Genomic DNA, 72,089 nt, shown 5'->3' with positions numbered 1-72,089 from the left:
GCCCTTGCTAAGGCATTGTGCGCCACCTTTTCCTTGGGGATTTGACTGGCCGATCTTGATTTCAGATAATTAAATTGGGGGGATAACAAATTGGTTTTGCCAACTCAATCTTTTTTACAGTAAGCCGTCTTTGCAAAAATGTTTTTTCTAACTCTGTGGTGACAAACCTCTGACTCCATGACGATGAACCTCCAACTCCGTGCTGAAAAACCTTTGGCTCCGTGCCGATAACCTTCTAGCTCCGTGCTGACAAACCTCCGACTCCATGCCGATAAATTTTCAGCTCCATATTGACAAACCTCCGGCTCCATGCTTATGAACCTCCAGCTCCGTGCTGACAAACCTCTGACTCCGTGCCGACAAATCTACAGCTCTGTGCTGACAAACCTTGGCTCATCGCCGATGACCCTCCAGTTCGTGCTGACAAGCCTCCAGCTCCATGCTGACAAACTTTTGGCTCCGTGCTGATGACCCTTTAGCTCCGTGTTGACAAACCTCCAACTCTGTGCTGACGAACCTCCGACTCCGTGTCGACGAACCCCAGGCTCCGTGCTGACAAATCTTTGGCTCCGTGTCGACAAAACTCCAGCTCCGTGCTAACAAATCTTTGGCTCCGTGCCGACAAACCTCCAACTCCTTGCTGACAAACCCCAACCCCGTGTAAAAAAATAAATAAATAAATAAAATTTCTAATGCAACTTTACCAACTAATCCAATTTGACACAATGAATCATAATGCATCTTCATTATGTAAATGATATATTAACACTTAGACTCTTGTCTATTGGTGGCCAAATGACCCAAAAAGAAGTACTTGCCACCTAACAATCCTCCATATTATGAGTACCTCAGAACAACCTTAATAGTCAGTAACAGAAGTCTTAACAGATCTTACTTCGAAGCTAGACATAGTGGTGAAAGCGTTGGAAAAACATAACAAATTCTTGACTTACTAATGGCAAATTCGAGTATCATTCAGGCTGTTCAACATCAAACCTCAGGCTCAACTCAGGCCACACCCGAACAACATCAACAACTACCACCACCAGTACAAAATATTCTACCACCCATGGTTCCAACTAATCAAGGGCCACCAATTCACATTCATTGCAACCCACAGCAACAAGATGCCGTTCAAGAATAAGAAAGCGAATTTAGAGCAATTGAGGTAAGAAGTACCACGAAGGAAAAATTAGCAAACAAGTTGGAATCAGTTGAGGAGGAGATCTGAATAATGAAAGGAAAGGATTCTGCAAGTGGAATGAGGTTCAAAGACCTTTGCCTCTACCCAAATGCACCATTACCGTCGAAATTCAAGTGTCCTGACTTCGAAAAGTATAACAGCATTGGATGCCCTCTGTCCCACTTGAAACTCTACGTTGGATCTATGTGCCAGTTTGGTGACGACGACAGGTTGTTGGTCCAACTTTTTCAAAGAAGTCTAACGGGGGCGGCCCTCTCATGGTTCTCTCAGTTGGATCATTCTCGGATTAAAAGCTGGCAAGATCTGGCTATGATTTTCTCGGAGAAATACAGATTTAACACAAATATGGGATTGGACAGGAATGACATGGCAAAGATGACTCGGAAGCAAAAGGAAAGCGTGAAAGAGTATGCCCAAAGGTGGCGGGAATCAGCATCTAAGGTAAAATCACCTATGACTAAACAGGAGATGAATACCATATTCATCTCTACTCTAGGCCACTCATTCTACATGCATCTAGTGGGTCATACAACTACAAGCTTCTCGTCACTGGTCCAAATGGCAGATCGGGTGGACAACGGTATCCGATTAGGCCTGATCTACGACTTGTCCAATCTAGGGGTACCAGTAGGGGAGTCCACCCAGCGGAAACCAGTGATTTTAAACAAGAAGAAAGATGAAGCCCAAGTTAAGAATGTACAATCCATTCGTCCTTTCTTCATTTCAACGCAAAATCAGCGGCCACCAGCACCTCAAGTCCCTTCAAAGTTAACCCACCTCAAGCTGCACCAGTCCCGCAGGCATTCCAGTTCGGGCAAAATCCAGTATTTAGTCAGAACTCACAGTTCGTCCAGAATCATCAAACTGAGCAACGCAAATCCAACTTCTACCACGAGTCTTCACTCGTTTGCCTATGACTCTATCAACCCTACTCAGTGGAGAATATCTCACCAAGAGGCAACCAAATCCAGAAGCAATAAAGGGACCAGGGTACAACCCCAATCAATTCTACGAATTCCATTTGGGTGCACCGGGGCATGCCACCGACCAATGTTGGCAACTCAAGCACCAAGTTCAAAATCTGATCGATAAGAAAACGATCCAAGCACCTCAGCAAAACAACAATCAGAACCCATTACCAACTCATAACAGGGAAGGCGATAGGCCTACAATCAATGCTATAGAGAGAGAGACGAACCAAGTTTCGACCCTTCAGTCTTGATAGCAACTGTTGGATGAAGGTTAGAGTCAGCATGAGAAAGGAACCCACATCCTCGAGCATCAATGATGTACCTCAAGACATAACTAATCAATCACCATATCAACTCCCCATTAGAATGACCAATCTCACTATTCACTCCAACTTCAAAACTTTGAATCCTTCATGACCACCGCTCATCATACCTTACACCTCACCAACTGCAAGTCCTTCATCTCAACCACCTCTTATCATACCCTACTCTGCACCTACCTCTCAAATTTCAAACTTCTCCTCCCAACGACCTCTCATCCTATCTTATACCAACCCACAAATCCCAAACATCATTACATCAATCTTGATACCCAACCCGCCACCTCTTATCCTCCATTTAAAGCCAGATCCTCAACCCATGACCATCATATCCCCTAAACCCTTCCCATACCGCTCAAATTAAACCGTCCCATGTAGTTATGAGACGATGATTATGACATCCGCAGGGGTTGAGAAATAGAAAGAGACCATGGTAACGGACATTGGTCATATGACCAGATCAAGAAGATGCTACAAAGCACTGAAAAAAGAACAAAAGAAGCAGAACGAGAAAGAAGAAAGAATGAAATAAAAGGGAAAAGGAAAGCTTGTGGAAGAGGAACAAATACCACCGAAAGAGCAAGAGAAGAAAAAGAGCTGAGTAACCGACAAAGAAGCAGGACCTTCACAAACTCATTCGGAAAAGCGAGTATAACATAGTGGAACAGTTGAACAAAATGCCAGCTCAAATCAGTATCTTTGACCTGCTATTAAACTCGGAGCATCATCGGGAAGCATTGCTTAAAGTCCTTAGTAGTGCGCATGTACCTGAGACCACCTCACCAGAAGAATTGGAAAAGACAGAGGGTCAAATCATGATCCCCAGTCCGATCACCTTCACAGAGGATGAATTTATCAACGGGGGTCGTGGACACATTGAGCCATTACACATTATGATAATGTGTAAAGGTATGATGGTAGCAAGGGTACTGATCGACAATGGTTCGACTCTTAATGTCTATCTTCTACAAACTCTACACAAGCTAAATGCAAATCTATCTCACATCAAGCAAATCAGAAAGATAGTTAGAGCTTTTGATTGCAGGAAAACTATGTCATTAGGGGAATTGGACCTCCCTATTACCATCGGATCATGCACCTTTGAAGTAACATTTGAGATCTTAGATATACCTTCGGCATTCAATCTCCTTTCAGGAAGACCTTGGATCCACATTGCAGGGGTAGTCCCTTCTTCCTTGCACCAACGGGTAAAATTTATCATGGATAGAGGGTGATTTTCATCCTCACAGAGCATCTCATACCAGTCGATCTATCGTCGAATGTGTCTTATATCGATGTAGAGATGACCGGGTATAAAGAGGGGTTTCACGCCTTCCAGTTCACATCTATCAATCATATCCTAAGAAGGAAGGAGAAAACAAGGGCATAACTGTCAAAGGAGAAATCGTCCAAAACAAAGGCTAGATCTTAAGGGAAAAGGTAGGGCTACTTTGATCAGCACACAAAAACACATTCCCTACTTTGGTCTTGGATTCAAGCCTACGAGGAAGAACATCTCTGATATGAATGATAAAAAGAAGGAGTTTCGACTTACACAAAGCCAGAATTGTGAGCTTAACATATGGAACTTGGGCAAGGTACCACATATTAGCGTCAGTTTCCCACAGTCGCAGAAAAGACCAGAGGAGCTATTAGAACCGCTACCAGTTAACTGCATGAGAGACCCCAAGAGTTATAAGTATCGAGCTCGTCCAATCGCAAGAAGACTCATTTGTTGATTCCCCGCAGTCCTTCATAGACGGTATGGACGTCTTGTTCAAAGGGGATTCCGAATGGAGTCAAAAGGAAGAAGAAAGAGAGCCCGCCAAGGCGAAAGTTGCAATACGCAAAGAAGAAAGATCACTGTTCCCCTTTCAAATCGATTGGGAATCTGTCATAATTCCACATACCCTACAAATGCCTGTACCCGGACTTAACGACAGTCACCCGGAAGTAATGGTCATATCGAAGCCATCAAGGGAGTCACTTTCCCAACTTATCTGGCCTACAGAAGAAGGGCAGGTCTTCAAGAATTTGGAGGAATACCCAATCACTTATGAAGCCGCCATGCTGTCCAGAATCCCTACGGCCTCCAAGAAAAAAATGCCACTAGTAGAATCTCATGTGTCCGGGGACCATAATGAGCCCTCGTCCTCGGAGTAAGAATGTTTTAGGGGCTCACCTCAGTTGCTAATGAATTTGCATGATTTTTCTTTATCTTGTTTCAGAAACACAGACAATCCACAAAATAAAAAAAATCAAAAATCTTTCAAAATTCAAAAAAATCAAAAATCTTTCAGAATTCAAAAAAATTAAAAATTTTGCAAAATTTATTTTCAAAATTTCAAAAAAGACAAGTATTTTCAAAAATTCAAAAAAATCAAAAAATCTTCAAAATACCAAAGGTTTTCAAAGAATTTTCTCAGTTGAATAAGCCTTGTGACAGAATAAAGTATGAAAGAGATGAATACGACTTTGACTTAGAGCTTGACTTTGATCTCATGGGGATCAAAGAAGTGTCGGAGGAAGAGGTTGGATATCCTTCAAAAGAAATCAAAGAACTCAGAGCGCCACGAGAAGGGTGTTCAGCTAAATATAAAGGATACAAACTCAGTGAACCTATGCACCGAAGATGACCCACGGATCGTCAAAATTGAAGTCCTATTAACGATTGAGCAGAAAGAAGAGATGACAAAGTTCTTACAACAATACCAGGATGTCTTCGTTTGGTCCTATCAAGACATGCCGGGTTTAGACACAGATCTAGTCATCCACAAGTTACCTATCAAATTGAAAGCGCCCTCGATCCGCCGTATGCGCGGATCCGCTTTTGGCCTTTAAGGTTTAGGAGTCGCCACCTAGTTATTACAGTCTAGGAATGATTAATGACTCTAAATAGATAAAGAACTAATCTAGAACAGAAAAAATTGAATTCGGAGATCATGTTACGGGTTGGAAGGTGTTAGGCACCAACCCTGCCCGGCCGAAGCCGGTCTCTACTAACTTCCCAAATAAATTACATTGCTAAAAAACCTTAATAATAATAAATAAATAAATAATAAGAGATTATACCTTTCCGATAGCAAAGACTTTGTTCCCTCAGATCCGACAAAAATTACTCCTTGTACCGTACTCCCTTGCTTCGTTCTGTCTCCGAATTTGATTTCTGATCTCCGAGGCAAGGTATCTCCTTTTTTTAATCTAGATTCTTCAAGTTTGTTATGGGTTTTAGGGTGTTTTTAGAGGATTTTTAGATGTTCTTTAGGCTAAAATCGAAGGAGGGATGTTAGATAAGGAGTTGGGACTCCAAAACTAGGTTTATGGGAGGCTAGGGGGCTTTTAGACCTACTTCTCTCAGGGTTTATGACTTGATACGAAAATAGGGTGTGAGCACCCTTATTTATAGATTTTTTTAAGGGTTGATTTAGATAGAGTTAGTGTTTAATTAGAGTTCATTTAGTTAGAGTCGTATTTTAGTTAGAATTGTTTTAGGTAGAGTTGTGTTTTAATTAGAATTCTATTAAATAGAGTTATTATTTTAGTTAGAACTCTATTAAATAGAGTTATTATTTAAGTAGAACTCTATTACGATTTTTGACTTTTGGACTTATTTGATTGACTTTTAATATTTTGACTTTAGTCTTAATTGATTGACTTTTAATATCTTGACTTTAGTCTTGCTTAATTGACTTTAATTTTGACTTTAGTCTTACTTCAGTGACTTTAATACCTTGACCTTAGTCTTACTTGATTGACTTTAATTTTTTGGAGAACCCTCCTCTATTATATCTTTAATTCTTTGGACCCCCAAATGGAGGGTTCTTAAAAAAATATCTCACGAACCCTCAACAATTTTACTTGAAAGACTGATTGATCGATTTTTTTAATTCAAATTTTAAATTAATTTCATTAATGTTTCACTTTAATTATTTAATATTTTATTTATTAATTTTAAAATTTTTAATTATGAAAATTGTGAAATTACCGTTTTGCCCCCGGAGACGACTTTTCACGTTTTAAATCGGTTTTTTATGTTCTAGAATGTTTTAGAATCGATTTTTCGTAAGGAATTCAATGGAAATATTGGTTTGTGTCATTTACAAAATTTTTTGTGTGAAATGGTTATGAACTTTATGAGGGGCATTTTCGTAATTTTGTCGAATTCTGTTAAAATTGGTGAAATGATTTATTTGGTTTCGATTTATTGTTTTACGTGTTCGAAAAGATTTTCCTAATCGTAACGTAGGCTCTAGGATTGTTTTGAGGTTAGGGATATTTTGATAATTTGGTAATTTTTTAGTGATTTTTATCGTGAAACTTCTTTTTGGGTCTGCAAGATGATGATTTCTATGTTTCTGGGGTTGTATTTTCCTAGCGTAGCGTGGTTTCTAAGGTTTTGTCAGTTCGAGATACCTCATCCGGATTTCTGAAACATTTCTGCTAACAAAATAAAGCAATAGAAATAACATCCATCATTGGGAATCATTGCGATCGGGTTGACGAGTTGATTAATCAGGCAGATGCAAAAATGAGGTGTCTACAGATGCCCCTCTTTGGCAGAGGGTTGAAGCAAACTAGATAGCAAATCTATTTTGGTAGATAGTGCGATATCTGAATGCTAAAGCTAGTGACGTTCATTTTGCAGCCTGATTTAACAATTCGTCAGGGTGTTCAGATCATTGAGGGTAAAGCTCTCCCCGAACTAAAAAATTGTCAGGTCCTTCAATTTTAAAGAATTCTCCTTGATTAAAAAGTGCAAATGTGTGCACTATGTGAAACTGAGTAAAATCTGAGTATAATTTGAGCATAACCTGAGCATAATCTAAGCATAAATTGAGTATAAACTGAGCATAATTTCGAGAAAACCCTCGACGGCATCTGAGCAAAATCCAAAATAATCCTTGGTGAAAACTGAGCAAAATCCAAGATAATCCTTGGCGAAAACTGAGCAAAATCCAAGATAACCCTTGGCGGCAACTGAGCAAAATCAAGATAACCCTTGACGGCAACTGAGTAAAATCCAAGATAACCCTTGGCGGCATCTGAGCAAAATCCAAGATAACCCTTGGCGGTATCTGAGCAAAATCCAAGATAACCCTTGACGGAAACTGAGCAAAATCCAAGATAACCTTTGGCGGCGACTGAGCAAAATCCAAGATAACCCTTGGTGGCATCTGAGCAAAATCCAAGATAACCCTTGGTGGCATCTGAGCAAAATCCAAGATAACCCTTGGCGTCGACTGAGCAAAATCCAAGATAACCCTTGGCGGCAACTGAGCAAAATCCAAGATAACCCTTAGCGGCAACTGAGCAAAATCCAAGTTAACCCTTGGCGGTAACTGAGCAAAATCCAAGATAATCCTTGGCGACAACTGAGCAAAATCCAAGTTAACCCTTGGCGGCATCTGAGCAAAATCCAAGATAACGGCAATTGAGCAAAACTGGCAGAGGAATGAAGAAATTTTGGGAAAGAATGAATGAATTTGGAGAAGACTGATTAGAATGAATCGCATAAATCTGAAATATAATGAATCTGGAAAGAAATGATCGATTCCAAGAATGATTGGATCTAGAAAAGAATCTAGAGAACGAAAGAATATCATATCTCCTATGTGAGATCCAAAATGCTTTTGTTTGAATCTCAAGGATTTATCAAAAATTTTATGAATTTAAAACCTGTTTTTTTATTTCTTTTGAACCTCAAGAGTTTTTCGAAAAACTGTTATCAAGAGGGTAACTTTAAGTTTGGGGTTCTCATTATCTTTTAGGATTAACATTGTTCAAAAACAAAATGCCCCTAGTTTGACAATGAACATGGCCTTGAAAATAATTGAACACACTATGCAAAAAATAAAAAATAAAAATCCCCTAGTATAAAGGGGAAAAGTTACATTAAAGAAGAAAGAAAATGCCCCTTGTATGAAAGTTTGAAATATTTGATTACCAAGTGCAATAAAGACTAAACTTTTAATTTTAATTAATTTTATTGAAGGTTTTGAGTCAGGCTCAAGAGAACAAAATTATTTCCTTTCAAGACTCATCAAAGAATTCACCTTTATCTTCCTTGGTTAGTTTGGGGAAGTAAGAATTTTCAGATCGATCATAGACAAGATACTTGTGGCTTTTGAGTCTATGCCTGGTTTAAGCTAAGTATTGAACTTGATTATTCGGACTTCTGATGTTTCAGCTCAGACCGCTCTCAACTTGGGATTTTCTTCTGTTTTTCTTTTTTGCTCTAACTTTCGCCTAGATCGCCTTTTCAGGTTTTCAATCTATCGAGATTGCTCTAGCTTTTGCCTAGATCGCCTTTTCAAGTTTTCGATCTAGCGAGCTTTTTCTTTTTTTTCTTGACTCTGATTATTGCCAAAGTTGTCCTTTCAGATTTTCAACCTTGCGAGCTTGCCTTAATTTTTGCTTAAGTTGTCCTTTTCAGGTTTTCAACTTAGCAGGCTTCATCATTTTTTTATCTTCTTTTTCTTTTCTTCCTGTCTGAACTTCTGGAGTTGCTGTCTGATCATGCTTTGCTATTTTCCTTGACTTTTCCCACGGTACTTAGGAGAACTTTCATGGGTAAGCTTAGGACTGGGTATAAAAAGAAAGAGATTTTGAGGCTCAAAAACCCGAATGCCCCTTGTGTGACATTTCTTTTATTTTTCTTTGTTTTTCCTTAAATTTTCTTCCCCATTTTCGATTTCTTTTTCTTTTGAATTTTTTTTATTTTTTTATTTTTTATTGTGTGGGGAAATAGATTTTTTTTTATTTTGATGTGGTCGGGCCTAAAGTAACTTCTCAGGTTGCCTACGTACCCCAGAATTTTGGGATCAGACCAAAACGTAGTTCCAATCTTCCCTTCCCTAGGTTAGGTGATCGTGCTAAGAAAGAAAAAGGCATAATTTTTATTTTCGAAAAGCTGCAAAGGGGTTGAGAAATGATATGTTGAACTGGGTAACTGGGTAATATGAGGATTGATTCGGCCAAAGATGGCCTCCTTAAATGTAGTACCGTTTGATTTGGTCAAGGTTGGTTAGTTCTGGTAACTCGATTCCATCATGATCTTGAAGCCTGACAGCTTTTCCTGGTAATATTTCCTTGGCGATGAACGGACCTCACCAATTAGGTTTGAACTTCTCTCTAGGGTCAAAGATAGGTGCTCGATTTTCTTTGAAATCTGATGGTTTTCCAAAGTAGTGTTTTCTTGCTGATAGATGAATTTCTCCAATTAAGTTCAGACTTCCTCCTATGGTCGAGGAGGAGTACTTAGTTTTCTTTGAAGTCTGATGGTTAAATCCTTGACTTGTAAGTAGCGAACTTTAACCTTCTTGTCAAACGTGCGAGCGATTCTTCTTTGATAAGTTTGCACCCAAAGTTGTTTTTCTTCAATCAAGTTTAACTCTTCGTACCCAATGACGAGTCTAGTCTGTTTCTAGCGATTGACTTTCAATCAAGACCTTGAAATACAGGATTTCCAATTTAACTAGCAAAATTACTTCCATATCATATACTAGAGAGTAGGGAATAGCTCCAATAGAGGACTGCATTGAAGTATGATGTGCCCCTAGTGTGAATGGTAATTTTTCTAACTAATCCCAGTGTGATTAACACATTTTCTTGATGATTATCTTGAGACTCTTACGAGCTGCTTCAACTGTTCCATTAATCTGAGGACGGTAGGGTGATGATCTGCGATGCCGGATTTTGAATTTTGTATACAGAATAATGACTTATTCTTTGAAGTACGACCCATTATTAGAGATCAGTTCAAAAGGTATCCCATATCGACTGATAATATGTGATTTGTAACTCAAGATGTAGTGAGGATATCACTGATACATTTTATAACATCTTCTTTGTTTCCATCGATATAGACGAGTATTTATTCCATGTTGAACAACACCCAAGCTTGTACCTAGCATACCCTCATATGATCACACGAACAAGTCTTTTGAAATTTCTGAGTAAATTCATTATCCTCTCGTGTTCCTCTAGGGATAAGATGGTTTCTATTTGAATCTCTTTAGGAATTATTTTCTGTTTCGAGGTCAAAGACCTTTCCTTTCTCGATTAAAGGTTGAGTTCGACTCTTATCTTCTTGTTCAGAACAGAAATCTATCAAATTATTAGTTAATTCGTTAATGCGCTCGAGATACTCAAAAATTTCCTTTATCCGATCAATTTCAGATGGGGCGACAGACACCTCTATAGACTCGATGAACTAACTTGACTAAATAGGAAAAAAGTAAACTCAATCTAAGGAAGACATGACCTTGTTAGAAAAAAAGACTCGAGCTAACCAAAATGACTCATGAAAACTCAAGGCAAGTACCCACATGAGTTTGATTAGGACTGAGGACTGAGATATTACTTACAACCGGTAGGATTGAAGCACTATGATCTTTAGGGAACAACTGGGCGATGTTGAGAAATTCTGAGGTCATTTCTGACTATTGACTTGATTTTGACGTTTACTCTAACTGACCGGATTTACAACCCTAGCTATACTAGGGACGATTGAGCTTAGATACAATTATAACCTAGTAACCTCTTTGAAGGTAAATTTAACCAATTTCAGTGTCACCCCCTTGATAACATTTTAAATAAATCCTGAGATTTTATTGAATTTTGTGCACCAATCCATTACACAATTCATCCATTCAATGATTATTCAGATGGAAAATAATTTTATTGCACTCTTGAAAATAATATTTTTATTGAATAACGATTTTCACAATTCTGATTATTTTTTGCAATCATTTTCTTTTTAGAAAAACATATTTTGATAATTTTACAAGTCCATGCAAAAAATAGATTTTTGGTAAGAAAACATTTTTCAAAAATTTTCCATGCAAAAATAGATCTTTTATAAATCATTTTTCCTTCATTTTATTTTCTTTTGGAAAATATTTTCTTCTGAAAAATATTTTTTTCTCTGAAAACTAGTTTTTTATTTGAAAAGTATTTTCTCTTGGAAAATCTTGTTCTTATGGAAAATATTTTCTGGGAAAACACTTTTTCATAGAAAACATTTTTTCTAGAGAACAACACTTTTTCTAGAAAATAATTTTTTTAAAGAACACTTCTTTCGGAAAACACTTTTTCTGGAAAATACTTTCCCTTCGTAAACCATTTTTCCTCTTTGAAAATTTGATTTCTATTTCGATTTAAATGTCCCAGCCCATAATAATCGTTGGATCGAGATGGACTAGGTCAAGTTTAAAATGGATTTTATTATTGGGTTGGTGTACCCAATGATAATGTAATTTTAAATTAGGTTAAACAACAAAAAATTTATCTTTGAGGACAAACCCGCACATTCCTGATCTCATCATTCATATACATTCATCTCATCATTCACATGCATTCTGATCTTATCATTCACATACATTCATCTCATCATTCAAAAAGTTCCATTCAATAAACAACCTGGGAACACCCACGATAAGTTCGAGTCGTGATTTACAGGGAAGGTTTCTAGACTCTAAGCTTACTACATGCAATGCATTTTTATCTGGCCACCCTTGCCCAAGCACACCTATATACTTCTCGATACGTGGTGATTTGGTTTGATATACCGTATAGGTGATAATCTAAAACCTCAACTCACTTCTCTGAAGTCAAAACAGCCAGTTTGATCTCTAGTTAAGAGGTGGCGCACAATGCTGAGCAAAGGGCCCACTTAAATACCTCTCGTCTAGAATAGACGTAGTCTATCCCCCTCGTACAGTAGGGTACAGCGAGGCAAGATCTCACTTAGGCACCGGTTTTGACCAAGAAAAGCAATTGATATACTTAAATTATCTTTTACATACCTATGGGTACGAGTCAAGAGTTGTAGCTTTCATAAATGGTTTGGCATCCCACGAGGGGATCGACCACATACTAGTACTACGTTGGCAATCGGGACATGTGACTGTGTGGCTCACAATAGGTCAAAGGCTCAGGTCGCTCCAGCTTGGGTGCATCAATATACTTCTCAGAATCACCTGATCAGACGATATCGATGCCCCAGTTTGATATACCCTAAGGTACGTGACTGGAGTTGTGGTTTTCATGAATGACGTCGCATCTCCGAAGAGATCGGGCCACGCACTAGTGCCACGTTAGCTATATAGGACGTGTAAGTATACAAAACAGTAAACGTGCATGTGGTGTGTGCAAAGCAGGGTGGGGTGTGCCCGGAGCCTTTTTCAAACAAATGGGCCCATGGGCCTAATCATATCATCAATGGTTACAACCATAGTGAATACAATCATCAAAAAATTATCAAGATCAAAGTCATGGCATGCAAATCAGGAGGAATTAAAATCAACCAATCAATTAATTAAAACCAATCAATCAATATGTTAGAGTTAAGGTTCCATCAATCAAGATATCAAAGGAGTATCATCATATCAATCGGGTATCAAAAGGGAAATCATGCACCCTAATCTAACACAAAACCTATTCAAGCATGGACTCATCGAGTCAACTCATCTCATAGCATTCAATCCTCATATAACATGGAAACAATATCATCATAAAATATCAAGGGAATGTATAAGAACAAGTAACAAATTGCATGAAACCAATAAATTCAAACGAGTTGACTCGACTCATTACGCTCAAAATTGGGTATCATGGGAAAATCACAAAAAGAGAGTAAATAGCACGCAACTAGTTCCTCACGTGATGTAAGATGGGATCAACTGAGTTGACTCACCTAAAAATTCACTTCTATGGTTGATTTTCGAAATCCAATCCTCTTTTTTTTATTTTTATAGTCCAATCAAAGATTGCTTTGGACTACCCCAAACGAATCAGGATTTCAATGAATATTAAATTGAGGGTAGATTGATAGTTGTGGACATGGGAAGTGATGAAGTTTCTCTCTTTTTCTTTTTTAACAAAATGATTTTTTTTTTTTTAATTCCCCTTATCATTATTTTGTTCTAGAGGCAAGTCCAACCCTGCACCTTCAACAGAATCCATATTATTTTTTTCATTTTTTTCGCAAAGATTGCTTAATAATGATGCTTGAATCTCGATGGGCGCAATTTGTTCTGACAGCCCAGGCGTGGGCACTTTGTTCTTTATAGGATCCTCAATACCTGCCTTTGATCCATCCAGAGATAAGTCCAAACCTGCCTCTTTAACAAGATCCACAGAAGATGGAAGAAGCAAAGGATTTACATTGCTGACTACATTGGAAAATGATGTTTGACTCGAATACTTCTTTATAGGAACAATTACCCCCAACTCCTTACGAGGAGATTTCTTTTCTTTTATACGATATTTGGCATTATCTTCATTAGACTTCTCATAGGTTCCAACATCAACATTTTGCTCCAAAGATAATTTAGAACCTGTTTTTTTTTTTTTAAATGGGGTCTACAGTAGTTGGAGGGAAAAAATCTTGCACAACTTCTTCATACATTTTTTTTAACATTAATGCCAACTGGCTTTACCTCCACACACATAGCTTCAAACTTCTGATGCAAATTCCCAACCCAGGTTCTACCTTTAATTCGTTTAAAGCCCAACTCATCTTTAAGGGACCCTTCGAACGCAACGGTTCTTCTTAAAACGTAGATAAAATTTCAGTAAGTTCAGCTCAAGATGAAAAACCCAAGAAAGAGGTGAAAACAAAACCCCACATCAGCCGATCACAGATTTCAAATAAATAAAAAAACTCATGATTCAATCGAACGAACCGTGGTAAATAGAATGAAGACAGCTGCTGGAGGGGCTGCCATGAAAACCAAGGTTCAAGCTTCTCTAAATCTCTGAGTTTTTGAAGAATTCGAAGCTATTTCTAATCAAAATGGACAGAAAAGCGAATCTCTGAATTTTGGACAATCCGAAACGACGAATCTTGAAATTCTCTTCGACAGAAAGGTAAGAAGTTAATTTTCCCTTGATTAAATTGTTTGAAATCAAGTTGGTTTCAAGAAGAACCAACGGTTTTAAGCTCTAAATCATGGGAAATCTGTGATTTTTGTGGAATTCTGAGTCGATCCGGCCTGACCTCCACCAATTGACCAGAGAGATTGAACCGGTCTCTGTCGAAGATCATGGCGTTGCGTGAAATCCAATTGAAGAAGATGAAGTGGTGGAAGAAAAAAAATAGTTTTATTTATGGCACACCAATATGTTGCTGCTGTTTAAGAGGGTTTAAAAAAAACTTATTTTGCTTGCTGTACATGGACAGTACGCTAAAATAACCTTTTCTCTCTTTTTTTTTTTTTTTTTTAAAAAAAATCTTTATATTTGCTTGCTGTCCATGGACAACACGCCTAAAAAATTATTTTCACTCTTTTTTTTTTTTAATTTTTAAAAAAAAATCGAAACCATCGCCACATCAAACACTTACTTAAAAATAAAAATGCTGTCGAAAGATATATCGCACCCACCTAAAAATTTCATTTAAAAATAAATAAAATAAAATAAAAAATCTACACACGTTTCTTAAGAGAAGAAAAGAATAAAATAAAAAATAAAAGATTCATTGTCCAACCGACATCATCCCATCTTCAATAAAATCATCCCTTTGAAATCTCACGTTTTTCTTTTTTTTCGGGTTATTCCGAATGACTTTCAATTGAATCATAACAAAACATGATAATAGAATATCCATGATCCAAATACACAATCAATAATTGAAATAATAAAAATAAAAATAAAAAATAAAAAACAGGCAAACTAATAACTAGAAATAAAAAAAATCTAAGTCGTTTTAGCAATGCTCCCATACTTGGGGTTTTTCAAGTTTGATCCTCAATATCCCCAGTGGAGTCGCCACTGAAAGCGCCCTCGATCCGCGAGGTGCGCGGATCCGCTTTAAACCCTTGAGGTTTGGGAGTCGCCACCTAGTTATTACGGTCTAGAAACCGATCAATGACTCTAAATAGATAAAGAACTAATCTAGAACAGAAAAAACTGAATACGGGGATCATGTTACGGGGTTGGAAGGTGTTAGGCACCAACCCCGCCCGGCCGAAGCCGGTCTCTACGAACTTCCCAAATAAATTACATTGCTAAAAAACTTAGATAATAATAAATACATAAAAAAAATAAGAGATTATACCTTTCCGATAACAAAGACTTTGTTCCCTCAGATCCGACAAAAATTACTCCTTGTACCGTACTCCCTTGCTTCGTTCTGTCTCCGGATTTGATTTCTGATCTCCGAGGCAAGGTATCTCCTGTTCTTGATCTAGATTCTTCAAGTTTGTTATGGGTTTTAGGGTGTTTTTGGAGGGCTTTTAGATGTTCTTTAGGCTAAAATCGAAGGAGGGATGTTAGATAAGGAGTTGGGACTCCAAAACTAGAGTTTATGGGAGGCTAGGAGGGCTTTTAGACCTACTTCTCTTAGGGTTTATGACTTGATACGAAAATAGGGTGTGAGCACCTTTATTTATAGATTTTTTTAAGGGTTGATTTAGATAGAGTTAGTGTTTAATTAGAGTTCTTTTAGTTAGAGTTGTATTTTAGTTAGAATTGTTTTAGGTAGAGTTGTGTTTTAATTAGAATTCTATTAAATAGAATTATTATTTTAGTTAGAACTCTATTAAATAGAGTTATTATTTAATTAGAACTCTATTAGGGTTTTTGACTTTTGGTCTTATTTGATTGACTTTTAATATTTTGACTTTAGTCTTAATTGATTGACTTTTAATATCTTGACTTTAGTCTTGCTTAATTGACTTTAATTTTGACTTTAGTTTTACTTGAGTGACTTTAATACCTTGACCTTAGTCTTGCTTGATTGACTTTAATTTTTTGGAGAACCCTCCTCTATTATATCTTTAATTCTTTGGACCCCCAAATGGAGGGGTTCTTAAAAAAATATCTCACGAACCCTCAACAATTTTACTTGAAAGTCCGATTGATCAATTTTTTTAATTCAAAATTTTAAATTAATTTCATTAATGTTTCACTTTAATTATTTAATGTTTTATTTGTTAATTTTGAAATTTTTAATTATGAAAATTGTGAAATTACCATTTTACCCCCGGAGAGGACTTTTCACGTTTTAAGTCGGTTTTTTATGTTCCAGAATGTTTTAAAATCGATTTTTCGTAAGGAATTCAATGGAAGTATTGGTTTGTGTCATTTACAAAAATTTTTGTGTGAAATGGTCATGAACTTTATGAGGGGCATTTTCATAATTTTGTCGAATTCTGTTAAAATTGGTGAAATGATTTATTTGGTTTCGATTTGTTGTTTTATGTGTTTGAAAGAGTTTTCCTAATCGTAACGTAGGCTCTAGGGTTTTTTTGAGGTTAGGGGTATTTTGATAATTTGATAATTTTTTAGTGATTTTTATCGTGAAACTTCTTTTTGGATCTGCAAGATGATGATTTTTATGTTTCTGGGGTCGTATTTTCCTAACATAGCGTGATTTCTAAGGTTTTGTCAATTCGAGATACCTCATCCGGATTTCTGAAACATTTCTGCTAACAAAATAAAGCAATGGAAATAACATCCATCATTGGGAATCATTACGATCGGGTTGACGAGTTGATTAATCAGGCGGATGCAAAAATGGGGTGTCTACACCCCCAAATGGAGGGGTCCTTAAATAAATATCTTGCCACCTTCCAAATGGAGGGGTCCTTAAATAAATATCTTGGCACCTCAACAATTTTGCCTGAGAGCCTAATAGATCGATTTTTTTAGTTCAAATTTTAAATTAATTTTATTAATGTTTAACTTTAATTATTTAATATTTTATTTATTAATTTCGAAAATTTTAATTATAAAAATTGTAAAATTACCGTTTTACTCTCGGAGAGGACTTTTTGTGTTTCAAGTCGGTTTTTGATGTTCTAAAATGTTTTGGAATTGATTTTTCATAAGGAATTCAATGGAAATATTGGTTTGTGTCATTTATGAGATTTTTTGTATGTAATGGTCGTGAACTTTATGAGGGGCATTTTCGTAATTTTGACAAATTTTGTGAAAATTGGTGAAATAATTTATTTGGTTTCGATTTGTTGTTTTATGTGTTTGAATTAGTTTTCCTAAGCATAACGTAGGCTCTAGGGTTATTTTGATGTTAGGGGTATTTTGGTAATTTGATAATTTTTTAATGATTTTTGTCGTAAAGCTTCTTTTTGGTCTGCAAGATGATGATTTCTATGTTTCTGGGATCGTATTTTCCTAGCGTAGCGTGGTTTCTAAGGTTTTGTCAGTTCGAGATAACTCATCCGGATTTCGGAAACATATTTGGGAACAAAATAAAGCATTGGAATAAACATCCATCATTGGGAACCGTTGCGATCGGGTTGACGAGTTGATTAATCTGGCGAGTGCAAAAATGGGGTGTCTACAGATGCCCCTCTTTTGCAGAGGGCTGAAGCAAACTAGATAGCAAATCTATTTTGGTAGATAGTGCGATATCCGAATGCTAAAGCTAGTGACAGTTCATTTTGTAGTCTGATTTAGCAATTCGTCGGCGTGTTCGGATCCTTGAGGGTAAAACTCTTCCCGAACTAAAAAAATGTCAGATACTTGAGCGCGAGCTCTCACTGGCAGTGTCAGATCCTTGAATTTTAGAAAATTCTCCTTGACTGATGTAACAACTGTGCAAGTGTGTGACTTAAAATCTGAGATAAATTTCAAAGAGTTTAAGTTGGAAATGAGTAAAATCTAAGCATAAAATGAATATAAATTGAGCATAAACTGAGCATAGACTGAGCATAAACTGAGCATAACTGAGCATAATCTGAGCATAAACTGAGCATAAACTGAGCATAACTGAGCATAATCTGAGTATAATTTGAGGATAAACTGAGCATAATTCCAAGAAAACCCTCGACGGTAACTGAGCAAAATCCAAGATAACCCTTGGCGACAACTGAGCAAAATCCAAGTTAACCCTTGGCGGCATCTGAGCAAAATCTAAGATAACTCTTGGCGGCAACTAAGCAAAATCCAAGTTAACCCTTGGCGACATCTGAGCAAAATCCAAGATAATCCTTGGCGGCAACTGAGAAAAATCTAAGATAACCCTTGGCGGCAACTGAGCAAAATCCAAGATAACCCTTAGCGGCATATGAGCAAAATCCAAGATAACGCAACTGAGCAAAATCCAATATAACCCTTGGCGACAACTGAACAAAATCCAAGATAACCCTTGGCGGCAACTGAGCAAAATCCAAGTTAACCCTTGGTGGCAACTGAGCAAAATCCAATATATCCCTTGGCGGTAACTGAGCAAAACTAACAGAGGAATGAATGAATTTTGGGAAAGAATGAATGAATTTGGAGAAGAATTATTAAAATAAATCGGAGAACGAATAAATCTAGAAGATAATGAATCTGGAAGAGAATGATCAAATCCAAGAATGAATGGATCTGGAAAAGAATTTGGGAACGAAAGAATGCCATATCTCCTACTCTAGGTAAATGAATTATTAGTTAATCTCTGGGCACAGTCAAATGTGAGATTCGAAGTGCTTTTATTTGAACCTCAAGGTTTTATCCAAAAGTTTTATGAATTTAAAACATGAGTTTTTATTTCTTTTGAACGTCAAGGGTTTTTCGAAAAACTGTTATAAAGAGGGTAACCTTAAGTTTGGGGTGCCCATTATCTTTTAGGATTAACATTGCTCAAAAACAAAATGCCCCTAGTTTGACAATAAACATGGCATTGAAGATAATTTAACACATCATGCAAAAATTTAAAAAAAAATGCCCCTGGTATAAGGGGGAAATTACATATTTAGAGGAAAAAGAAAATGCCCCTTGTATGAAGGTTTGAAATATTTGATTACCACAAGTGCAATAAAGATGTAACTTATAATTTTGATTAATTTTATAGAAGATTTTGAGTCAGGCTCAAAAAAACAAAATATTTCCTTTTGAGACTCATCATAGAATTCACCCTCCTCTCCCTTGGTTCACTTGAAGAAGTAAAAATTTTCAGATCGATCGTAGACAAGATACTTGTGGCTTCCGAGTCTATGCTTGATTTAAGCTAAGTATTAAACTTGATTATTCGGACTTCTGATGTTTCAGCTCGGACTGCTCTTATTTTTTAACTCCTCGGAGATTTTTTTATTTTTTCTTTATTGCTCTAACTTTTGCCTAGATCCTCTTTTCAAGTTTTCAATCTAGTGAGCTTTCTTTTTTCTTTGCTCTGATTGTTGTCAAAGTTGTCCTTTCAGATTTTCAACCTTGCGAGCTTACCTTAATTTTTGCCTAAGTCGCCATTTTCGAGTTTTCAACCTAGCAGGCTTTTTTTCTTTTTTCCTTTCTGAACTTATGGAATTGTTGTCTGATCATGCTTTGCTATCTTCCTTGACTTTTCGCACGGTACATAAGAAGTCTTTTATAGGTAAGCTTAAGACTGGATATAAAAAAAGAAGGGGATTTTGAAGCTCAAAAATCTGAATGCCCCTTGTGTGACATTTCTTTTATTTTGCCTTGAATTTTCTTCCCTATTTTGAAGATATTTCTTTTTTTCTTTTGAATTTTTTTTAGATTTATTTTGATGTGTGGGGAAATAGATTTTGATGTGGTCGGGCCTGAAGTAACTTCTCAGGTTGCATACGTACCCTAGAATTTTGGGATCAGACCAAAACGTAGTGCAAATCTTCCCTCCCCTAGGTTAGGTGATCGGGTTGAGAAAGAAAAAAGCATAATTTTTCTTTTTGAAAAAACTGCAAAGGGGTTGAGAAATGATATATTGAACTGGGTAATAGAAGAATTGATTCGGACAAAAATGGCCTCCTTAAATGTAGTACCGTTTGATTTGGTCAAGGTTGGTTGGTTCTGGTAATTCGATTCCATCATGATCTTGAAGCTTGATAATTTTTCTTGGTAATATCTCCTTGATGATGAATGGACCTCCCCAATTTGGTTTGAACTTCCCTCTAGGGTCAAAGATACGTGCCCGATTCTCTTTGAGTACCAAATTCCCGACTTGTAAGTGACGGACCTTGATCTTTTTGTCAAACGCACGGGTGACTCTTTTTTGATAAGCTTGCACATGATACAAAGTTCTTAGTCGTTTTTCTTCAATCAAATTTAATTTTTCATACCGTTGACGAACCCAATCTGCTTCTGACAACTGACTTTCCAACAAGACCCTGAGAGACGAAATTTCCATTTCAACTAGCAAAACTGCTTCCATGTCATACACTAAAGAATATGGAGTAGCTCCAGTAGAGGATCAAATTTAAGTTCGATAGGCCCATAGTGCAAATGGCAGTTTTTCTAACCAATCTCGATGTGATTGACACATTTTCCTGATGATAGTCTTAAGATTCTTATTAGCTGCTTCGACTGCTCCATTAGACTGAGGGCGGTAAGGAGATGATTTGTGATGTGAGATTTTGAACTTTAAACATAATGTAATAACCTCAGCTTTAAAGTGTGACCCGTTATCAGAAATCAACTCCTAAGGTACCCCGTATCGACTGATGATGTTTGTTTGGATAAACTTTGCAACTCGAGACACAGTGAGGACAGCATAAGAGGCAGCTTCGACCCACTTAGTAAAATAATCGATAGCAACTAAAATGTATTCATGCCCGTTTGATGCCTTAGGCGATATTTTACCAATAATGTCAATTCCCCAAACTGAGAATGGCCACGGTGAAGTCAGACCAACTAATTGAGATGGTGGCACATGTATAAGGTTCGCATGTATTTGGCATTTATGACAGGTCTTGACCATGTGGTGACAATCTGTTTCCATCGTGGGCCAGTAGTACCCTTGTCTCATAATTTTCTTAGCTAACATTTTCCCACTCATGTGAGGGCCACATTCTCCTGAATGTAGTTCAACCATTATCTGTTCAGCTTGATCTTCATCAACACACGACAAATGAATCCCATCATAAGACCTTTTGTATAAACTTCCTACGCACAGGATGAATTGAGATGCTAATCTTAGTAGGGTTTGTCGTTCCTTCCTCGATGCTTCTTCTAGGAATTATTATTTTTCCAACACTCTTTTTATATCTGTATACCATGGCCTTCCATTAGGTAGTCAGGTAGCAATGTTGATCTGATGGCAATATGCGGGTTTGTCTTTGACTTCGACAGTGATCGACCTCAATTCCATGCCAGGGGGCAAATGGATCATTGAAGATAGAGTGGCTAAGGAGTCAACAAATCTATTATCTTCCCTTGACAAGTGTTGGAACAAGATAGCTTTAAACTTACTTACTAAGTTTAACAGATACTCATGATAAGGTTTCAACTTTTCATTCCTAGTCTTCCATTCTTCCAATAACTGATGTATGACCAAGGCTGAATCCCCGAAAACTTCAATTTCTGTAATGCCCAAATTCAGAGCAGCTTTGAGCCCAGCGATACATGCTTCATATTCCGCTGTGTTATTGGTGTTAGAAAAAACTAACTTAATGGCAATCGGAATATGGCATCCTTCCGGTAAAAATAGAACTGCTCCTATTCCATACCCATTCTAATTGGCAGCTCCATCAAAGTACAGCTGCCATGTTTGGTTCTGCGGTTCTTCTTCAACATGCAAGATGTTCTCATCTGGGAATTGATCAACATGCCTTATTCCTTCCACTACAGGGTGATCTGCCAAGTATTCTGCTACAGCTCTCCTTTTAATAGATTTCTATGTAACATGCGTGATGTCAAACTCTGATAACAACAATAACCATCGTGCGGTTCTCCCTGTCAACGTCGATTTCTCGAAAAGATACTTGAAAGGATCCATCTGAGATAACAAGATAATTGAATGAGATAGCATAAAGTGCCGAAGTCTCTGAGTAGCTCATACTAGTGCCAAACAAGTTTTTCTAGGGCCGAATACTTTCGTTCATACTCTAACATCTTTTTGTTGATGTAGTATATAGTCCTTTCTTTGCGAGTATCTTTGTCATTTTGTGCAAGCATGCATCCCATAGCTTCTTCTGTGACTGACATATAAAGAAGAAGTGGTTCACCCGGTGTAGGTGGAACCAAAATAGGTGGGTTTAACAGATACTCCTTGACTTGGTCGAAAGCCTTTTGACATTGCTCATTCCAAACTGTTAATTCATTCTTCTTGAGAAGCTTAAAAATAGGTTCGTAGACGTTGGTGAGTTGAGCGATGAATCTGCTAACATATTGGATTCTGCCCAGAAAATCTTGAATCTGCTTTTCAGTCTCAGGCGGTGGCATCTCTTAGATAGTTTTAATCTTCACGGGGTCTACTTCGATCCCTATTTGACTGACCACAAATCCTAACAGTTTTCCAGAAGTTACTCCAAATACACATTTCTGCGGGTTGAGGCGGAGTTGGTACTTTTGAATCCTTGTGAGAAATTTTTCTAACGTAGTAACATACCCCAGTCGTTCATTAGATTTGACTATCATATCATCTACATAGACTTCAACTTCCTTGTGTATCATGTCATGTAGTAAAGTCGTGGCTGCTCTTTGATAGGTGGCTCCACCGTTCTTCAAACCAAAAGGCATAACCTTGTAGCAAAAGGTTCCCCACTGTGTGATGAACGACGTTTTTTACATATCTCGAGGATCCATTTTTATCTTATTGTACCTTGAAAAACCATCCATGAAGGACAACAAAGCGTGCCTTGCTGTACTATCTACTAGAACATCTATGTGTGGTAAAGGAAAACTGTCTTTTGGGCTTACTTTGTTTAGGTCTCTGAAATCCACACACATTCTAACTTTTCCATCCTTTTTTGGTACTGAGACGACATTGGCAATCCACTCAGGGTATCCTACTACTTCCAAGAATCCAGCGTTAATCTGCTTCGTAACTTCTTCTTTAATTTTCAGAGTCCATTCCGACTTCTGTAGACACCCATTTTTGCACTCGCCTGATTAATCAACTCGTTAACTCGATTGCAACGGTTCCCAATGATGGATGTTTATTCCAATATTTTATTTTGTTACTAGATATGTTTCAGAAATCCGGATGAAGTATCATGAACTGACAAAACTATAGATTCACGCTACGCTAGGAAAATATAATCCTAAAAACATAGAAATCATCATTTTTCAGATAAAAACAAACTTTACGATAAAAATCACTAAAAAATGATCAAATTACCAAAATAATCCTAACCTCAAAACATCCCTAGAGCCTACATTACACTTAGAAAAATCCTTTCAAATACATAAAACAACAAATCGAAACCAAATAAATCATTTCACCAATTTTTACAAAATTTGACAAAATTATAAAAATACCCCTCATAAAGTTCACGACTATTTCGTACAAAATTTTTTATAAATGACACAAACCAACATTCCCATTAAATTTCTTACGAAAAATCGATTCTAAAACATCGTGGAACATCAAAAATCGACTTGAAACGCAAAAGTTTTCTTTAGGGGTAAAACGGTAATTTTCCAATTAAAAAATTTTAAATTCTGAAATTAATAAAAAAAATATTAAATAATGTAAAGTGAAACATTAATAAAATTAATTTAAAATTTTGAACCAAAAAAATCGATCAATCAGGCTCTTAGGCAAAATTATTGATGGTTGCCCCGATATTTATTAAATGACCCCTCCATCTGGGGGCCCAAAGAATTAAAGATATAATAAAGGGGGGTTCTCCAAAAAATTAAAGTCAATCAAGTAAGACTAAAGTCAATCTTAAAGTCAATCAAGTAAGACTAAAGTCAAAATCTTAAAGTCAATCAAGTAAGACTCAAGTCAAAAAATTAAAGTCAATCAAGTAAGACTCAAGTCAAAAAATTAAAGTCAATCAAGTAAGACTAAAGTCAAAATCTTAAAGTCAATCAAGTGAGACTAAAAGTCAAAACCCTAATAGAATTCTAATTAAACAATAACTCTACCTATAACAATTCTAATTAAAATATAAATGTACCTAAAACAATTCTAATTAAACAATAATTCTCTCTAAAAGAATTATAATTAAACAATAACTCTATCAAAATAAACACTTAAACAAATCTATAAATAGGGGGTCCTTACAACTTATTTTCGTATCCAAGAATAAATCCTAGGAAAAGTAGATCAAGAAGCCTCCCCAACCTTCCCAAAACCCTAATTTTGAAGTCATAACTCCTTACCTAACATCCATACCTCAACTTTAGCTAAAAAAACACCCAAAAACTCTTTTAAAACACCTTCAAATCCATAAGAAAAATCAGAAAATTCACAGATCTAAGAAGAAGATACCTCAACTTGAAGATCAGAAATCAGATCCGGTGACGGGCGAATAGCAAAGAAATACATACGAAGATACTCTCCGTTGGTGTTGAGGGAATCGTTGTAATCGGCAAGGTAACTTTATTTTATATTTTTTTATTATAATTATTTATTATTTTTTGTCTATTTTGCAATGTAATTGATTTTTGGGAAGAAGTAGAGACCGGCACTTGTCGGGTGGGGTTAGTGCCTAACACTTTTCAACCCTGTAACGTGATTCCCGGAATCATATTTCTTCCGTAGATTAGTGTTATTTGTCTTTTTAGAGTTAGTATTCGGTTCCTAGACCGTAATAACTAGGTGACGACTCCCAAACCTCAAAGGTCAAAAGTGGATCCGCGCACCCAACGGATCGAGGGCGCTTTCAGCTTCATGCGTCGAAGTTTCTGTTTGATTAGTCAAGCATCAGGGTATAATGGAATCCGATATTGAATAATGTTTGTGCTTACTCCCGACAAATCCTCGTAAGACCACGCAAATACATCTTTGAACTTTCTGAGCAAGTCTACTATCCATTTGTGTTCATCGGGAGATAAAGTGACCCTAACCTGAATTTCTTGAGGACTTTCTTTTGTTCCGAGGTTGATAACCTCTACTTCCTCTATTAGAGGTTGAGCCTGATGTTCATCTTCTTGTTCAAGTAACTTGATTATTTCAGGGGAAGGTTCTTCGTCAGAAGATTCTCTCTCCGAAGCTAGATTATTAGCTAAATTATTATTGTGCTCGGGGTAATCAAAAATTTCTTTTATTTCATTAAAAGGAGATGGGGTAACAGGACTCATTGCAGACTTGACAGACTCACTTGACTCAGCAGGAAAAACAGACTCACTAGAAATAACAGACTCAACAGAAACAACTAACTTACTCGACTCAACAGAAATAAAGGACTCAACTGGTATGTCAGACTGAATAGGACTAATGGGACTGACAGACCCAGCCTTGATGTGCAACACAGGACTAATTACATGATAGTTAGAGAGACACCCAACAGCGGGTTTGATTACAGACTGAGGATTTGGGATCCCCTTCTCAACTAACAACACTAGGACACTGTAATCTTCAATGAATAACTGATCAATATTGAGGGAATCCAGATTGAGCTGTCAGTCTTCAACTTCTGTGCTTGCTTCCTTTTCAGGCCATTCCATGCCAAAGAAGATTTCAAACCTCGGCAGACGAGTACCTGTGATGTGATCAATGAACGGCTCTGAGAACCCACAATAACGGAAGTCTTCTCCTTCTTTCACAAAATAGCCATTAAGGATCTTACGATAGGACTTCATTTTAATGAGATCCGTGGTGCACATTTGCCTTTTTGCAATTGCCTTGTCCCGCTTTGTCTTCCAGTATTGGGCCCAATCTTCCTTAGTAGGCTTATATCCTAGCCCGAATGTGCCAATGACTTCTTTAATCACCGGTGCCTCTTTAATACCTTGTTTTTGCGACCTAGGCCCATACTAGGGAAAAATCTCATTTTTTTAATATATTGGCCATATAACAGTTACAGGTGTTCTCAATAGGGAAATATTCTTTCACCGAGTGATCCCATTGAATTGAGCAGATCTTCTCGAATTCGAACCCGTTAAGTTCTATCCCCTTTTGTTCTGGCTGAATCTCAAGCAGTGGCTCATTCTTGGCCTCAGTACTATTTATGATTCCTACAATTTCAGCATCTCCATGAAGAGTAATCACTTGCCCATCCTTGATAAACTTGACCTTCTGGTGTAGCGTGAAAGGGATGGCTTTGATCTGGTATAACCATGGTCTCCCTAACAGTAAATTGAAAGAAGACTGGATATCAATAACTTGAAATTCCACAGGAAATTATGCTATGCCTATAGACAATCGAAGGCGCAAAATTCCCAGTACATCTCTCTTGGTGTTATCATAGGCCCTAACACCTTGATTAGTGGGCTTGAGATCTTCAGCCTTAAACCCAAGACAAGTAGTGATCTTTAGAGGGCAAACATTCAGTGTACTCCCATTATCAATCAAAACCAGAGGTACCCTCATCTCATTACAGTCAACTGTGATGTACAATGGCTTAGTGTGGCTTGCCCCTTCTTTTGGGAGATCTGAGTAAGGATAGGATATTCTCCACGTAAGTTGCCCTTACTATACTGACCAGCTGATCTGGAGAAGTATCAAGGGAGACTTGGACTGTGTTTAGTACTTTGAGAACAACCTCCCTCTAAGTAGTAGAAGCCATGAGTAAACCCCATACTGAGATATTGGCCCTTGATTTCTTCAACTGCTTCATCTCATAGTTATCTTCTTCGATGTTTTCTTTGATCGGATCTTCTCCTTCTTTCCTTGCCAAGGCTACGGAATTATCAACGTAGAGTTCTTGTGGCTTAAAAACTCTTCCTCCTCGAGTCATATGTCTAACTTCATCACAGGAGAGGGAGAAAGGCTTATCTTCTTCAGTCAACAGTGTGGATCTTCATCTGTCAAAGATACAGGGCTTTTCAGGTTCATTTGAGCCAACATGTAACTAGTGAATGCGGGACTACTGTAGCGAGGCGGGGATAAACAATACGTATCATCCGAGGTTAGATCGAATGGTTTATAGTTCGTAGTAAAAACCTCACCAGTAAAAGTTATCCCGGCAAGAGGGTAACTAGGCGGTTCAACTTGGATTGGATGGATAAGAGAGACGGGATCGAATGGTAATGAGGTGTGAGAAACCATATTCAGGATTGGTGGAGGTTGATAGGTAGGTAGTGGATTAGTGGTGACATTTGGTGGACTAGGGATTGTGATCTTTTTGTTGTCAATAAGGTTTTGAATGGCATGGCGCAAGGTGATACATCGATCCGTGTGATGGCCAAGATTTTGATGAAATTCGTAGAATAAGTTAGGGTTGTATCCGGCTGGCAAGGGATTTGATAAAGGTCGGGGTTGAATCGGGGTAAGCAACCATTTTTCCAACAATTTTTGCAAAGCTACGGTAAGGGTCATCCCTAAATTGATAAATTGGTGCGGAGTTCGAGGTTGACTTAGGTGAACCTGGTTATTAGTCCGGGCTGGGGTAGCTGACGTGTTGGCTATGTAGACATGGTTGGTACTAGGTTTGGGAACATAGGGTTTTTTAGACTTGTTATCTGAGGGGTTAGAAAGAATCCCATAGGCAAATGCACCCTTGAGTTGGCTTCCGACTTGTAACAAGGACTCAAAAGTAGAGAGATATTGGACCACTAGGTGCTAAGCATATCCTTGTGAGAGGTTATTTAGGATAATCGCTACTTGTTCCTTCTCCGAAGGTCTATCCCACATTTGGGCAGCCTTGGCCCTCCAGCGACCAATGAAATCAGTGAATGTCTCCCCATTTTTCTGTTTAGTTACTTCCAAATCCCTTCTTGAAGTCTCAATCTCGATACTGTACTTATATTGATGCCAGAAGGCCTTTGACATGTTCTCCCATGTACCCACAGCAACTGGATCTTGAGACAGCAGCCAACGTAATGTTGATCATGACAAAGTTCTCTGAAACAATAACGTCATCTGTTCGTCGCTGAGCCCCATAGTGTGCATGTTAGTAACATACACCTTAAGATGTGTTTTTGCACACCCTATACCACTAAACTTGTTCATTTCCGACATCACAAACTTATCTGACAAATAGATTCTAGGGATGCGGTTCAGAGGTTCAATGACTGCTGCAATTTCATCGATACCCTTTATACTCTTCATAGTTGACTCTAATTGAGACATTCTGTTAGCTAACACCGAATTTTCATCAACATACTCTTCGTCTCCATCGAGTTCGAAGACTTCACAGGGACGTTTCTCTTCTACCTTCTTTCCTTCTAGATAATCTAGGGGATTGCCCGTTGATTTCGAGGTCTGTTCTAACACTTCCACTTTGCCTTTTATACTATTGATATCATTGTCAAAGGTTGCCAAGATCTTACAGATCTCTGTGAGCTCAAATTCTGAAGTCATCTCTACTTGTTGACTTGGTACTGTAGCTCGTTTTAACCGACTGGACTTACGACTCCAACTATGAGGTGGACGATTGAGTTTGGGTCCTATGATAATCCTATATGACCCCATCAAAGGTAGATTTAGTCAATTTTAGTATTACCTCCTTGATAATATTTTAAGGAATCATTTTATTGAGGTTTGTGCACCAATCCATTAATTAATCCATGAACATTCAAAAAGAAAATAAATATTTATTCAAAACAAAAATAACTTTATTGAAAATGATTGATAAAGACATGTTCTTATTAAAACACCTTTCAACAAATTTGACTTGAACTATTTTTACATGGACGCTTGACTTTGTCTTGATGATTATCAGGATTGTTGTCAGGCTTGATCCTCTTGGTTCTAACAACTGGCTCTTTGAATTCTGCTGGTCCGTCTGGATACCCTAAGGTGCGTTTGTTCCAAGCCTTCTCAATGAGATGCACTAACTTTTCAATCAAAGACTCGGGGGGAAAGAAAGCTTTGGGTTGAGGCAAAGAAGACTCTATAGGTACTTCGTACTGTTCTGGGATCAAATTAGGATGGTAAAAAGATGTTTCTTCTAAACCGATCAGACGGACATAGTAGGATCCTTTGGTTCCTAGAACAGGGGGATCAGTCATCCACCAAGGACATCTTAAACTGATATGACGGGCAAGGCAATAGTCTAACCATTTGCTCCGAGCCTTGACTAACTTGTGACGCACTAACAGGTTTCTTTTGGAAAAGTGTTCTGATCTATACTCGAGATTTGAAGGAACATCTACAATTTTGAGACGGTCACAAAGCCACATATAAAGTAGGTGTGGACTTCCTTTGAAGCTTTCCCGCTCACCATTTTTTATGGTATCTAGACCTGAGAAAATTTCAGCTAGGATGAGAGGTACTGGGTTGGCTTTCTTTGAGAGTTGAGAGGCTATATCTATAAAGTAGGTGTGGACTTCCTTTGAAGCTTTCCTGCTCACCATTTTTTATGGTATCTAGACCTGAGAAAGTTTCAGCTAGGATGAGAGGTACTGGGTTGGCTTTCTTTGAGAGTTGAGAGGTTATATCTATGAAGGATTCAGGGATAGTTTGGTCATCACTATTGGAGGTCTGTACATATTGGACTAGGATTCCTAAGCACAATCGATAGTCTCTAGTGGCACGCCAGGCTTCTGGTTTTACATTGACAGGATGACTGCGGGAGTGATACGGGCCTAGTAAAAGTACTAAGTCCAATCTCCCGTTATGGACTAAGGCCTTGGCTTCTTCCTTGGAAATGTTCAATCCTGTGGCAAGGTCACTAGAATATCTGATCTTCAATGAGGGCCTGACTAGGGGTCTTGAAGTGGATATCCTCATGATGCCACAATAATCCTTGTGAGTGGGGCACAAGTGCATATGCCCTATATGGAATATATGAAGATAGGGGTTCCATCGCTTAGCCATAGCACGTAACAGGTTCCAGTCTATTTCAAACTCATGGAAGTAAAGAGCACTCCTCAACATGAATTTCCCAAAATTGATCTTCTCTACAGGGTGCATCCCTATGACGGTTGTTTTGACTAACTGGTTGATCAGGTTATTGTCAGCGGCTAACATCCTGGTTTGACACAAGAGGGTATTTTAGTATATTTCAAAGGTCCATGTAAAATATCAATTATTTTTTATTAGAAAATTTTTGTTCTTATGGAAAACATTTTCTTGAAAACACCTTTTCTTGGAAAATATTTTTTCTAGAGAACATTTCTTTTGGAAAATATTTTTTCTAGAGAACATTTCTTTTGGAAAATATTTTTTCTGAAAAATATTTTTCTTTTGTAAACTATTTTCCTTATTTGAAAATTTGACTTCCATTTTGATTTAAATGGCCTGATCTATCATGATTGCTGGATCTAGATGGACTGAGTCATTATTGAATTTTTGCAAGAAATGGATTCTTTATTGGGTCGATGCACCCATTTTAATTTCTAAAAACAAAATTTTTGATCCTTGAGGACAATCATACACTTGATTTCATCATTCATATCATTCACATACACTCATCAATCATAAGGTTACATTCAATAAACAACCCGGGAACACCCAAAATAAGTTCGAGTCGTGACCTATCGGGAAGGTTTCTAGACTCTAAGCTTACTACGTGCAATGCATTTTATCTGGCCACCCTTGCCCAAATACACCTATATACCTCTTGATACATGGTGACTTGGTTTGATATACCGTATAGGTGATAATCTAAAACTTCAATTCACTTCTCTGAAGTCAAAAATAGCTAGTTTGATCCCTAGTTGAGAGGTGACGCACGTTGCTAAGCAAGGGCCCAATTAAATACCTCTTGTCTAGAACAGACGTAGTCTATCCCCCTCGTACAATAGGGTACAACGGGGTAGGATCTCGCTTAGGCACCGGTTTTGACCAAGAAGTGCAATTGATGTACTTGGATTATCTTTTATATACCTATGGGTACGAGTCAAGAGTTGTAGCTTTCATAAATGGTTTGGCATCCCACGAGGGGACCGACCACATACTAGTACTACGTTGGTATAAGGGACATGTGACTATACGGCTTACAATAGGTCAAAGGCTCAGGTCGCTCCAGCCTGGGTGCATCGATATTCCTTTCAGAGTCACCTGATCAGACGGTACTGATGCCCTAGTTTGATATGCCCTAAGGTACGTGACTGGAATTGTGATTTTCATAAATGATGTCACATCTCCGACGAGACCGGGCCATGCACTAGTACCACGTTGGCTATATGGGACATGCAAGCGTGCAAAACAGTAAACGTGCATGTGGTGTGTGCAAAGCGGGGTGGGGTGTGCCTGGGTCCTTTTTCAAACAAATGGGCCCATGGGTCCAATTGAACCATCAAAATATGGATATTAGAAAATGTGATCATACAACATAAATATCCAAAGCATCAAGATCAAGATTAAGGCATGCACATCAAAATATATATTAATCAAGATCATGGCATATAGATAGGCAAGCAATCAAGGTAGTGCAAAAGAGAGCAAGATGATCAATCAATCAGGACCGCACTAAAAAGAATATCAATTATCAATCAGATATGAGTCCAATAACCACCAACAATTTTTATTTTTTTTTGTATCGGGTGGACTTGTTGCCTTTTTAGCACAGAAATTCTGTTGTTTTAGTAGTTTACTACTCAACCAACACTACAAAAAAAATGTAAAATTAGAACAGAAGGGTAAAACGGTATTAAGCCGTTTTTATTAAAAAACGGTATTAAACCGTTTTATTTTTAAAACCGTTTATCCGACCCATATTCGTTTATTTAGATGGAACGAAAGTCCGATCCATCTCTTTTCCATCTCTCTCAGCCGTCTCTCTCACTCTCTCTCTCGTCTCTCTCTCACTCTCTTGTCTCTGATCTCAGCTCTCTCGTCGTTCTCTCGTCTCTCTCAATCGATCGTGTTTCTTTCAATCGATTGTCTCTCTATTTCAACTTTCAAGCGAAGACGCCATGAGAGGACCTCCGAAAGGCTCTATCGCTCACAAGAAGCTTAATCCAGCGTAAGATATGCTTCCTGTTCTTCTAATGTTTCGATTTCTAGTTTTTCTTCTCTCTCTGTCGTTTCGATTTCCTGTTGTTCTAATGTTTTCTAATTTTCTGGTTTTAATCGATATCGTCTCTCTGATCTCAGTCGCTCTCTCGTCTCTCTCTCTCGATCTCAGTCGCTCTCCCTCGATCTCATCTCTCTCTCGCTCAGTCGCTAGCTCGGTCGCCTCTCTCGCTCAGTCGCTCGCTTGATCTCAGTCGTTCTCGCTCGATCTCATCTCTCTCTTGCTCAGTCGCTCGCTCAATCGATCTCTCGGGCTAGGTACTATCTCTAATCTCTCTTTTATTTATATAGATTATATTAGGGATTTGGATTGAAGATTTAGGTATTTAGATGTGATTAAACATAGTTTTGTTTGTTCTATTATCTCACAGTTATGAGAAAAGGAAAGAAAAAAAGATAGCTGATTTACAACTGTGAAACCATAAATACCAAGCAATTTTGCATAAAAAATACAAAGAAAGTGTCATTTGTGCGTGGAAAAAATATTAGCAAAAGGGCTAAGTGGTTACATTAGAAAAAATCAGTTGGGTGGTTCAAGACAGAGACCAAACATGCCATTATTTAGCAGAAAAAAATAGTAGTTATCAAAGGAGCAAAATTGCTCAAAGAAAGATTAAGGATCACAAGAGATGTAAAATTCACATATGAAAGCTACATAACTAATGCCATTGAGTATACAAGGTGCAATGTTAACGCTAATAAAGAATGAAGCATATTATCGAATGCCTTATTGAGGTTCACTTCACTCATGTCTAAGTAATTGCATAGAAGGAAGGCCATAAAGCTATTGGAGACTCTAAACATCTAATTCGAAATAGCCAAGATATGATTATTGAATATTATATGGATTGCTTACCAACAAAAATTATCTTAGCTTTTTGACCAATTATGATGAAAACGTTGACACCAATCTTTAATCTATTAGGAAATAAAATTAAGGTGTGTACCCATTTTCTAAACTACAGAGCACCTAAGTGAATGCAAACTGATGGGGGTAGGAACAAATAATAGTTTGAAACCAATCCATACTTTGAACTATAGAATCTACTTATTACTTAGTTCAATTCGGCAATTGAACCCGATTGGCCGTCAGAAAGACTTTAGAGGTCTGATAGCAAGATTTAAGTAATCTATTCTTAATCTCAGACCTTCCATTTAGTTAACCATCATGGTCCTACATCACATACCCAAATATCTAGTAGGTAATTTATTGTCTGGAGTACCTCGACTTAATTTCAATTTCTTTCAGACTGTGAACAACATTTCAATGTTATAAATGTTGGGTTTGTTATATGCTTGAATCTTGATATTTGTAAGTACTTGTAGTATTCTTGTAGAGGAGTTGCATTTATTTATAAAGTATATCTTTTTTGAGTCATAGGTGAATCTTATTCACACTGATATGTTATCTCAACTTTGTAGAATAATGATATCAAGTAGCAAAGCATGGATGACTAAACCTAGGACAAGTGCAGAGTACTTTGATGGGGTTCAATCATTTTTGGATTTTGTTATAAAAAATTCTGGTGGAGATACATTATTTTCATGTCCATGTACGAAATGTCGTAATAGAAAGGGAAAAATCTCTATTGAAATGATTTCGGAGCATTTGATCATAAATGGTATTGATCAAACATATATTGTATGGTTTGTTCATGGAGAACATGAATCATTAAATGAAGAACAACCATCAACAACAAATTCTGTAAATGACTCTCTTGATCAACATAACGATAACTATCCAAGAATGGGTGAACTCGTTAATGATGCATTTGAAAAAATAGGTGGAAATGCTGATGTTGTTATGGAAGATATGGGAAAAAATGAAGATGAGTGTGGGTTATGTTCAGTAGAATCTCATAACCATGAAGACCATGAAGTAAGACGATACAAGACTTTATGTGACAATGCAAGACAACCATTGTACCCTTCATGTCCAAAGGAATTAACAAAGTTGTCAGTTATTGTTGAGTTATACAACTTAAAGGTACGACATGGTTGGTCAGATAATAGTTTTAATGAACTACTTGAATTGATTAAGAAAATTTTACCGGATGGAAACACATTACCTGATAAATCTTATCAAGCGAAGAAAATGATCAAAGACTTGGGAATGGATTATGAGCAGATACACGCGTGTCCAAATGATTGTATCCTTTATTGGAAAGAGAATGAATATAGAAATAATTGTCCAATCTGTCATGTGTCTAGATGGAAATCAGATTATTTGGCACAGAGAAAAGGTAAACGAATCCCTGCGAAGGTGTTAAGATACTTTCCTCTCACACCAAGACTAAAGAGGCTTTACAGGTTAGTAATAATCAAGTTTCAACATATTTTTAATATCTCACTAAATAATAGATATTTATGATACGTAACTATGAATCGTAAAATTTACTTTTGTAGTGTACCATGGATAGCTGAGCAAATGACCTGGCATGCTAGATCGAAAGTATCTACTGGTGTAATGCGGCATCCCGTTGATTCATCAAGTTGGAGGGCAATAGATGTCACATGGCCACATTTTGCCAAGGAAGCACGCAATGTGCGTTTAGGGCTTGCAACTGATGGCTTTAATCCTTTTGGTCATCTTAGCAGTGCTTATAGTTGTTGGCCTGTGATTATAGTACCCTATAATCTTCCTCCTTTTTTGTGCATGAAAAGAGAATTCTCAATGTTGACCTTATTAATACCAGGGCCGAAAGGACCAAGTAAGAATATTGATGTCTATTTAGAACCTTTGATTGTAGAGTTGAATGAGTTGTGGGCTAATGGGGTGTCAACATATGATTCTCAATCTAAGACAACTTTCAATTTGAAAGCTATCTTGACGTGGGCAATTCATGACTTTCCTGCATATGGGAGTTTATCAGGTTGTGTAACACATGGTTTATATGCATGCCCTGTTTGTGCTGAGGGAACTTTTGCTGAACGTCTTAAAAGTAGTAAGAAGTACTCTTATCAGGTCATCGAAGATTCCTTCCTACTAATCATGTATTCAGGACCCAAAAGGCACCTTTTAATAATAAAGTAGAGGATAGCAGATGTCCTGAACGGTTGAGTGGTGCAGAAGTTGAGAAGAAAGTAATTGGTATTAAGATGAAAATCGGTAAATCAAAAAGGAAAAAACAAAAAAGTTATGACGATGAGACAAAAGATTTAACAGCATGGTATAGAAGATCAAAGCTATTCGATTTGCCATATTGGAAGGTAATTTCCTTAAATTATAAATTAATGATCATTTACATTTATGTTGATGAATTAGAACTTAATATTACATCATAAATATTTTTTACAGGAATTTAATATTCGTCATAACCTAGATGTCATGCACATTGAGAAGAATGTTATTGACCATCTTTTATCGACAATTCTTGAAGTCAAAGAAAAAACGAAGGACAACAGAAGTGCACGTGATGATCTAAAAGTGATGAACATAAGAAAAAACTTGTGGATGAAAGAAATAGATGGAAAAATAGTTAAACCCAAGGCTCCCTTTACTCTAAGCCGCAAGGAGAAAGAGTTGTTATGCCATACTTTACATGATTTGAAGGTCCCTATAGGGTATAGTTCCAGATTGAAGCATCATGTGAACCTAGAGAATCTTGAAATAAAGGGACTCAAGTCGCATGACTATCATGTAATTATGCAACAATTATTTCCTATGTTGATACAACATGCATTTTCGAAGCATAAGATACTGCATACCGCTATTCGACGGATATGTATGTTCTTCAATGTGTTATGCTCAAAGGTGATCCGAGTGAATGATATTATTGCTATCAAACACAGTCTTGTGGAAGCAATGTGTGTTTTGGAGAAGTTTTTTCCACCTTCATTTTTTGTTATCAGCATTCACCTTATGATACATCTAGCTGATGAAGCATTATCGTGTGGTCCAGTCAGATTTCGTTGGATGTATCCTTTTGAACGGTATATTTTATAATTTTATTAAAGATGTATCAATTTATGCATAAATTGAGAAGTATATTCATAATTGGACATTTTTCTGAACAGGTTAATGAAAACTTATAAAGGATACGTGAGAAATTTTGCACGCCCTGAAGGATGTATTGCTGAGCGTTATATCGTAGAGGAGTCTATTTTATATTGTATGGAATACATGCCAAATAGTGAAAAAGGAAATCATAAGTATACATGTAAAAGATTCTTAGACGAGGATGATGAATTCATCGATGAAGGACCTTTAGGAAAAGGCAAAGACATATGTCTAACTCAAGTACAATATCAACAAGTACGTAGATGGGTTCTACATTGCTATGGTAGAGTTTACGAGTGGAAAGAGTAAGTACATAAATTTTTCTTAGCATTATCAATTTGAATAATTAGATGAGCATTTAATTACAATGAAATATGTCTATTGTTAACATAGGAAATATGAAACATATCTGAAATCAATCAGTACAAAAGGCCTAAAAAAAAAGGGATCTGAGTCGAAGGATAGAGATGGAGGTTTCATTCCTTGGTTAAGGAAGGAGGTAATCACTTTAATTATTACTATTTTTTCTAAAACATAGAGTGATATATTTATTTATAATTATGATACTAATATCAAATTATTTAATCTTTTGTAGTTGGAACATATTGATGGTGAGTCAATATTGAAGCGATTAGCAGATGGACCAACATTCAAAGCAAAAAGTTACAATAAATATCGTGTAAATGGTTTTTTATTCACTCCAAGTGAGTATGAGATCAACAAGACGACACAAAATAGTGGGGTCTCCATGAAAGCCATCACTAAATACAGAGCAAGTGCCAAAGACAAAAATTATAAGGAAGAAGAGAACACATATTATGGAGTTGTGAGGAAGATCATTGATTTGGATTACACTGATTTTCGTCAAACTGTATTTTATTGTGATTGGGTTAGAGTAGAAGATAAGACTAACGGATGTAAAGTTGATCCTGACACAAATTTGATATTGTGTAACATGGACAAATTCAAAGGAATTGACAAAGAAGAGAATGAGGCTTTCATTCTTGCATCTCAAGCTAGTCAAGTATTCTACTCAAAAGATCAACTAAGGCCTGGATGGTCCGTTGTTTTAGCGGCCCCAAAACGATTGACGAAAGAAGTGGATGCACTTGAAGATCCTATTATATTCCACTCAATTGTTGATGAAAATGCGTACATGGATGATATTGTAAATGAAAGTGATAAAAACTATGATGATGATGATTTAGACACGATTTTGTAGTTGTGTGTTGTTTGCGATATAGAAATTGAATGATAAACATCTTCTATTTTTCTAGATTTTGCATGATTAAATTTATTTTGTTTATTTATGATTTCATTATTTAAATAGATAAGAAAATTGGAAGATCAATTGTAATGGCTGGCACGAGTACTCAGAGCTCACAATTAGGTAAATTTAATTTCTCCCTTATTTTATTATATTGTCATTAAGTTGTCCAATATTAATAGTTTTATACTAACTATTTTGTATGGGTTAGGATCTGTAAGCTCATCGACAGATAATAGGATAAGAATCAGTTTCAATACAAATGGTCTACCGATTGGCGAGCATTCAGTAAAGCTTTCTACACGATGTGGAGAAATTGTTCGTACTCACATTCCTATTTCGATAGAGGATTGGCGTTTAGTGCCAGCTAGAAAGAAGGATGAGATGTGAAAATTACTACTTGTAAGTTGCAATATAATATTACAATTGAAATAATCTTAGTTAATTATTATATATTTTTCTTTATGAATACTTATCTTTATTTTTATTTTTTTAATTTCTCATGTAGGGAGAGTTCATCCTTCGTCCATCCTACAAGTACCAATGCCTTAGAAGCATGTCCGAGACATTCAGAAAATACAAGGCTAAGTTGAGGACCAAGTACATCGATTGTTATAATAATATGGATGATAGATTGAAAAATTGTCCTCCAAATGTTAAGCAGGAAGATTGGGTAGCATTTGTTAATTGTACTGCTGCACCCAAAATTGTAGAAATGAGGAAGAGAAATGTGACAAATAGGAGCAATTTGAACATCTATCATACTACTGGTAGGCATGGCCATGCAAGATTAGAGGAGCGAATGGTAAGTACGTGTCATTAAATTCAATACAAATACGTTGAAATTATTTTACTTTGAGTTATACCCTTCATAATTAATACCTTAAAATTTATGCAAGTATAGAAACGGGAAAGAGGAGATGGTAGCAATCCCCCTTCGAGGACCGAGGTGTGGATTAGAGGGCATTCAAAGGATGACGGTGCTAGCTCGAGTACTGTCGCCCCTTACTTGGTATAATCATCATCTTAAACATATGTTTATTGAATGTTATATAAAATATATAGTTTGCATAAATATATTTGTTTGTTTAATATTACAGGATAAAATAAAAGAAATCATGAAAAACCAATCAGAAGATGATAGTTTCGAAGACCTTCTCAATGATCCCTTGACTAAAGTGTTTGGTCCGGATAAGAGGGGACGTGTTCGTGGTGTTGGGACTAATGTTTCGAAAACACGGATTCTCGGGTCAGCCGCTGCGAAAGAAATGTTGCTAGGGAAAGATAAGCAAATTATTGAGCAAACTAAGGAAATAACAAATATCAAAGTTGAGGTGAAAGGTTTACGGGAAGACATTGGGGATGTACGTGGAAGTATTCGGAACATTGAGGTATATATTATTACATTTTCTTGTTTAGTCATACATATATAAATATATATATAGAAGTTGATATCAATCTTTATTATAGCATATACTTTCAAGACCCCAAACAGTTGATTCGTATTCAATTGCACAACCACGATTTTCTACAAAAGAAATGTCATGCGAACTATTGGATTGGGGAAGAAATGTTGTTGCAGTTGGAAAAGCGATTATGGATACTACCCCTTCTACTGTACATGGGCATCCTTTGGGTGAAGACGACGTTAAGGTTCTTATTGACATCATTCATATAGCAAACACCCCTCTTACCCAACGAACCAGTTTTGCAGGGACTCTTGGAGAAGTTGGAATAGGTGGATTTACCGTGTGGCCGAAAAGTTTTATTAGGGTTATCTCACAATAGTTTTATGTGTGGTTTTATGTACTACTTGCAATGGTTGTCCTTCTTTTGGCATATGTCTAGATACTAAGTGGTACTACTAGTTGTATTTGGATAACCCCTCTAAAGTTTTACTACTACTAGTAATGTTTCTTCTCACTACAAGGTTCTTTATCAATAAAGTACTTTTACTTTTTTAGTTATATTGTTTAACTAATAACTGACTATGTTTTTGTGTCAACTAACCCCTTTTTAATTCCGCCATTGTAAAATTAATATTTTACACTGCCGGTCCCAAGCCCGGATAAAGGAGGAGGGAAAAGGATGGTCCAAAGAGTATTAAAGTGCTAACAGGTATGGCTTTTCTTCCTCTTTTTTCTCATTCTCACATACAGAAGTATTAATAGTGAGATTAGTAATGAGAGTTTCTTATAATAAAAAAATAAAAAATAAAAACAGTATGAGTGGTTTAACACAATAAAAACAGATTGAAGTCTTTGTCATATTCATTTCTTGTACAATATTATACAGGCAATGCAGAAGAAGAAAGTGACAAAACCATATTCACCAAGCACTGATGGTGCCTGTTCTGATTTCATCCCAAAGGAAGGTGTCTGTAGCTGGAGTCCCCAACATGTGCCAGTGTCTGTTCCTTTGAGTTCTACTTTCGGCAGTAGCACAACTTGATTGAGCAAGGGAGTGGATTCAGAGTGAAATGTTCAGTGGTTTATAGCTATAGGTATTTCCAGCTATGCTGCTATCACACTCAATCATGCCACATGAAAGGTACTCATATGGCCACTTTGAATGTCTCTTGCAATATCTTGTAGTTTCTTTATCTAGATCAATTGGTTCAGTTTTTGAGGAGCAATAAAAGGCCTTGATGATGAATTTTCTGTTTCCTCAAACTATTGTAGGATTAATAAATTTTATATCCAATTTTACCTGATAAATACTTCCCTATGCTTTATTTCACGTGAAATCAATAAATATTTGAGAGAAACTCTTAAGATGCATTAGATGGGGTCCATCCTTGCTAGGTCTTGTATGCCCCAGTAGAATCCACTCAAGGAATGCATTTGCCAAGGTCTGTATTTTAGTGTCGTTATCATGGTTGGACTCTTCATTCGCTTTTTTTGTTTTTTTAAATGTCTCTATGATCAACAGATGTTAGAAAAAGGAGCAAGTAGAATGACCATTGAAGTAGAAGAAGATGCAAGTGAGGCTCTCCTTCTCTTAGCTAAAGAAACAGAAGAATTGGCCATGAAAGAAAAGGAAAGCTTCAATCCCATACTCAAGAAATGGCACCCAATTGCAGCTGGAGTTGCCGCCATGACTCTTCACATCTGCTATGGAGCAGTTTTGAAACAATATTTAATGGGGGTGTCCATGTTGAAAAATGAGGTGATTGGGGTCTTACAGAGAGCAGGAAAGCTAGAAAAGATTTTAGTTCAAATGGTGGTAGAAGACTCTGTTGATTGCGAAGATGGAGGCAAGGCAGTCGTAAGGGAGATTGTGCCTTATGAAGTTGTACATGATTAGGAAATCGTGTTATGCTATTTCGAACAGCTCTTGCTTTGATGGAGTTATATGGTACTGGGTAAATCACATTTGGTTTTGGTACGATATGTTATATTAGGCATATCAACTATATTTTCGTACTTTATATACTCTGTACACTACTTTAGAAGCATGGAACTTAATTCTAATTATTTCCTTGTAGGTCCTGCATTGGTTACAACAACAGATGCTGGAGATGCAGTTACATTGTTGCAATCCCTTGCTGGTTCAACATTTGACAGCAGCCAACTTGTCTTAACTGCTTGCATGGGTTACCAAACTATAAATGAAGCTAGATTACAAGAGTTGAGAAATAAACATCGACCATCAATAATTCTTTTGGATTCTGTTCCAGATTTTGAAGAACAGGTAATAGTTTTTTGAGTATAGATAATTCTTTTCCCTAATCTTGTATTATACTTATGTACCTCAAACTGTATATGCATTAAGGGTACTTACGAAAAATAGAATATAAAAGATCTTACCTTCCTTGAATTCCTTATTTGCAACATATCCCTATGCTGCCTTTCTAGAAATAAGAAATTAACTGTTGTGCTGCATCTATGATCTTTCTAGCCCATTAACCTTAAGTAAGGTTTAAAGCAGGAATCGAACCTTTTGTGACAATAAATCATGAAGACATACCACAAGAACTCGAGGAGAGATATGGGTCATGGCTCAATTCTCTAGTACGGTGAGCAAACTCCGTTCTCTTCTCTGCTTTATTATCTGAATTACTAATAATGTGTCAATTTGATTGGGTGTGGTTGGTGTCCCTTGTAGGGAAGATTTTGCATATTTTGCCGATATCTGTTTTAGAAACTTTGGTGATCGGGTGAAATATTGGACTACCATCAATGAGCCGAACCTCTTTGGAAGATTTGCTTACATGAACGGCCTATACCCGCCCGGTTGTTGTTCTGCATCTTTTGGTTTCCCATGGTAATTCGGAGATAGAGCCTTTGATTGCAGTCCACAACGTGATATTATCCCACGCCAAGGCTACCAACATTTATAGAAGATTATATGAGGTAATTTGAAAAATGTAACAATTTCATATAGGAATCTCTAACTCCATGTCTGTTAAATCTCATATCTGATTAAACATTAATTTCACTTTTATCTTTGAGCACAACTAATGATGGGTTTCCCATCATTCATTTGGCACAAAATTTTATTGCAAAGAAGTTTATTTAAGATATTTTTCATGCTATGTTGCTAAAACAGTAGACTATGCCACGTTGCAAGGAACATATTTCCTAGATTGACCTTCCTAGAAGAGTTGAACATGTTTAAGAGTTTTGGAGGATGGGAGATGGAAGACGTAGATGATGGAACCGAGGCTACACTATCTGAGTTGGCTTCGTTACAATACTTGATTAGTCTACAATTATTCATAGACGATGCTGGCTGTGTGTCCAATGACATTTTCTTTCGTGGAAATTTGCAGAATTTCAATATAAATGTTGGTAACATTGACATTTCTGATTGTTATGAAATGTGGATGCACGTGAATCTCACCGGCGCATCAGGGCCAATTTCAGATTGGGTCAGGGTACTACTGAGGAGAGCATTATTTCTTGATTTATGTGATTGCACAGGCATTGAGACTATTGAAGAACTTGATTGGGGAGGATTTAACAATTTGATAGAACTTTCTATTTTAAACTGTGTCGAAATGAAGTATCTTGTGCTTATGGTGGAAGGTTATATAACATTTGCTGCTTTGGAGAGGTTGTCTCTTGATGGAATGGAAAAGTTGGAATCCTTTTACAGTGGTCCACTTTCAAGTGATTTTCTTAAAAAAGTGAAATGCCTAATTATAGGTAGGTGCCCAAAATTAGTCACTGCTTTATCAAGTGATTTGCTGAAAATTGTACTAAATCTTGAAGAATTGTCCCTACGAAGTTGTGACAACTTGAATGAGGTTTTTAACTCAAAAGAGCTTGAGGAAGAGGATTCTGCGATTCCAGCATTAAGTTGTCTCCAGTTAGACAATTTGGAGATGCTCTCAATTATATGGAAGGGGGTTGTCCCACGCGGAAGCTTCGAGGAGCTGAAAAAGGTAAATGTGTCCGATTGTCATGGATTGACATATCTTTTTTCAAAAACCATGGTAGAAAGACTTGAAAAATTAGAACATCTTTCGGTTTATTCTTGCTATGGGATGGTGGAAATAGTAAAATCAGAAGAGGGAGCAGTGGAAGAAACAATGGAAGAAGGAGAACAAGTTCTCCCTCGATTGAAGAAACTAGAACTAGATCGACTACCAAAGCTCTCTAGTTTTTATAGATCGAGCACACTTTCCGATTGGCCTTCATTGGAATATCTACATGTAGTTAAGTGTCCGAATTTGAAGAGGCTTCCTATAGGTCCGGAGAGCACTACCAACCTAAAAGTGTTTTTTGGAAGTGGAGATTGGTTTGAGGGGCTGGAATTGGAAGACCAAACCCTCAAGCCTCGCCTACAAACACTATTCGAGGTATACTCCTTTGCTCCCCCCCTTATCTTCTTAAGTAGAGTACCAAATGCAACTACTTACGCATTAATAATGCTGAAGATGGTGAACTTTCATATGCAGGTAGACTCTGATGTGAGTTCTGAACCCTCATCTTCAACATCGTCGGAGGAGTCCGTATCAAATCAAACACAATATGAGGTATACTCCTTTGCCCCCCTCTTAAGTTGAGTACCAAATGCTAATCCTTACACATTAATAATGCTGAAGTTGGTGTGCAGGTGGCCTCTGAGGAGTCTGTATCAGAACAATCATAAATATGATCTCCACTTCGTTACATGTAATGTAATGGAGTCAGGTTCTTTTTTGTTTTGACTGGTAAAGAAAACATTGGAATCTTCACATGAATATTCTTTTAATAATCTTATTATATGTTTAAAATGGAAAAAAGAAGACAAGTTTTCATATCATTATATTAATTCTATGTTTGTTGTTTAACTGTGTAGATTGAAACTAGTTTGTTCTGTTTCTTCCCTTTTTCTATGTGGTGGGTAAGCCCTTTGTTCATGATTTATTTAAGTCTATTTGGATCTATTTTAACCGTGGTAATAGGCAAGTAGCAAAAAAAAAATTTTAATTTTAGATATTAATTTGTAATAACTTTAGATATCGGTTTATGACCGATGTCTAAAGTCTCAGACGTTGGACCTCAGTTCTATAAAATCCGATGTCTCAAATCTTTTTGGTAACTATGTGCTGATATATAAAGACGCAGATTAGGAAGGGTTTTAAGCCGTTCCAAATTCCGATATCTGGAACGGTTTCTAACCGTTCCAAATCATGAAATATAGAACGGCTTTTAGCCGTTTAACCTCATTAACGACGCCTCGATTAAAGACGGTCTGCAAGCCGTTTCATAGTGGCTTAGGAACGGTAATAAACCGTTCCTAATTTCCATATTTGTTGTAGTGCAATTTTGTGAGTAAGAACTTGGGTAACCAACTAAGTAAGATTTGAAACTTTACTAAAGGTAATTGAGTTCACGTGGTTCGTCATGTTGGCAATCCAATGTCACAACCTTATAGATTTTGATGGAAAAAATTTAGATCCGAAAAAAAAAAAAAAATTTAGCTTCAATCCAAGGTTTTGAAAATGAGTTACTATGAAATTTCGCATCAAAGTTCAAGATGAAACTTAAATTTTTTTAAAAGAGTAAAAACTTCTAAAAAACATAGAATGTTGTCCGCCGCGTACACGTGACATTGGATCACTTTTCGGGTGCCACGTGATGAGATCAATGATCCTTAGTAAATTGAAAGAAACCTTGTTAACCTAACAAAACTTACCACGACAAAAAAAAATATATGCTTGCTGCCAGCGACCCAACTCACATATTTTTAATATGATGCCACCATTAAAAACATGAAAAAAAAAAAAGAAAAATTAATGTTTATAGATTGCTGGCAGCAAAACACTCATAATATCAAGAGTAAAAACGACCTCATCTCCCACAATTTTTCTTGTTTGTTGCTGCCAACACAGCATTCACGTTGCCTATGTTGCTGCCAGCACAAGGTTTTATTGTGCCTACACCACAGCACTCACCACAATTCACACATTTTTTTTTTAAAGCACACATAATTTAGACAAAAAATTCTTTTGTTGTTTTATGATCCCGTTGCCAAAAGATAGACGAAATCACTTAATTTTCATATCTGGTTTTCCAACTCTAGATTAAGTAAAAGCCAGATTGAAATTATTAAGTGGAATAAATTTGCTCATGGACATTGTGTTACCACTGAAAACTTTTGCATGCAGACGTTGAATGGCATTCAAGCCAATGTGACCTTCGCGTATGCTTTTATGAACAGGGATAGAGAGAACAAACTAATCACCCACCAATGCGAGAACATACTTCAATCCAGTAACAGAGATCTTGTTCAGATCATAAGCAAAACAATAAGTGAGATTCGTGAGATCTAAATCCACAGCTAGTGTGCTGGTTATGATCACAGTAGAGGAAGCCATCGCAGAAGAATCGAACCATGATCTCCCCACCATTAATGAAGAGTAACAGAAGAATCAATCGGTGAGGTTTTGAGGGTTTTGCAGAGAGAGAGAGAGAGAGACGTCTCTCTCTGCTGTCTTCTTCTCTTCTTATTGAAAAAGAAGATGCAAAAACTAAAAATCATTTTTTTTAAGTGCACACCAGCCCTTATTTATAAAAACATTGCTGTCGACAGAAACTTTTTTTAAAAAAAAAAGAGATTTTCAATGAATTGGATTTAAACACCTACTACCAGCCCATGTTGTTAGTAAAAAAAGAAATTTTGTTTGAAGGCTGTCCATGAACAGCATGACTAAAAAAACCTACCAATAAATCAACACTAAAAAAATAAAAATAAAAAAAGGTTGTTTGAAAATATAAATCGCACCTACCTAAAAAAAAATTGAGGAAAGGGAAGAAAAAAACCGCCAAAGGGCAAATCAACACACCCTTACTAATGAACAAAATAAAAAACTATAAAAACTATAAAATAAAATAAAAAAAATTCCCCGATTCAACGTTCATCATTCCCTCTTAATTAACTTACTGAAATCTTGCATTATTTAGAGTCATTCCAAATGACCCCTGATCGAACCATAAAAAAAATTATAAAATAAGTAAAAATAAAACTAACATGCAAACGCGAAATATTCATGATCTAAACACATGATCAATAATTGAACCGAAAATGATGATAAAAATAAAATAAAAATGGTAAACTAACAAAAAACAGTCTAGGTGATTCTAGCAATGCTCCCTTACTTGGGATTTTTCAAGTTTGATCCTCGAAGGTCCCCAGCGGAGTCGTCACTGAAAGTGCCCTCGATCCGCTTCGAAGTATGGGTATTAGGTAAGGAGTTGGGACTTCAAAATTAGGGTTTATAGGAGGCTAGGGAAACTTTTTGACCTACTTCTCTTAGGATTTATTATTTGAAACGAAAATAGGGTATGATGACCCTTATTTATAGATTTTTTTAAGTGTTTGTTTAGATAGAATTAGTGTTTAATTAGAATTCTTTTAGTTAGAGTTATATTTTAATTAGAATTATTTTAGGTAGAGTAATATTTTAATTAGAATTATTTTAGGTAGAGTTATATTTTAGTTAGAATTCTATTAAATAGAATTATTATTTAATTAGAACTCTATTAGGATTTTGACTTTTTGTCTTATTTGATTGACTTTAAGATTTTGACTTTAGTCTTACTTGATTGACTTTAATATCTTGACTTTGGTCTTACTTGATTGACTTTAGTCTTACTTATTTGACTTTAATATCTTGACTTTAGTCTTACTTGATTGACTTTAATTTTTTGGAGAACCCCCCTCTATTATATCTTTAATTCTTTGGACCCCCAAATGGAGGGGTCCTTGAATAAATATCTTGGCAACCATCAATAATTTTGCCTTAGATCCTAATTGATCGATTTTTTTTGTTCAAAATTTTAAATTAATTTTATTAATGTTTCACTTAAATTATTTAATATTTTATTTATTAATTTTAGAATTTTTAATTATAAAAATTGTAAAATTACCGTTTTACCCTCGGAGAGGATTTTTTGTGTTTCAAGTCGGTTTTTTATATTCTAGGATGTTTTAGAATCAATTTTTCGTAAGGAATTCAATGGAAATATTGGTTTGTGTCATTTATGAAATTTTTTGTGTGGAATGGTCTTGAACTTTATGAGAGGCATTTTCGTAATTTTGTCAAATTTTATGAAAATTGGTGAAATGATTTATTTGGTTTCGATTTGTTGTTTTATGTGTTTGAATGAGTTTTCCTAAGCTTAACGTAGGCTCTAGAGTTATTTTGATGTTAGGGGTATTTTGGTAATTTGGTCATTTTTTAATGATTTTTATCGTAAAGCTTCTTTTTGGTCTGCAAGATGATGATTTCTATGTTTCTGAGATCGTATTTTCCTAGCGTAGCGTGGTTTCTAAGATTTTATCAGTTCGAGATACCTCATCCGGATTTTTGAAACATATCTAGTAACAAAATAAAGCATTGGAATAAACATCCATCATTGGGAATCGTTGCGATCGGGTTAACGAGTTGATTAATCAGGTGAGTCCAAAAATGGGGTGTCTACACAAATCAAGAAGCAAGCGAGTCAAGTAGAAATTACGAAGATTGAAATCAGAATGGACACTTAAGGTCAATGAGGAAGTGATGAAGCAGTTCCAAGTAGGATTTCTCACAGTATCCACTTACCCTGAGTGGTTCGCTAATGTTGTTCATGTACCAAAGAAAGATGGAAAGGTACGCATGTGTGTGGACTACTGTGATCTAAATAGAGTTAGCCCTAAAGATGACTTTCCGTTACCACACATCGACACTTTGATTGATAATACAGCTGGGCACGGTATGTTTTCCTTCATGGATAGCTTCTCGGGTTATAATCAGATAAAAATGGCAGAAGAGGACTAAGAGAAGACTGCGTTCATCACGCCTTGGGGTACCTTTTACTATAAGGTTATGCCATTCGGTCTCAAGAATGCTGGGGTAACTTACCAACGAGCCATGACTGCCTTATTTCATGACATGATCTACAAGGAGATAGAAGTATACGTGGATGACATGATAGCTAAATCCAATCTCGATGAGGATCATCTGGTAAACTTGAAGAAACTGTTTGATCGATTAAGGAAGTACAGTTTAAGACTTAATCCGGCAAAGTTTGTATTTGGGGCCAAATCAGAAAAGCTATTGGGGTTCATTGTCAGTAGAAGAGGCATCGAAATCGATCCAGCTAAAACGAAGTACATCATAAATATAGAACCACCCAAATTAGAGAAAAAGATCAGGGGATTCTTAGGGAGAATTCAGCACATTAGTAGGTTCATCGCACAACTAACGCCGATCTGTGAGCCAGTATTCAAACTACTAAAGAAGAATGAGCCGAAAAAATGGAATGAAGACTGTCCAGAAGTTTTCGACAAGATTAAGAAATACCTGCTTAATCCACCAGTCTTGGTTCCACCTATACCAGGTCGACCTCTACTGATGTATCTCTCCATGCAAGAAAACTTCATGGGCTGTGTACTAGGGCAACATGATGAAACAGGCCAAAAAAAAGCGAGCTATCTATTACCTTAGCAAGAAGTCACAAGTTACGAGACGAACTATTCGACCCTCGAAAAGACGTGTTGTGCCCTTGTCTGGGCATCACAACGACTATGCCACTACTTGCTCAGTTACTCGACTATGCTTATTGCTCGGATGGACCCCTTGAAGTATCTCTTCGAGAAGCCGACACTAACGGGACGCACCGCAAAATGGCAGTTACTATTATCTGAGTTCGACATCACCTATGTCACTCAAAAAGTCATCAAAGGACAAGCCACTGCTGACCACTTAACGGAATACCCTCTGCCCGACTATGAGCCACTAAAGAAAAATTTTCCTAATGAAGCCATTTTGTTTGCCGAAGCCGAAGACGATGATGAAGACAAAAGCTGGAAGATGTACTTTGATGAAGCAGTAAATCAAAAGGGAAACGAAATTAGGGCAGTTCTAGTTAAGCCAGATGGAACTCATATCCCCATTGCAGTCAGACTAAGGTTCCAATGTTCGAACAACGAAGCTGAGTATGAAGCATGCATTGTAGGGTTGAAAGCAGCGATCGACCTTGAAGTGGATGAAATATATGTATTTGGAGACTCAAGTCTGGTAGTCTACCAGACAACGGGAGAATGGAAGACCCAAGAGCAGAGATGATGAGAACCTTCTTGAATTAAGACCTTCTCTTGATGATCTCTTCTAGTCTTCAAACGTTCTAGATGGTTTTAAAACAAATTAAAATGTTGATTCGACTAAAATCCCAAGGAAACTAAGTCCTTGAAACCTCAATCTAACGACACCACAAGGATTGATCACTTCCTTGATAAGTCGAAGAGTCATGTCTTTTCTTCAAGAACTCGAATGAAAACTCATAAAGAACCCATAAAGAAAGCATGAATCAAAGCTAAAGTTTTCTTTGAATAAACTTCAAAATCTCATAAGATGTAAATTATCAATTGTGTCTCAATTACAAAATGAGGTGCCCTTTTATAGACAAATTAGATCAAGATTAATTCTAATTAGTCCTTGAAAAAATAAAGAAAGTCTAATTAGTCCTTAGGAAATAAAGAATTCAAAACTAAGGACAATTAGAACATAACAATTCCCAATTAACCCTGGCATTCAAATTGATCTTCCAAATTGATCTCTTGCAAAAAAGATAGTTGACCATCCTTGATGAAACTTTGATCTCCAAAATTAGCCTTAGAATCTTCTAGAATGGCCTCTTTGTATTGGACTTCCACAATCAAGCCTTGCAATGCCTCTTCCATCTTCTTTGTCCTTGCCCTAGTCATCGGACCGCCAATTCCTTGCAATGGTTCTTGAGAAGACTTGGAAACAGCAACTCGATCTCCATTATTCTCCCCCTCTTCGAAAAGATTCGTCCTCGAATCACCTACATTAAACAAGGATAAATCAGCAACATTAAAAGTTGCACTAACATTACCATAATCACTTGGCAAATCAACTTTGTAGGCGTTATCATTGATCCGTTCCAAGACTTGAAATGGACCATCTCCTCGAGGTTGCAATTTTGATTTCCTTTGGGTAGGAAACCGCTCCTTACGCAAGTGCACCCAAACCCAATCTCCAGGGTGGAAGATAACTTTCAAACGACCCTTATTGGCTTGCTTAGCATATTGCTCATTCTTCCTGTCAATGTTAGCTCGAACTTTGGCATGTAAATCTTTCACAAAATCTGCCTTTTTCTTACCATCAAGATTAGCATGTTCATTAGTAGGCAAAGGTAAAATATCCACAGGCGTTAAAGGATTAAAACCATAAACAATCTCAAATGGAGAAAATGAAGTAGTTGAATGAATAGTCCTATTATATGCGAACTCAATATGTGGTAAACACTTTTCCCATTGTTTTAAATTTTTTTGAATGATAGCACGCAACAAGGTAGTAAGTGTCCTATTAACTACTTCAGTTTGGCCATCCGTTTGAGGATGTGCAACAGTAGAAAATAGAAGTTTAGTTCCTAATTTACTCCATAAAGTACGCCAAAAATAACTAAGGAACTTAACATCTCTGTCACTAACAATTGATTTAGGTAGCCTATGCAATCGAACTACCTCCTTAAAAAACAATTCAGCAATATGTGTTGCGTCATTGGTTTTAGTACATGCAATAAAATGGGCCATCTTACTAAACCTATCAACAACAACAAATATACTATCTTTACCATTTTGAGTCCTTGGCAATCCTAAAACAAAATCCATAGAAATATCAGTCCAAGGCTGATTAGGTACAGGCAAAGGGGTATACAAGCCATGCGGTCGAATTTTAGACTTTGCTTGCCTACATGTAATGCACTTGTCACAAACAGATTGAACATCATGCTTTATATGGGGCCAATAAAAATGCTCACGTAAGATATCTAAAGTTTTTAGGACACCAAAGTGACCCATTAAACCTCCCCCATGACTTTTCCTTACAAGTAATTCACGAACAGAACAATTTGGCACGCACAATTTATCTTTCTTGAAAAGAAATCCTTCATGCCTATAAAAGTCACCAAATGCACACTTAACACATGCATTCCATACTTGGCTGAAATCAGAATCATTGGCATGGCATACAAATCTTTAATTAATTCAAAACCAAGTAGTTTAGTTTGCAATGAAGTAAGTAATACGTACCTTCTTGATAATGCATCGGCCACAACATTTTCCTTCCCACGTTTATATTTAATTACATAAGGAAATGTTTCTATAAACTCCAACCATTTAGCATGTCTTTTATTAAGCTTACCTTGGGTCTTCAGGAATTTCAAGCTCTCATGATCAGAATGAATGATAAATTCCCTTGGCCATAAATAATGTTGCCATGTTCGAAGAGTTCTCACTAGTGCATAAAGTTCTTTGTCATAAGTAGGATAATTCAATGCTGCCCCACTTAGCTTTTCACTAAAATAAGCTATTGGCTTAGAATCCTGCATCAAAACAGCTCCTACTCCAATCCCGGATGCATCACACTCTATTTCAAAAGCTTTATCAAAGTTAGGCAAACACAACAAAGGTGCATTAGTTAACTTATCTTTCAAAGTTTGGAAAGCCTGATCATGCACATTAACCCAATTAAAAACAACATTCTTTTTAACAAGTTCATTCAAAGGTGCAGCAATAGAACTAAAATCTTTAACAAACCTTCGATAAAAACTTGCTAAACCATGAAAACTTCTTACCTCGTTCGCATTCTTAGGTGTAGGCCAATCCTTTATTGCCCTTACCTTTTCCTCATCAACGCTAATTCCCTGCGAACTAACAACAAATCCAAGAAACACAACAGATTCCATACAAAATGTGCATTTCTTAAGATTAACATATAATTGATGTTCTCTTAACACACTAAACACAGCATGCAAATGCTTCACATGGTCATCAACATTTTTGCTATAGACTAAAATATCATCAAAGTAAACTACCACAAATTTTCCCATGAAAGCACGCAAGACATGGTTCATTAATCTCATGAATGTACTAGGGGCGTTAGTTAAACCGAAGGGCATTACTAACCATTCATACAACCCATATCTAGTTTTAAATGCAGTTTTCCATTCATCTCCCTCTTTCATGCGAATTTGATAATACCCATTCTTTAGATCAATTTTAGAAAACAAACGAGAGCCATGCAATTCGTCAAACATATCATCTAACCTAGGGATAGGATGCCTATATTTTACCGTTATCTTATTAATAGCTCGACAATCCACACACATGCGCCATGTTCCATCTTTCTTTGGTACTAAGAGAACAGGAACCGAACATGGGCTGAGACTTTCCCTTACAAATCCCTTCTGCAACAGTTCATCCACTTGCCTCTGTATCTCCTTTGTTTCCTCGGGATTAGCTCTATAAGCAGGTCTATTTGGTATAGCAGAACCAGGTATGAAGTCTATTTGGTGCTCAATTCCTCTTAAAGGAGGTAAACCATGTGGAATCTCCTCGGGAAAAAGATCCTCAAAATCCTGCAATAAAGACACAACAACACTAGGCAAAGATAAGTTAAGATCGTAGTGGAAAAATAAACATCTTTGTACATAAGAACTAGAACTTGTGGCCTTGCTATCATTACACTTTTAACATCATTTTGTCAGCAAGTACACTCAGTACTTTATTCTTCTCTCCAGGTTGCTCACTTTGCTCTCCTTTTTGCTCACACTTTTGTTTCTCTCTCTTTTTGCACTCACTTGCTATCCTAACCTGGTCTTCATAAGCTTGCAAAGGTTTGAGAGGGGCCAATACAATTTTTCGATTGTTCATTACAAAAGAATAACGATTTTTATACCCATCATGCGACACTCTCCTATCAAATTGCCACGGTCGACCGAGCAATATATGACCGGCATGCATCGGTGCCACATCACAAATAACCTCATCCACATACTTGCCTATTGAGAAAGGAACCCGAACTTGCTTGTTTACCTTCACTTCTCCACAATCATTCAACCATTGAAGCTTATACGGTTTAGGATGTTTCTGCCATTTCAAATTCAACTTCTCTACCAACAAGGTACTAGCAACATTGGTACAACTCCCACTATCAATAATCAATGTACAGACTTTATCCTTCACGTGGCATCTTGTGTGAAAAATATGCTCACGTTGCTCCTCATCTCCTTCATCCTTAGGCTGTATACTCAAAGCTCTCCTGGTGACAAGTAAATCACCATGCACAGGCTCTTCTACTTCAACATCAGAACAATCCTCTAATGGAGGCATCTCGTTGTCACTTGAACTAGCACTTTCAATGTCTCCGTTTGCCAATACAACCATAACCCTTTTGTTTGGGCATTCAGAAGCAATATGTCCAAACCCTTGGCACCTAAAACACTTAATCTGACGTGACTTAATAAGAGGCTTTGTTTCAGGTCTATCTTTAGGAATAGAAACCAAAGGCTTTGACTTTGTGTCTTCTTTTGGTTTGAAAGGAATTTTGTTGTCCTTCCAATTTGGTCTCCACGGATTATTAGAAGATGATCCAGATCTGAACCTTCTAGACTTGATTTGCTTTTCCACTTTAATGGCTTTGTGCAGTAACTCTTCCATCTCCACATAATGGTGCAACTCAACCACATCAGCAATCTCTTTGTTCAATCCGGCAATGAATCTAGCCATGGTTGCTTCTCTATCTTCCTCTATGCTTGCTCTAATCATGGCAATCTCCATTTCTTTATAATAATCCTCTACACTCATGGAACCTTGAACCAACCCTTGCAATTTAATATACAAATCTCGATAGTAATGGCTAGGAATAAATCTTTTACGCATCACTGACTTCATCTCATCCCATGATCGAATAGGTCTCTCACCATTTCTACGCCTATTGATCACCAATTGATCCCACCATATACTGGCATAGTTTGTAAATTCCACTGCGGCTAGCTTTATTTTTTTATCCTCGGAATAATTATGACAATCAAAAACGTGTTCAACTTTCCTTTCCCACTCCAAATATAATTCAGGATCATTCTTTCCGTGAAAGGTCGGAATCGTCATCTTTATGCTACCCAAATTGTTATCTTCTTTGAAATCTACTTTCTTATCCCGTCGATAATGTACTCTCTCCGCTTCGGAATGAATATCGTCTTCTCCGTCGAACTCATGTCTTCGATATGGTTTAGATTCATTAGAGGATTCCATATTGTCCAACCTTGAATTCAACAATTTAAATTGATCATGAACGGCCTTGATGAATAAGTTTAAGTCGGTCTCATGTGGTTCTCCCCCTTCCTTACTCATGATTGAAATCCTGTAAGTTAAAATAAACGAAAACAACAAAAAAAATATGCAACAATCTTGTAACTCCCGGAAAGTGATGAAAATGATGGAATTGAAGGTCGAAATGGTGTGGAACAAGGCTATGCCTAGTTCAACTTGTAGATCTCGAAAAGAGCTTCGATTTGATATGCACTAATAGTCGTTCCGATATCCGGATCAAAAGTTATGGCCGTTTGAAGTTAACAGCTCCAATTTATTAATTTTCTACAACTACAAACAGCGAATAGCCATTTCCTTTTTTTTTTTTTTTTTTTTTTAATCTGAATCAACAGCAAATAATAAGCTCAAAAACTAACAATGACAATCCTCAAAACAGTAACTTGACGATGGAATCCGTGATCCAATCAGCTACCACGTTCTTTGGTGTTTTTTTTTTTTTCTGTTTTTTTTTAATCATAAAAATCTGATGAACAACACATACAGCAACAACAACTTACTGCCTAAACATCAAAATTCCAGCAGGTTATTTCCTACATCAATCGTCAAAATTCGATGAAATCAGAAATGCAGCTAAAGAACATTAAAGAACATTAAGGAACAGTAATAAATGCTTGTTCGTGAACATGTAAGAGATCAATTCTTGGAAAGAACGTTCTGTAATGGTCAAAGTTGACGATGAATTCAACAAGAACAGATTTATGACGATGAATTCAGCAAGAACAGATTTATGACGATGAATTCAGCAAGAACAGATCTATCACCCAAATTAAAGAACGTTCTGTAATGGTCAAGGTTGACGATGAATTCAGCAAGAACAGACTTATGATTTATATCATATAATGTGTTGCTGAATTCCAACACATCGTTTTTTTTTTTTTTTTTTTTTTTTTGTGGTTTTTGTAAGAGTTAGTTACAGCAACATTAATGATTCTTGGTTCTTCTTTAATGGCGGAATGGCTGTAACACACTTGCTGTAATTTTCAGCAAGATAATGTTGTAAAACTATGAAGATCTTAAAGAACAGTAACAGTGGTTGTTCGTTGGAGGTGTTTTGTCGTAAGACCATTAAGGAACAACAACAAATGAGAGTAGATGGTTATCAACAACGTTCAAACAAATTTCAAACAAGATTCAGCAAGGCTGCTGTGGTTTCTGCGATTGGCGTGGATAAAAACAACAGCAATAGCAAATACCAATCAGCATGAAGAACATTAACTATTTGTTGTTCAACGAAAGAACATTAAAGACAAGAATGAAAGATTTTTTTTTCTTTCAGCAAGAACAGTCCAACTTGCACACGAAATTAAAATTCAACTTGCACACGAAATTAAAATTTGAATTCTTTTAGAAACAACGATGATCATGTAGATTATATATCTTCGATTGATTGTTGATGATCGATCACAATTTATAATTTCAGCAAGAAAAATTTCAGAACTCACAAAGAAAATATCGCAAAGAAAAAAAATGCAAAATTCACAACAAACTATGTAAGAACAACTATGAAATTCAATGAATGTTCATGGTTTCCAACAAGAACGGATCAAGATGTTTTAAAATAATAAAAAAACCTGGTTTCTAGCCATCGTTGGCTTTGAATTGATATAAATTTTGTTAGGAAGCAAGATGTACCAAGTTTGATCTCCAATTCGAATGTCACCCGAACCAAATCTTCGAAGGATTACTTCAATCTTGATGTATTTTCCAGCAATCTTGATGCTCTGATACCAAATGATGAGAACCTTCTTGAATTAAGACCTTCTCTTGATGATCTCTTCTAGTCTTCAAACGTTCTAGATGGTTTTAAAACAAATTAAAATGTTGATCAGACTAAAATTCCAAGGAAACTAAGTCCTTGAAACCTCAATCTAACGACACCACAAGGATTGATCACTTCCTTGATAAGTCGAAGAGTCATGTCTTTTCTTCAAGAACTCGAATGAAAACTCATAAAGAACTCATAAAGAAAGCATGAATCAAAGCTAAAGTTTTCTTTGAATAAACTTCAAAATCTCATAAGATGTAAATTATCAATTGTGTCTCAATTACAAAATGAGGTGCCCTTTTATAGATAAATTAGATTAAGATTAATTCTAATTAGTCCTTGGAAAAATAAAGAAAGTCTAATTAGTCCTTAGGAAATAAAGAATTCAAAACTAAGGACAATTAGAACATAACAATTCCCAATTAACCCTGGCATTCAAATTGATCTCTTGCATAAAAAGATAGTTGACCATCCTTGATGAAACTTTGATATCTCCAAAATTAGCCTTAGAATCTTCTAGAATGGCCTCTGTGTATTGGACTTCCACAATCAAGCCTTGCAATGCCTCTTCCATCTTCTTTGTCCTTGCCCTAGTCATCGGACCGCTAATTCCTTGTAATAGTTCTTGAGAAGACTTGGAAACAACAACTCGATCTCCATTAAGAGACTAATTCCTTATCATGAGTATCTTGAGGATCTAAGTTCAAACTTCACTTGAATCTCATTCACTTATGTTGAGGACTAAGAACCAATTTGCAGATGCACTGGCCACTTTTACTTCAATGATTAGCATCTCCGAAGATACCATCGTCGACCCCCTTGAGATTGGTATTCAAGACGAACCAGCATATTGTCTTCTAGTGGAGATTGAAGAGCCTGAAGAAAAATCATGGTATGCAGACATCAAGGCATTCTTAGAGGACCGAACTTTCCCACCCGATGCCACAACAACTGATCGAAAGACTATTCAGAGATTGGCAGGACAATTTTTTTTAAGTAGTGGAGTCTTATACAAAAAGTCACACCACGAGGTCCTCCTCAGGTGTGTAACAGAAGCAGAAGCTCAACGTTTAATTGAAACCGTGCACAGTGGAGTTTGTGGACCTCACATGAATAGACATATGCTCGCAAAGAAGATTATGAGAATGGGTTACTATTGGATGACCATGGAGAGTGACGGGTACCAACATGTTCGAAAGTGTCATTTATGTCAAATCTACACCAACAAAATCAATGCCCCACCTTCAGAAATGCACAACATGACTTCTCCCTGGCCCTTCTCACTTTGGGGTATGGATATCATCGGATAGATCAATCCTCAAGCTTCCAATGGGCATCGCTTCATCTTGGTTACCATCGACTACTTTATAAAATGGGTAGAAGTAGTATCTTACACAAATGTTACAAAGGGCAATGTCTTGAAGTTTGTGAAGAACAACATCATATGTCAGTACGGCCTCCCAAGCGGGATAGTAACCGATAACGCCAAAAATCTCAAGAACAAAGACATGTCTAAGATGTGCAAGAATTTTCAAATCACCCATCACAACTAAGTCATTTACAGACCAAAGATGAATGGAGCAGTTGACGCCGCTAACAAAAACATCAAGAAGATCATCGAGAAAATGGTCGCTACTTACAAGGATTGGCACGAGATGTTACCATTCGCTCTACATGCTTATCGAACGTCAATCTGAACTTCGACTGGGGTAACGCCTTATTCATTGGTTTATGGAATGGAAGCAGTTTTGCCTGTTGAGGTTGAGATCCCCTCCCTTCGGATCTTAAGAGAAGTTGAATTAGATGAGGTAGAATGGGTCCGAGCCCGATTCGACCAGTTAAACTTAATAGAGGAGAAACGACTTTCAGCAATCTGTCATAGGCAAACTTATCAACGGAGAATAGAACGAGCTTATAACAAGAAGGTTCGACCTAGAGAGTTCTCACAAGGAGACCTAGTTCTGAAGAAGATTTTGCCGATACAAAAAAATGCGAGAGGAAAATTTTGTCCGAATTACGAAGGGCCATTCGTCGTCCAAAAGGTACTGTCCGAAGGGGCGCTAATCCTTACAGAGATGGATAGGGAAGTCTTTCGACAACCGATCAACGTCGATACCGTAAAAATATATTACGCCTAAAGTCGTTCCTTGAAATGAAGATAGGCCATATTTCTACTACCTGAATAATTATCTACCTTTAGTTAACCCTTTTTGAGCCAACATATTCATTTTTTAACCTAGGACCGGGGCAAGTTTATATATATATATATATCATCAAAAGCCAAAATAAAAATACCAAAGTATACTCCTGGCCCGCATGAGGATAAACTGTGAACGACTAAAAGTACAAAAAAAAATTAATTCAAAAGGTCAAAAATCTTGAATACTCGATCTCAAGCTTGACCCAAATCTCCCGCCTAAATAAGTTCGTGAGACGATAAAAAGAAACATAGACCATATTTTCAAAACAAAAATAGACAAAACCCATGTCCATTCTATCCCTCAGTAAATCAAGATTCAACTTTTCTTATCCTTTCGCAATCATAACCTAAGCTTACGTTTCGTTTTATTTAAAGTCCTCTCAGATCAGGGAATGGTTCAAGGCAACTCAATCACAGTGGAAGCATGTCATGAAAAACATCGTCAGGGTATAGTTGATTTTGCTACTTAATCGGATTTCAAGCCACCAAAGTCGTTGGAAGACACGAGAGGGGAGGTCAGGTCAAATATTTGAAAAAAAAAGTGACTTGAAGTGTAGAGTTATTGATCTCGAAGCTCAACTTGAGTCACCGCACCATGAAAATCGTCGGAGGAACTCGAGAGGGGAGTCCAGATCTGTTACTCAAGAAAGAGTGCCACTAGAAAAGTAGAATGTTCGGTCTCGCAGCTTAACTTGAGTCACCAAGCCACAAGGGGCACAGAGAAACCGAGAAGGTATTCAAAGTGAAAATCTATAAAGTAAGCATAGACTGAAAGGGCATGGTGAAAACCTACAAGGGCACTATGAATAAAAAAATCAGTCTATGGTAAGATTAAAACCACCGGTATGATGAAAAATCGAAAATGACATCGATGCGCAAAAATGTGAAAACCGGATCTGGTGAAAACTGTAACTGGCGCCAGGGGCAAAAATGGAAAAATAATGAAAAAAAAAATAACTCTTGGCTCACAAGAATATAAACTGTGAACGGCAAAAATCTGGAAGTCCTCAATGTTCCAACAGATGCAACTAAGATAACTCAGTCAAAATCCTCAGTCTCGGGGATGACTCAAAAGATCCTAAGGATTAGCTGACACTTGTATCCTCGGTATTTTGCAAAGGTACCATGATCGTTGATGTCTAGAGTCGTCAAACACTAGTCTATCACAAATTATTCGACAAAGGAAATCTTTAAAACCTAAAACAAAAAAAAATACATCATCAAAATTACTATTTTTGGCTTATGACGAAGAATCTAGGACTTTTCTTCAAACCAAGAGTTTTCAAAAGTAATAGATATATCTGAGACCACTATGTAAAAAAACCTAATTCATTCATTTCAAATAGTGTTACATCATTCTTCTCAAAAGCAAGGTATAAAAAGGAACAACAGGCAAAGAACCACTCAAGCATTTCCTTGGGAAACGTAATAGGCATCAAGTCTATCCGCTAAGGCTTTAATCTGAGCAGCTTGGTCAATGATGGTTCTCTCCGCATCCGAGACACGATGACACACCAAATACTCAAATATCATACCATCATGCAAGTCTCTCTAAAGGACGGTCATGCTACGCTAAGCTCTCTCAAGACAATCCTGTAATTTCCATGAAAGGGAAACTAAGTTCAAAATTCAAAATTGACGAGGGAAAAAGAAAAAATATATATATTATATTACATGATTTAAAACATCAATCACTTTCAAAATCATCAAAAAACCTACCCGAGATTTCAAACGAGCTCCGTGCCACGAAATCAAGGGTTTCAAAAAGGCTAACCCTGTCAGACCCCGTGCTTGGGTAGCCACATCTTACAAAATATCTCAATCCATCCGACGTTTTTAATCATCATGCAATAAATTATTTCGGATTCGTGTAAATAAAGGGTCTAATTATTCTTTGTAATTCTTTGCATGCAACTCCTGCAAAGAGGGGCAGCTGTAGACACCCCAATTTGCACGAACCCGTTAAAAAATCTGAATTCCTCGAATTGATTCCGATTTAGAACTCAAGCTTGTCGACAGACCCGCATTGCCACATGGCATCATTTTCATACATCATTTCATATATTTTGCATGCTCAACCTTATCCCTAATCCGAATCCATCACCCATTCACCGCTCCATCACCCATACCATAACGAAGGTCCAAAATAAAGCCCATCTTCTAATCCAAATTCAAATCCAATCTTTTAGCCCACTCTCAAAGCCCAAAGTCCAGAATCCAAATTAATTCTAAACCCAACACCAAGCCCACTCCCTCACATCCCCTCAAAAGATAACACTTGTTGATCTCTTATAAGCCCCTAATACTCAATGCATTATCTAATTGAAGAGTCAACTCTCCCTTGTGAAAGTCCAAGAATATCTTTCCCAAAAAGGGTGGTCAAACCAAAAAGGTTATTTGATCTTTGGTAATAATCTATAAAATTGAGAGAACTTCCAATCATACCCTCAAAAGGTGGGAATCTTCAAGTACATACATGGAACTATCCTATTAGTCCATTTCAAAATTATACTTCCACTATTGCTTTATGTGTCATTTACAAATGAACAAAGGTCTACTTTTCACTTACCACTTCACCTTTACACATGTCATTCTCCTACTCACCCTCTCAAAAGTACTTTTGTTATACCATTAGTCTATTTTAAAAATATACTTCTACCCTTCCTTTATAAGTTATTTACAAATGAACCAAAGTCTACTTTTCACCTACCACTCCACCTTTACACATGTCACTCTCCTATTCACCCTCCCAAAAGTATTTTTGTTCTCTAACCACTATTTATCAAAAAATCAAAAATCAAAGAATGCTTTTTAAGTTTCTTCACAAATATCATCTTTACCCTCATACAAATGAAAAATCCAAAAAGAAATAACCTAAACCTTATGTCCATTCTCTTTATTTTTAGGGTTGGACCACTTTATCCTCAAAAGTTCACCAAAAACTCTATAAATACCCTCATTTTCTATGAACAATTCATGCTCTCAAGCCCCATCTCTCAACCTAAAACTCTATCAAAATCTCTACTCATTTCTCATCTCTTAACCTTCAACTCTCTCAACCCTCAACTACATCATTCAACTCTCAAGCTCAAGTTCATTCAAGACTTCCAAGGGGAGAAGGTGGGTATAGTAGTTGTTTATTTCTTTTTTTAACTTGCATATTCTTCTTCTATCCCTTCATTTTTCTTTTTTAGAAGCCTTTAGGATGTAATGGAGAACCCTCCTTCATCCCGAGTAGATTGAACCTCACAACCTTGGACATGGAATGCTTGAGGTGGTTTGATTGAAATGATAGAGGTTGAAGCCCTTCTTTTCTCACTTTTATCTCATGCATCATAATGTAAATCATTTACACACACCACATATGCTTGGCAATGATGAAGACTTATGTAGCTCTCTTGATGGGGCTAAAACGCTAAGTTTATAGTTAAACATGCATGCATTAAGGTTGTGGATCTAAGGGGACTCCATCCATAGAATTTCTCTAAAATCCTAAACCAACCTTTCAATTCATGCAAAACTGTGTTGACTCCATAGAATATCTTCTCCCATAGGATATTTCTTATGTTAACACTAACATCAAATTCTCTTTCAAAGAGGTACATACTTACCATATGCACACACCACTTCATGCATCTCATGCATTTTCCTTATTATGTTAATCATTTCAAAAATGGCCAAATTTAAAGGTACCACCATAGGTGGAGAGAATGGGGTGCTTAACACCTTCCTCATTCTCTAACTGAATCCCCTTACCTAGATCTTAGGTAAACCATACATTTTCCATGATTGAGAGTCACTACAATGTCATGAAAAAATGATTTTCAAAATAATCGATTCGGGTACTCATTCACACCTATTTCAAAAAAAAGAATGGTGACGACTCCAAACCACGTAGCATTGAGGTTTAAAGATGAACATTCTCATGTCTACAACTTGGTGACTCTACTAGGGACATTGCGGGTTCAAACCATGACCATGTGGTTATTTTTACAAGTTTAAAAAACAAAATTTGATGTGTGTTAACTAACATTGTTGTTGTTTGTGTTTTGTTCGGTACTTTGTTTTCTTTTTCTTGGGGAATGGTTGTAATATATTCTTTAACATTTTGTGGGTTAAATGCTTGTAAGGGGGGTTGATACTTATTGTTTTTAAAATGCACTTGTGCACTTACATTTGCATAGCCCATTACATAAACCTCCTTTACTATAAAAATTTAAAACCCGGATGCCTAGTAGTTTCACGACTCAAGATCGCTTATTTCGGGTACGGGGACGAACACATCCAACCCAACCACCAACGTAAGACGTGTGTACTTCGGTATGCATTAAGGTTTGAAGAATGGGTAACCTTGAAGCCACCTATAGCTGCATGCATTAAATACGATTAGAGGCTTATAACACAATTTTGGAAAAATGATTTATCAACCCCCTCATTATTGTAATTTTCCCCATCCAAGGAGACAACTTTGTAAATTTTATTTTGAAGTCCATGAAGGCAACATTGTATAGCATTTAGGATTTTTTTTTACTTACTCTCCCCTAGGTAAAAGGGGAGCATCTTCATTTTTAAGTTTACTCGTCTTACTTTGCATAGGTAAAAAAAATAATTCGGCCCAAGAACAAGAACAGTGACCAATGTACTAACAACCAGTCAGCATTGTGTCCATGACATGTTTTTGTAGAAAATAAATGTTTCTGGTCCGTTTTTGCGAAATGGATAAGTATAAACTATACATATCCGTTCATATCCGTTTTCTAAGCATGGATAGGTATAATTTACACCTATCCGTTTTTGAAAAACGGATCCAAAAGAAAAAAGAAAATTCTCATTTCATCCCTTACATCAGTCCTGACAATTTTTCTCTTGGACTTTATTTTTCTTCTGAGTTTTAAGACTTCAAAATGATTAAATGGATATTTTTTATCGTTAAGCTTAGGGCCCACCCCTCATCACTTGGTGTTTGATCCAAACGGAGCTCACCTACACTCTACCTATCGATATTGATCCCGACCCAACATGGCACACTATCAACATTGCCATCATCCATCACCGAGGATCAACTTAAATCAGGCCCACAACCCGTAACCGCTCCGTATCGGGTCCACGACCCATACTCACTTCCAATTGGGTTTACGACTCATATTCACTTTCAAAATAGATTGTTTACCCATATCCATTTCAAATGGGTCCACGACCCATATCCATTTCCAAATGGGTTTACGACCCATATCCGCACCAAAATGAGTCCACAACCCATATCCGATCCGAACCGGGTTCACGACCTGTATCCATTTCAAATTGGGTCTACGACCCTTATCCAATCCGAATCGTGTTCACGACCTGTATCCATTTCAAATTGGGTCTAAGACCCATATCCAATCCGAACCAGGTCCATGACCTGTATCCAATCTAAATTGGGTTTACGACCCATATCCATTTTCGAATCAGTCCATAATCCATATTCAACCCAAAGTGGGTTCATCCTCCAATTTCAACCCAAACCATGATATGATCCATCAAAATCAACCATCTCCTAATCAATTCAAATAAATCCAATCGTCTTCCAACAAATTTAATTCACAAAATATATATATATATATGGGGATGGTTCGAGGGACGTGCTGAAAACCAGCTGAAAAACAGACGTTTGAGACACGTTAGATCTGAGAAAACGGACGGCGCAGATTGTGCAAAACGTCATTTTCAACTAAAAAATGAAGTTTCTTTTATTTATAAAAAACTCCCTCCTATTTTCTGTTTTCAACTAAAAAACAGAATTTCTTTTAAACTAACGATCTCTGTTTTTTCATTTTCTCTCTCGACAGACGAACTCTTGACTGAAAACCCATTGTTGCTGCTTCATTAAACACCCTTCGTTTTCTCACTCAACGGACGACCCAACCTTCGTTTTCCTTCGAATAATGAAAATCATCTATCGATCGAGCTATGAAAGCAGCGGCCAAGATAGATGCAAGTTGGTGATTTGGTGTTATGGAGACAGTCATCATTCCATAGTAAGTGAAGTATAGGAAGGAAAAGAAGATGAGAAAGAACCATAAGAATTTCACTACCGTCCATTGGAAGCTCATCATTGAATATACGAGTGTAATACGTAGTTTAGAAAAATACATACGGTATTTCAGTTGCCATCTACATTGCACCAAAAATGTTTAAAAACTGAACTTAGAAATTTTTAGTCCCAATTTACTACTAAACATTAGCTTTCATTATCTATATTACTCTGTGCAATAGCATATGGTAAGGCTAAATACATCCCAGCCGCTCTTTCTTGACAAAACACTGTTCTTTCAACCACAACGATTGGTTGCACGGTTGAGCTGTTGTTGATACCAACAAACAGGACAGCAATATACATGGCTCCAATTATGATCATCAGATCATTTGAGGACTCTCTGAATCATAGACAGCTACATTGTTTTAGATCAAATTATATCGAAAGTGAAGATTGAACTTTTATTGACTATTGAGCTAAAATTGAAACTGACCTCTTAGTGCCAACCTTCCAAAAAAATTGTCCTGAGGAAGAGAGCGGCAACTATGATGTAGCAGTTTCTAACGGGGTTGTGATCGGGGCTTCTCCAATAAGTCCACCATTGCTTCCAAAGGCAAGATTTAAATTGCCCCCATATTGATTGAGAGTATTGTGTAGGGAAATAGAGATCTTTCGCTCGTATGGCTGGGGTGTTCAGTTCCTTAACAAGTGCCTTGTTTGGCCTAGTTATGATGATTTTCATAGATGATTTTCAGTATTCGAAGGAAAACGAAGGTTGGGTCGTCCGTTGAGTGAGAAAACGAAGGGAGTTTAATGAAACAACAGCAATGGGTTTTCAGTCCAGAGAGAAAATGAAAAAACAGAGATCGTTAGTTAAAAAAAAAATTTTGAAAAAACAGAAAATAGGAGGGAGTTTTTTGTAAATAAAAGAAACTTCATTTTTTAGTTGAAAATGACGTTTTGCACAATCTGCGCCGTCCGTTTTCTCAGATCTAACGTGTCTCAAACGTTTGTTTTTCAGCTGGTTTTCAGCACGTCCCTCGAACCGTCCCCTTTAAAGCATCAGTTGTAATTTTTGATCGAAGTCAGTTCCTAGGAACGATCTTTCCCTGTTGATACGAGGGGAATAAACTACGTCTATTCAAGGAAGTGAGGTGACTTAAGAGTGCCCTTGCTAAGGAATTATGCGCCACCTTTTTCTTGAGGATTTAACTGGTCGATCTTAATTTCAGATAATTGAATTAGGGGAGCTAACAAATTGGTTTTGCCGACTCAATCTTTTTTACAGTAATCCGTATTTGCAAGAATGTTTTTTTTAGCTCCGTGCTGACAAACCTCCGGCTCTATGATGATAAACCTCCAGCTCTGAAAGTGTCCTCGATCCGCGGGGTGCGCGGATCCGCTTTTGACCCTTGAGGTTTGGGAGTCGCCACCTAGTTATTACGGTCTAGGAACCGATCAATGACTCTAAACGGATAAAGAACTAATCTAGAATCGAAAAAAAAACTGAATTCGTGGATCATGTTACGGGATTGGAAGGTGTTAGGTACCAACCCCGCCCAGCCAAAGCCGGTCTCTATTAACTTCCCAAATAAATTACATTACTAAAAAAAATCTAGATAATAATAAAATAAAAAATAAGAAGTTATACCTTTCCGATAGCAAAGACTTTGTTCCCTCAGATCCGACAAAAATTGCTCTTTGTACCGTACTTCTTGCTTCGTTCTGTCTCCGGATTTGATTTTCGATCTCCGAGACAAGGTATCTCTTCTTTCTTGGATCTGAATTTTTTGAGTTAGTTAATGGATTTTGGGGTGTTCTTGAAGGACTTTTAAGTGTTTTTTAGGCTAAAATCTAAGAAGGGATATTAGGTAAGGAGTTGGGGCTCCAAAACTAGGGTTTATGGGAGGCTAGGGGGGCTTTTAGACCTACTTCTCGTAAGGTTTATGATTTGATATGAAAATAGGGTGTGAGGACCTCTATTTATAGAATTTTTTAAGGGTTGATTTGGATAGAGTTAGTATTTAATTAGAGTTCTTTTAGTTAGAGTTGTGTTTTAGTTAGAATTATTTTAGTTAGAATTGTGTTTTAATTATAATTGTTTTAGGTAGAATTGTTTTTAGTTAGAACTCTATTAAATAGAGTTATTATTTAATTAGAACTCTATTAGGGTTTTGACTTTTGATCTTATTTAATTGACTTTAAGATTTTGACTTTAGTCTTAATTGATTGACTTTAATATCTTGACTTTAGTCTTGCTTAATTGACTTTAATTTTGACTTTAGTCTTACTTAATTGACTTTAATACCTTGACCTTAGTCTTTCTTGATTGACTTTAATTTTTTGGAGAACCCCTCTCTATTATATCTTTAATTCTTTGGACCCTCAAATGGAGGGGTCCTTAAAGAAATATCTCACGAACCCTCAACAATTTTTCATGAGAGACCGATTGATCGATTTTTTTAATTCAAAATTTTAAATTAATTTCATCAATGTTTCACTTTAATTATTCAATTTTTTATTTATTAATTTCGAAATTTTTAATTATGAAAATTATGAAATTACTGTTTTGCCCCCGGAGAGGACTTTTCACATTTTAAGTCGGTTTTTAATGTTCTAGGATGTTTTAGAATCGATTTTTCGTAAGGAATTCAATGGAAATATTAGTTTGTGTCATTTATGAAATTTTTTGTGTGAAATGGTCATGAACTTTATGAGGGCATTTTCGTAATTTTGTTAAATTCTGTTAAAATTGACAAAATGATTTATTTGGTTTCGATTTGTGTTTGAATGGGTTTTCCTAATCGTAACGTAGGCTCTAGGGTTATTTTGAGGTTAGGGGTATTTTGATAATTTGGTCAATTTTTAGTGATTTTTATCGTGAAGCTTCTTTTTGGTCTGCAAGATGATGATTTCTATGTTTCTAGGGTCGTATTTTCCTAGCGTAGCGTGGTTTCTAAGGTTTTGTCAATTCGAGATACCTCATCCGGATTTCTGAAACATTTCTGGTAACGAAATAAAGCAATGGAATACAAATCAATCATTGGGAATCATTGCGATCGGGTTGACAAGTTGATTAATCATGCGAGTGCAAAAATGAGGTGTCTACAAGCTCCGTGCTGACAAACCTTTGGCTCCATGCCGATGACCTTCCAACTCTGTGTTGACAAACCTCCTGCTCCATGCCGATAAACTTTCAGCTTCATGCCGATAAACCTCCAGCTCCATGCCGATGAACCTCCAGCTCTGTGCTAACAAACCTCCGGCTCTGTGCCGATAAACCTACAGCTCCGTGCTGACAAACCTTGACTCCGTATCGATGACCCTCCAGCTCCATACTAATAAACCTTGGCTCCGAGCCGATGACCCTCTAGTTCCATGCTAACAAGCCTCCAACTCCGTACTGACAAATTTTTGGCTCCGTGCTGATGACCCTTCAGCTCCGTGTTGACAAACCTCCAACTATGTGCTGACGAACCTCCAACTCCGTGTAGACGAACCCCCGGCTTCGTGCTGACAAATCTTTGGCTCCGTGTCGACAAACCTCCAGCTCCATGTTGACAAACCTCCAGCTACGTGCTGACAAATCTTTGGTTCCATGCTGACAAACCTCCAGCTCCGTGCTGACAAACCCCAACCCCGTGCAAAAAAATAAATTAATAAATAAATTTTTTTTCTAATGCAACTTTACTAATTAATCCAATTTGACATAATTAATCATCATGCATCTTCATTATGTAAATGATATATTAACACTTAAACTCTTGTCTATAGGTGGCCAAACGACACAGAAAGAAGTACTTGCCACCTAACAATCCTCCATATTTTCTCCGCTCGCAACCAATTATGAGTACCTCAAAGCAACCTCAACAGTCAGTAACAGAAGTCATAATAGATCTCACTTCGAAGCTAGATATAGTGGTGAAGGCGTTGGAAAAATATGACAAGATTCTAGACTTACTAATGGCAAATCCGAGCATCATTCACGTTGTTCAACATCAAACCTCAGGCTCGAATCAGGTCACACCGGAACAACATCAACAACTACCACTACCAGTACAGAATATTCTACCACCCATGGCTCCGACTAATCAAGGGCCACCAATCCACATTCATTGCAACCCTCAGCGACAAGATGTCGTTTAAGAAGAAGAAGGTGAATTTAGAGCAACTGAGGTAAGAAGTGTCACAGAGAAAAAATTAGCAAATAAGTTGGAAGCAGTTGAGGAGGAGATCCGAATAATGAAAGGAAAGATTCTACAAGCGTAATGAGGTTTAGAGACTTTTGCCTCTACCCAAATGTACCAGTACCGCCGAAATTCAAGTATCCTGACTTCGAAAAGTATAACGGCATTGGATGCCCTCTGTCCCACTTGAAACTCTACTGTGGATCTATGTGCCAGTTTGGTGACGACGACAGGTTGTTGGTCCAACTTTTTCAAAGAAGTCTAACCAAGGGCAGCCCTCTCATGATTTTCTCAGTTGGATCATTCTCGGATTAAAAGCTGACAAGATCTGGCTATGATTTTCTCGGAGGAATACAGATTCAACACAGATATGGGATTGGACAAGAATGACATGGCAAAGATGTCTCAGAAGCAAAAGGAAAGTGTGAAAGGGTATGCTCAAATGTGGCGGGAATCAACATCTAAGGTAAAATCACCTATGACTGAACAGGAGATGAATACCATATTCATCTCTACTCTAGGCCACTCATTCTACACGCATCTAATGGGTCATACAACTGCAAGCTTCTCGTCACTGGTCCAAGTGGCAGATCGAGTTGAAGACGGTATCGGATTAAGCTTGATCTATGACTTGTCCAATCTAGGAGCACCAAAAGGGGGTCCATGCAGCGGAAACCAGTAATTTTAAACAAGAAGAAAGATGAAGCCCAAATTAACAATGTACAACTTGTTCGTCCTTTATTCATTTCAACGCCAAATCAACGGCCACCAGCACCTCAGGTCCCCTTCAAAGTTAACCCACCTCAAGCTGCACTAGTCCCGCAAGCATTCCATTTCGGGCAAAATCCAGTATTTGGTCAGAACTCACAATTCGCCCAAAATCATCAAACTGAGCAACGCAAACCCAACAGAATTCCACTAGTCTTTACTCATTTGCCTATGACTCTATCAGAACTACTCCCAGCCCTACTCAAGGGAGAATATCTCACCAAAAGGCAACCAAATCCAGAAGCAATAAATGGGCCAAGGTACAATCCCAATCAATTCTGCGAATTCCATATAGGTGTACCGGGGCATGCCACCGACCAATGTTGGCAAGTCAAGCACCAAGTTCAAAATTTGATCAATAGGAAAACGATCATCTTCGATGGTCTGGTGGCCCAACCACCACAGCAAAATATCAACCAGAACCCATTACCAACTCACAACGGGGGAGGCGATGGGCCTACTATCAATGCTATAGAGAGAGATGAACCAAGTTTCAACCCTTCAGCCTTGATAGCACCTGTTGGCACGAAGGTTAGAGTCAGCATAAGAAAAGAACCCACATCCTTGAGCATCAATGTTGTACCTCAAAACGTAACTAATCAATCACCATCTCAACTCCCTATTAGAATGACCAATCTCACTATTCACTCCAACTCCCAAACTTTGAATCCTTTACGACCACCACTTATCATACCTTACACATCACCAATTGCAAGTCCTTCCTCTCAACCACCTTTTATCATACCTTTTTCTGCACTCACCTCTCAAATTTCAAACTTCACCTCCCGACCACCTCTCATCCTATTTTATACCAACCCACAAATCCCAAACATCACTACGTCAATCGTCTAACCCAACCCGCCACCTCTTATCCTCAATTTAAAGCTAGTTCCTCAACCCATGACCATCATATTCCCTAAACCCTTCCCATACCTCTCAAATCAAATCGTCTCATGGAGTTATGAAACTGATGATTGTGACATCCGTAGGGGTTGAAGAATCGAAAGAGGCCATGGTAACAGACATTGATCATATGACTAGATCAGGAAGATGCTACAAAGTACCAAAAAATGAACAGAAAAAGCAGAACGAGGAAGAAGAAAGAAGGAAAGAAAAGAGAAAAGAAAAACTTGTGGAAGAAGAACAAATACCGTAGAAAGAGCAAGAGAAGAAAAAGTACTGAGTAACCGACAAAGAAGTAGTAGACCTTCTCAAACTCATTTGAAAGATTGAGTATAACATTGTGAAATAGTTGAACAAAATGCCAGCTCAAATCAGTATCTTTGACCTGCTATTAAACTCAGAGCATCATCGCGAAGCATTGCTCAAAGTCCTTAGTAGTGCGCATGTACCTGAGACTACCTCACCAGAAGAGTTGGAAAAGACAGTGGGTCAGATCATGACCCCCAATCCGATCACCTTCACAGAGGATGAATTTATCAATAGGGGCCCTGGATACATTGAGCCATTGCACATTATGATAATGTGCAAGTGTATGATGGTAGCAAAGGTACTGATCAATAATGGTTCGACTCTTAATGTTTGTCCTCTACAAACTCTACACAAGCTAAATGCAAATCTGTCTCACATCAGGCAAATCAGAAGGACAGTTAGAGCTTTTGATAGCAGGAAAACTGTGTCACTAGTGGAACTGGACCTCCCTATTACCATCGGATCATTCACCTTTGAAGTAACATTTGAGATCTTAGATATACCTTCGGTATTCAATCTCTTTTTTGGAAGACCTTGGATCCACATTGCAGGGGCAGTCCCTTCTTCTTCGCACCAACGGGTAAAATTTATCATAGGGCAGAGGGTGATTTTCGTCCTCGCAGAGCATCTCATACCAGTCAATCAATCGTTGAATGTGCCTTATATCGATGTAAAGATGACCGGGGATAAAGAGGGGTTTCACGCCTTCCAGTTCACATCTATCAATCATATCCCAGAGGGAAGGAGAAAACAAGGGCATAACTATCAAAAGCAAACTTGATGATTGGACGAGTAATGAAGAGGGTAGGGTATCGTCCAAAACAAGGGCTTAAGGGAAAAGGTAGGGCCACTTTGATCAGCACGCAAAAACACACTCCCTACTTTGGTCTTGGATTCAAGCCTACGAGGAAGTTTATCATAGGGCAGAGGGTGATTTTCGTCCTCGCAGAGCATCTCATACCAGTCTATCGATCGTTGAATGTGCCTTATATCGATGTAAAGATGACGGGGATAAAGAGGGGTTTCACGCCTTCCAGTTCACATCTATCAATCATTTCCCAGAGGGAAGGAGAAAACAAGGGCATAACTATCAAAAGCAAACTTGATGATTGGACGAGTAATGAAGAGGGTAGGGTATCCAAAACAAGGGCTTAAGGGAAAAGGTAGGGCCACTTTGATCAGCACGCAAAAACACACTCCCTACTTTGGTCTTGGATTCAAGCCTACGAGGAAGGACATCTCTGATATGAATGATAAAAAGAGGGAGTTTCGACTTGCACAAAGACAGAATCGTGAGCCTAACGTATGTAACTTGGGCAAGGTACCACATATCAACGTCAGTTTCCCACAATCGCAGAAAAGACCAGAGGAGCTATCAGAACCACCACCAGCTAACTGCATGAGAGAACCAAGAGTTGTAAGTATCGAGCCCGTCCAATAGCAAGAAGACTCATTTGTTGATTCCCCGCAGTCCTTCATGGACGGTATGGACGTCTTGTTCAAAGGGGATTCCGAATGGAGTCAAGAGGAAGAAGAAAGAGAGCCCGCCAAGGTAGAAGTCGCAATACGCGAAGAAGAAAGATCATTGTTCCCCTTTCAAATCGATTGGGAATCTGTCATAATTCCACATACCCTACAAATGCCTGAACCCGGACTTGACGACAGTCATCCGAAAGTGATGCTCATATCGGAGCCATCAAGGGAGTCACTTTCTCGACTTATCTACCCTACAGAAGAAGGGCAAGTCTTCAAGAATTGGGAGGAATACCCAATCACTTATGAGGCCGCCATAGGGTCCAAAATCCCTACGGCCTCCAAAAAAAATGCCACTAGCAAAATCTCATGTGCCCGGGGACCATAATGAGCC

The 72,089-nt window shown here is 37.3% G+C and overlaps 5 protein-coding genes and 1 long non-coding RNA gene across 9 annotated transcripts; 5 read left to right on the top strand and 1 right to left on the bottom strand.

The window, feature by feature from the left end:
- The first annotated feature begins 1,234 nt into the window (after window positions 1-1,234).
- LOC147406088 (uncharacterized) lies at window positions 1,235-3,730 on the top strand. Its single transcript, XM_086432487.1, has 2 exons — window positions 1,235-2,048; window positions 3,180-3,730. The coding sequence occupies exons 1-2, from the start codon at window positions 1,235-1,237 to the stop codon at window positions 3,728-3,730; spliced, it is 1,365 nt and encodes a 454-aa protein (XP_086288613.1).
- Window positions 3,731-33,787: 30,057 nt separating this feature from the next.
- LOC147406087 (uncharacterized) lies at window positions 33,788-37,415 on the top strand. The gene is made up of 7 exons (XM_086432486.1): window positions 33,788-34,503; window positions 34,600-35,145; window positions 35,196-35,403; window positions 35,492-36,126; window positions 36,211-36,498; window positions 36,587-36,692; window positions 36,789-37,415. The coding sequence occupies exons 1-7, from the start codon at window positions 33,788-33,790 to the stop codon at window positions 37,413-37,415; spliced, it is 3,126 nt and encodes a 1,041-aa protein (XP_086288612.1).
- Window positions 37,416-37,974: 559 nt separating this feature from the next.
- Window positions 37,975-40,749, top strand: LOC147406086 (uncharacterized). Its single transcript, XM_086434004.1, has 6 exons — window positions 37,975-38,265; window positions 38,365-38,472; window positions 38,561-38,851; window positions 38,931-39,578; window positions 39,756-40,010; window positions 40,392-40,749. The coding sequence occupies exons 1-4, from the start codon at window positions 38,017-38,019 to the stop codon at window positions 39,246-39,248; spliced, it is 966 nt and encodes a 321-aa protein (XP_086290130.1). The 5' UTR covers window positions 37,975-38,016; the 3' UTR covers window positions 39,249-39,578; window positions 39,756-40,010; window positions 40,392-40,749.
- Window positions 40,750-41,849, top strand: LOC147406085 (uncharacterized). Of its 4 annotated transcripts, none has more exons than XR_015176274.1 (4): window positions 40,750-40,817; window positions 40,948-41,153; window positions 41,380-41,478; window positions 41,568-41,849. It is a non-coding gene; the product is annotated as an uncharacterized LOC147406085 (long non-coding RNA). The 4 variants fall into 4 exon arrangements; XR_015176273.1 differs by having other exon boundaries at window positions 41,391-41,478; window positions 41,568-41,848; XR_015176276.1 differs by having other exon boundaries at window positions 40,753-40,844; window positions 41,391-41,478; window positions 41,568-41,848.
- A 1,046-nt stretch (window positions 41,850-42,895) lies between these two features.
- Window positions 42,896-43,596, top strand: LOC147406084 (putative disease resistance protein At5g47260). Its single transcript, XM_086432754.1, has 3 exons — window positions 42,896-43,266; window positions 43,366-43,443; window positions 43,524-43,596. The coding sequence occupies exons 1-3, from the start codon at window positions 42,898-42,900 to the stop codon at window positions 43,557-43,559; spliced, it is 483 nt and encodes a 160-aa protein (XP_086288880.1). The 5' UTR covers window positions 42,896-42,897; the 3' UTR covers window positions 43,560-43,596.
- A 5,621-nt stretch (window positions 43,597-49,217) lies between these two features.
- Window positions 49,218-54,095, bottom strand: LOC147406083 (uncharacterized). The gene is given in 5 exon segments (XM_086432485.1): window positions 49,218-49,273; window positions 49,517-50,927; window positions 50,930-51,627; window positions 52,075-52,321; window positions 52,656-54,095. Coding segments are annotated over 5 exon segments (3,852 nt in total).
- Window positions 54,096-72,089: the final 17,994 nt, after the last annotated feature.

This window comes from Akebia trifoliata, chromosome 3, assembly GCF_017979445.1.
Source record: "Akebia trifoliata isolate Shusen 1 chromosome 3, ASM1797944v1, whole genome shotgun sequence".
Classification (NCBI taxonomy): domain Eukaryota; kingdom Viridiplantae; phylum Streptophyta; class Magnoliopsida; order Ranunculales; family Lardizabalaceae; genus Akebia; species Akebia trifoliata.
This window is presented reverse-complemented; position numbering and strand designations above follow the sequence as displayed.

Bases quoted from the DNA above. Each gene is read 5' to 3' on its own strand.
- LOC147406088 (XM_086432487.1), top strand. From the start codon at position 1,235: ATGAAAGGAAAGGATTCTGCAAGTGGAATGAGGTTCAAAGACCTTTGC. The intron at 2,049-3,179 runs GTTCGTCCAGAA...ACAAAATGCCAG, and splicing joins GTATTTAGTCAGAACTCACA to CTCAAATCAGTATCTTTGAC.
- LOC147406087 (XM_086432486.1), top strand. From the start codon at position 33,788: ATGATTTCGGAGCATTTGATCATAAATGGTATTGATCAAACATATATT. The intron at 35,404-35,491 runs GTAATTTCCTTA...TATTTTTTACAG, and splicing joins TCGATTTGCCATATTGGAAG to GAATTTAATATTCGTCATAA. The intron at 36,499-36,586 runs GTAAGTACATAA...TTGTTAACATAG, and splicing joins AGAGTTTACGAGTGGAAAGA to GAAATATGAAACATATCTGA.
- LOC147406086 (XM_086434004.1), top strand. From the start codon at position 38,017: ATGTCCGAGACATTCAGAAAATACAAGGCTAAGTTGAGGACCAAGTAC. The intron at 38,266-38,364 runs GTAAGTACGTGT...ATGCAAGTATAG, and splicing joins CAAGATTAGAGGAGCGAATG to AAACGGGAAAGAGGAGATGG. The intron at 38,852-38,930 runs GTATATATTATT...TCTTTATTATAG, and splicing joins GAAGTATTCGGAACATTGAG to CATATACTTTCAAGACCCCA.
- LOC147406084 (XM_086432754.1), top strand. From the start codon at position 42,898: ATGGTAGAAAGACTTGAAAAATTAGAACATCTTTCGGTTTATTCTTGC. The intron at 43,267-43,365 runs GTATACTCCTTT...TTTCATATGCAG, and splicing joins GCCTACAAACACTATTCGAG to GTAGACTCTGATGTGAGTTC. The intron at 43,444-43,523 runs GTATACTCCTTT...GTTGGTGTGCAG, and splicing joins CAAATCAAACACAATATGAG to GTGGCCTCTGAGGAGTCTGT.